This window comes from Nelumbo lutea, chromosome 8 (assembly GCF_056320005.1).
Source record: "Nelumbo lutea isolate HS-2025 chromosome 8, American lotus-T2T, whole genome shotgun sequence".
Lineage (NCBI taxonomy): Eukaryota > Viridiplantae > Streptophyta > Magnoliopsida > Proteales > Nelumbonaceae > Nelumbo > Nelumbo lutea.
In genome coordinates, this window is record NC_142691.1 from 49705117 (window position 1) to 49777205 (window position 72089).

Below are 72089 nucleotides of genomic sequence, written 5' to 3' on the forward strand. Positions count from 1 at the left end.
CGTTCCGGCAATAGCCATTGATTAAGGCACTAATAGTAAATGCATCTGGTTTAATGATACTTCTTTCTAAATCAAGAAGAAGCTTTAAGGATTCATCCATTGATCCAAATTTGCAATACCCATCAATTAATGAGTTATAAACACGTGAATTTGGAGTAAAACCATTAAGAATCATTCTCTCAAACAACTTCTTGGCATCTAATAGAAACCCTTCTTTACATAAAGCAACAATAAGTGTAGAATATGTGATATCAGTAGGAACCACATTGATTTCCTCTAATGAGTTAAATAGTCTAAAAGCTTCAACCAGACATCCCTGCTGACACAACCCATTTAGCACCGAGTTGTAGGTGACAATAGTAGGAGTAATTCCCTTCTTCTTCATGATAAGACAGAGATCCAAGGCCCTTCTGAGAAAGCCACCCTTGCATAGTCTATCAACTACTTTATTATAAGTGAACACATCAAAAACTATTTGACTTCCTCTGGCTTCTGCAATAATATTATATGCATCTAAAATTTTCCCCTTCTTTATGAGTGTTTCAATCATTGTAATCGGAATGCTGATATATATATGTTTCTCTTCTATCTTTTCAAGAAACCGAAGGGCTTTGCTCACATCCTTCTTACACAAGTAACAAATAAGTATCTCATATATGCTCAGCTTTGAAAGCCCGTATTCTTTAATATAGGAATTCAAAATCCCTGGAGTAAATAGTGTATCTCCTTTCGCAAAAAGCTCTTTGAGGATCACATTGTAACACTTATCTGTAATACTAGAACCTTTCCTCCTCAAAACCATGTACACATCTAACGCAGATTCAAAATATCCTCTCTTGCACAAGAAGTGAATAGCATCAGCACATACCATATTATGTATCCCAGTATTTAAGAACTCAATCCCATTAAGGAACTTCAGAACTCCCGTTGCATTTCTTTCCTTAAACGTTGATCTGATCAACATCATATAAATACCTCTGTCAGGCACCAGAGCTTTCTCAATGAGTTCAAAAAATACCTTAATTGCCATATCTACCATACCATTCTGACAGAGACCACAAAGAATACAATAGTAGCATACAACACCAGAAGCCAGAGAAGTTGTCCTGTATGCATCAAATATTTCAAGTGCCTCGCTGAGCCTTCCTACTTTACAACATCCATCAATCATCACACAAAACGTAACAGAATCAGGCTGCAAACCCATATCTGGCAACCCTTTAAATATCATATAAGCTTCTTCCATTGCCCCCGTCATAAATAATGCCTTAATAAGTACATTACACATGACAATATCCATACAAACTTCGGCTTCTTCCAATCTTCTTTTGGTTTCCAAGATCCCCGCTAAATTATTTTCTTCAATGTATCCATGCAACAATGTGCTGTATGTAACGTTATCAGCAAATATACTTTTCGAAATCTCATCTGCTTCCAATGTCCTCCCAGCTTTGCACAAACCATTAATCAAAGTATTGTAAGTGACAATTCCTGTTTTAATACCTTTATTCTCCATTTCCTCAAGCAAGCAAAACACCTGATCAAAATCCCCTATCCTGCAGAGGCCATCAATCAATGTTGAATATGTTATTTCGTCTACTTTAAACCCTAAATCTTCCACCTTCCTAAACACATTGAATGCTTCTTCCAATTTCCCCCTCTTGCAAAGCCCCCACATGACTGCTGTATATGTGACCAGATTAGGTTTTAGGCCATCTTTCTCCATCTCATTTAAGAAGCCAACTGCCTTTTCTACATCTCCTTCCTTAGAAAACCCGTCAATGAGAATAGTATAGCTAACTGTATCTGGCTTTATTCCATTTTCCACCATTAATTTATGCTTGCGAAATGCCTCCATTAAAATCCCTTCACTTAAGTATCCAGAGATCCAACTACTGTAAAATATGGCATCTAAAACTACTCCTTCTTTCTCCATCCTACAAAGAAGATATGAAACCTCCTGAATTTTACCCTCTTTACAAAGTGCACTTACAAGAGCAGTATAAGTTACAACATTAGGTCGAAAAGCTCCAATTTTTCCAGCATTCTCGTAAAACCTCAATGCAAGTTCGGGTTTTCCAATCTTACAAAACCCAGAAACTACCGAACTACAAATGAAATTATTCACCACGTATCTAACATTCCCATTTGTCATACTCTCCATGACTTCAATTGCTCTATCCATCTTACCCTGAGAGCTAAAACTGTGAATCAGCAAAGAAAAAGTTAAAGAAGAAGGTGAAATACCACGGTTTCGCAAGCAATCCTGCAGCAAATAGAAGGCTTTCTCTGGGTCCCTTGCATCTGTACAGAGGCCTCGAATTAGAGAATCCAAGAGCCACTTTTTGGGAAAAACTCCATGTTTCTCCATCTGAGCGACGAAATTCTCTGCTTCTTCGAGCCTCTTCTCATACAAAAGAGCCCGTGCCACAATACATTGAGTACGAGAGTTTCGGTTGATTCCGTTTGAATTCATTTGAGAAAAGAAGTGGAGAACAGATTCAAATCGGTGGTTTCTGGATAGAAAAATAAGGAAATGGTTTAGGGATTTGAGGGTGGGAATGAAACCAATTTTAAGGAGTGTTTGAAGAGGAGGGGTTTCCCAGAGGCTACGACAACTATACGAAGAAGAAGAAGAAGAACAGAAGCTTTTTATTGCAAAAAGGGAAGAACAAATAACTGATTTTGGAATTTGAAGGAAGAAAACTGCAGACTGAGGATCATGTCCCACAACTGCTCTTTTCATGGATGGCGTCATATCGATATCGAGAGCCTGAACGTAGAGATGGAAGAACCGGCCATCGAGTATAAACAGTAAAGAGAGTGATCTTCTATTCTTTACATTACCACTGCCGTTGCGCCAAGCTCCCACATCGACCGCCGGTGAACTGTGAAGAGGAACCACCGTTCTTCCCTCTTTCTTCCGTCACCAACACCTGTGAAAAACAGGCGCATTCGTGAATCCGCAGTGAACCAATAACCACGCCAGTTTTCACTCTTCAGCCGTTTGGCATACGCTCTGTCAGTGTCTGTGCCCGCGTTAAGCCAGTCTTATTTCCTCTTCAAGTTTGGGTTTAAGGCTTTAAGCCGAGCTAAGCTACCTAAAGGCTAGACCTGTTCATGGGCCGGGCTCGGGCCGGGCTTTTACTCATCTAGCCCGAGCCCGGCCCGACCTAATAAAAAAATTATAATTTTTCCTATTCAAATTAGAATTAAAAATCAAGATGGTTTTTTTCCCTTTTTTTTCGTTTTAAAACACAGATTTACGTCTTAAATCATTAAAATTATTCAAATGGACATAATTACATAACCCATTTTAAGTCTAATTTTAGGTCGGACCGGGCTATTTTGACAAAACCCAAGCCCGGATCGAATTTATTGCAGGTCAGGCTTTTTGGCCCGAGTTTAAGCCCGTGGGCCTATAAACATGTTCAAACCCATTCAGGGACGGGGCCAGGCCGGGCTGGCCCGTCGGGCCACCTAGCCCATGAACAAGTCTACTAAAGGCTAGTTAGACCAGTTCATGTTCCGGGTCGGGTTTTGTATATCTATCAATAGAATACACTAAGGCCCAAGTTTGAGTCAGGGCCTGACCATTGGGCCTAAGTCTTGAGCCTGAGCCCGACCTTCATATAAAGCCCAAAGCCTAGGCCCAAGCTTGAGCCTGGCCAGAAATTTGAAATTTTTTTCTTTTTTTATTCAATAAAAAGTGTTTTATTTATAATAAAAACCTTCGAAACTCAAAAAAAATAAACATTTCACTATTACTTGGAAAAAAAGAGAAGAATAACAAAAAAAAATATAATATATATTTATTTATTTATTAAATAAAAAAATAATTTTATTATTTAATATATAGCATCAAGTCGGGCTCAGGCTTGGGTTGAGCTTTTTTGAGAAAGCTCAAGCCTGGCCAAAAAAAAAAGTCGGGCCCGGTGCTTTAGGCCTGAGCCTGAACCCACAGGCCTAAAACTATGACCAAGCCTGATTTAATAACAAGTCAAGCCAGGCCAACCCGTCAGGCTACCCAGCCCATGAACAAGTCTAGCTACCACTACCACTAAGCCCAATAGAAAAAGTAGAAAAGCTAGGATTCCAAGGATAGAAAGACGAAACCCAATCCATGCAAAAATGTAGGTTGAGTTTGTTCATATTGATACTTGTGTTGGGCTTAGCCAAGTTGCATCCCTAGTCCCTTACATGGGTGTTTGGCATCGGTGCTAGAAACATCACATTGTTTTTTGAGAAAACGGTGCTATGCATGTGGATTTATAAGCACCTTGTTTGAAACTAGTGCTAACACATAGGTTGTTTATGAGAAAATAGCACTAGCTTTGTTTGGTATTAGTGTTGGTAGTAACGTTTTCAACATGGTCTATATCATCCAACGTCCAAGATGATAGATGCCACATCATTGTACCATTGACAACAATGCACCGTTGTCTCAGAAAACATTGAATTTGGCATTGCTCCATACCACACTTTCCCAATTTTCAAAGCATAGTCTGGAGCAACGTTTTTTTTCTGGAAAAATGATACTAAACAAGAGGGCATTGTTTAAAGAACCACTTTCTTTGATATAGCATTGTTTTCTTAGAAAGTGACACCAATACCAAACACCCACTAAGTATACACCTATATGATATTGTACATGTCACATATATAGGCCCTATCTCATTCTATAAGGAAAATTTGAAATGGAATCTAAATGGATTCCAAAAATTAATAAGTTTTCATTAATTGTTTATTTTTATATCATTTTTAATGGGTCTTCTATTTTATATATCTCTTATGTGATATATGCACAATGCACAATACATATCCCTACTCATAAAAATTACTAATTTTAATGGTAAAGATGAATTAATTTAAAATGCATTAATACAAAATTATCCAATAAAAGTAAAAAAAGAATAATAAATAAAACACAATACAACATTATTGTGTAGAATATAAAACACATGGTCTTTGTGTTGACTAGATTTTAAATCATAATATTATTAAGACCATCAACTAATATTTCTTTTATTGCATTTTTATTTATTGTTTTTATTAGTGTTTATTAAGTTTCATTTTTAAGTGAAATTGAAATGTTTTTATCTAATATTTTAAGAAAACAAAAAAATTTTATTTTTATTAACTACTATAAGATAAATGTGTTTTAATTTTTACTAAGTTCTATTAATAATTAAGGTAAATTTTTTAAGCTGCCCCTAAGTTTTAAGAAATTGACTTACTCACCCTACTGTTTAGAAATTGCCTTAAATACTTTTAAGTTTTCTGACAATTGACTAAATATTCCCTTACCATTCCGTCACAATCCGTTCACATTTAACATAACATGACATATAATTTTTTTTAAAACCCAAAAATACCCTTTTACAGTTGATTTTGTCCTTCCTTGCTCCTCAAATTTTCAAAATAAAACCTAACGGATTGAAATAAGACTTTTTTTTTTCAAATAAACACATACGTTAAAACAAGAAACATCAAATGTGTAAGTAAAAATCGGTTCTGCACTCTCCCGCAGCTCTGATGCAAACTGAACATCTCCCATTGCTGGACGGTCAATCCCGTATTCACTTACACATTTCTCTACCATCTTTACAAACTTCTTGAAAGTTGAAACACTCTGGTGCAATTTCCCCTTAAGAAATGGGTCAATGAGCCGAGGGATTCCCTTCTTCTGGCAATGCACGACCCACCTCCACCAAGCTGACTTGTTCCTTTGGCAGTATTGGACTCAACACTGGATGAGCACACAGGATCTCTCAAACAGGTACAACCCCAAATGGGTAAACATTTGATTTCTCAGTCAATTGCTGCCTCCTGAATTATTTTGGATCCAAATATTCAAAGCTACCCTTCACAACAGTGTTGACATGAGTATGATTCAATGTTGGTAATGTCTTTGACAAGCCAAAATCTGAAACCGTTGCAACCCATTTCTCATCTAGGAGGATGTTTCTTAACATCTGAGTGGATAAAGGTGTGCTTGATATCGTACCGATGTGGAGGTTGTGCAAGCCACGGGCAGCTCCAATGAAAAGCACCAATACCAAGAAACACCACCTACAACTCCTCTAGCATTGACTGCAGCTTGATTCTTTGAATTACCAGAAGAATTTCATTCATTTTTCTAACAAAAAGAGGTATCTTACCTTAAATGTTGTTAGGACAAAAGAAGCTCCTCTGTTCTTCCACAACCAGATTCTCTTCGAGATTTTTTTAACAGATCGAATTTGCTGGGAATACTTCCAAAGAGTTGGTTGTCATAAAGATACAGATGCTCTAAAGGTGAGCAGTTACCGATTTCCAGTGGGATCCCACTAGAGAGATTTGTCATGTCAACCGAAAGAGTTTTTAGGTTTGTTTACATTGTGAAAATTTAATAAAAAAAATGATGGATAAAATAGTCTTTTAATCTTTTGGTTAACGATTAGCAGTAATTATCATTTGTCAAAAGAAACTTAGGGGTATTTTAAGGCAATTTCTAAACAGTAAGGCTGAGTAAGTCAATTTCCTACAACTTAGGGGTTGTTTAAGAAATTTGCCCTAATAATTATTACTTTTAAGTGGTGAAGGTTACTGGATTTTAAATTAATAATTTATTAGAATAATATTTTTATTCATGATATATTATGAATAAAATTTTATTAGAATAATATTTTTATGTTTTACTTACAATTTTATATTAATAACCTCATCCTATTTAGATTGTTTGATTTATTAATATTTTCTTGTATTACGACCCCTCTCTCTTTCTCTATCTCTATATATAATATGTATTTAATCTTGATAGTAGTGTACCAATAGCTTTATTGATGACAATCATGACATGATGTAACTTTTAAAGCAAAAGAAAATAAGAAAAATGGCATGTTTTGTTTTAGTGTATGTATGTGTCTATGTATATAGCTTGGCTCACTATAGAACTTGAGCCTAGGCGAGGTCAAACATATGAACTTTTCAATTGAATTTTTGAGCCTAACCTCATGACTTTCTATGAAACAAGCTTTTTGAATAGCCATATATTCAACTCAGCTCGGCTTGAATCACCCTATAAACAACAAACAAAAACCTCACTTTGTGAAGAGTTGAATAGCCATATATCCACTACCTTGATGAATTCAATTAGGTCGGGTTGGGCTGATAATCCCAGTACCATCGGCACCATTCCAAAGCATCTGTTTCTACATTAAAAGAAACAATATTAATGGAAAGTCTTGGCTTGTATTCTTAATATCCCGATTCAAACAGACTCAACATTCTATTTGGGAACCCCAATAATCAATTCAAGGTTACAAAAAACACCTTTCAGTATGGTAGGGAAAGAGTCGGTAAGAGACTTGCTGGGTGGAAAAAAAAACACTCTTTCATTAGCTGGGAGAATAACTTTATTGAATTCAACAACCAATATAATGCTCCGGTTCATAATGAGATCTTTTAAAATTCCACACAACATTATTGAGGATATTGACAGAGCCCATAGAAGTTTTCTATGGAATAACTCAAATGAAAAAAAAAAAAGCCTTTACTAAGTTGGAAAAAGGTGTGTTTCCAAAAAAATTGGGGAGGTGTTGGATTAAGGAATCTTAAATGCCAATAAAACTAGTCTTGCAAAATTGGGGTTGAAGATCTTAAATGAAGATAATCTTTGGGTCAAAGTGGTGAGGGGAAAGTATCTTAAAAGGAGATGAAAAAAACAACAAAGGAATTTCGGGGGCTTGGAAGGGTATTTTAAGTGCTAGAGAGCTCTTGAAAAAGGGCTTAAGTTGGGAAGTAGGGAATGGGAAATCCATCAAAATTTGGGATGATAGATGGGTTGGTGAATCATCTATTGCTGAATGCATAGCCCCAACCTAGTGTGATAATGAAAATCTTCTTGTTAGTGATATCATAGATCACAAAAGAGGGGTCCGGTTGGAAAATAAAATTCAGAATCTGGTTCCTTTAAATATTTGGAATAAAATTAAGTCAATTTTTATTCCTAAGGGATCAAGAGAAGATCAGCTGAGAATGAACCCGAGTGGTGTTTTCACAATGAAATTCAGAAATTGGCTTACAAATTAAAATGTGGCATTGCTTGCAATTGGGGGAACAATGTCAATTGGGATTCGTTAGTCTGGAACCTAAAATGCCCTCCAAAGCAAAAATTTTCCTCTACCTCCTTTTTAGAAAATAAGCTCCTTTCAAAAAGCCTCCTAAGGAATAAAGGTTTGAATATTGATGCGACTTGCAGTTTCTGTGGAGATGAGGACCTAGAGCATATTTTTTAAAAATTGTCTCTTTGAAGCAAATTTGGAATGTGGTGGAATTTGAACCTTACCAATACAAATGGGCCTAATACCACTTTGCTTGATTGGTGGTTTGAACTTCACAAAAAGATTTTGCAGAGAATAATCACTTGAAGGAAATGTGTATGCACATCTTATGGCACATTTGAAAAAATAGGAATAAAAAAACCTTTAATGATAAGTCATCTCCCCACCCTCAGAGCTACAAAGTCTTTTACCAAAAGTGGGAGATGTTTAGTGGCTTAAGGCTATTCTCTTGGCACTTCATCTATAAACGCAGCTGAAGCATGGGCGGCATGGGAAGCTCACAACTTTGGCGTCAAACGATTGTTCGATCATAATAGAAGGGGACTTAAAGCTCATCATTCATGTCTCAACAGTCAGGTTACCCCTCCCAAAAATCTAAGGAATATAGTGATGGATTGCTTGCAGATGAAATAGAAGCTCGATAGAGGAATTCGTTATAGGCACATGTTTCAGAAAGCTAATCAAGCGGCTGACTGGCTAGCAAATGAGGCCCATTTCTATGATGGTGGTTTTGTTTCCCTCAGTCTTTGTAAGCTCCTTTGTTGGGATTTAGAATTTCTTTGTTTGAGTGATTTGTGGGGAGTGCTACCTACGACCTGTGTAGCACAATCTAGTTTTCTGGTTCTATTAAAAAAAAAAAGCAATATTGGCCCATCCTGAGGAACGTCATGATAGTGGAAAATAGTGTCTAGCTTTGAACCACCACCCTGTAGGACTCTTGCCATAGAACCAAGGAAAATCCAACTTCATAGTTCTAGTAGGGATACCCCCATTCTGCCCAAAGTCTTGAATGGTTCCAATAGTAGAAGCTTCACGTCCAACACTCTTCCTGGTTGAGCTGTAGATCATTGGAAACTTTGAATTTGCCGTAAAATTCAAGTTGGCGCAATATCTTTTCAAGCATGTATAGCTCCATGTTGTAAAGGAAGATGCTCAGAGCTCCTGTTGTGAGGCTCATAAGGATTTAATATCCTTATCCATCTAAGCTGCACCAGTACCTTCTGCCATAACAGGATCGTAATGCTTTGATAGAATTGTTATGGTCAATTTCTCTCATGTAGATCTTCTTCCTACCTCAGCTTCCTAACAGAACACTCACCCGTAGAAATCAAGAAAATAAAAGATTATCTCAAGGGCAGATGACACTGGTAAGAAACTTGGTTGAGTTGATTGTTTGAGTGATGTGATTATACAAATGAGATGCCCTATTTATAGGCATAGTTTGGTTTGGTCCTGACTAATAAAGGCAATGATTCCCAATATTAACTCTCATTAGGATTCCAAGAGTCACATTCATATATCTCCACTCCGGGTGCATGAAATAAACTGTTAAGCAAAAACAATGTGAACCAATGTTTATAAAACATGTCACCAGACATCTTTAACATTTAGGTAAATTGCCGAAACCCCTTTGAAGTTTTTGACGGTTGTTAAAAATTCCCCTGAAGTTTGATAATTGCAATCATGTCCCATGAACTTTTTGACAGTTCCAGGTAAATCCCTTCTGAATCTTCTAAAACAGTTTCAGGTAAATCCCTTCCGAAAATGTCCAAAATAGCATGTAATTACTTTTGACCAAAATGTTTATTTTTCAATTTTTTTTTTCATAAAAATCACTGCCTCAGCCTTTACATTCTCTTTTCTGAAATTAATTTATTTTCTGAATTTGCTTTTCATATCAATTGCTCAAAGGTAAAACTGCACCTTTAAACTCTTTTTTCTTTTTTATTCTTCATAAAGTTTGTATTATTTTTTTCTATTGGCTCAGTTTGGAAGGAGTACAAATACAAATATGTAAAGTGCAAAATTATGTATTTTGTATTATTTTGCATGTATTTTGTATTGTACATATTTGTGTTTGTACTCTTTCCAAACTAAGCCATAGAAATCAACCTCAATAATAACTGCATTGAACTTTCATGCCTCTTATTAGAGGATTTTAATAGAGGTCTACTTGCAACTGTATCAAAAAGTTCAGGAGTGGTGATTGCAATTGCCTAACTTTGGATGAGGTTTCAACAATGTGACGTTTTTAACTTGATTGGTTCATCCCTTTAGGCTCAGTTTGGAAGGAGTAAAAATGCAAATATTTAGAGCACAAAACCTTATATTTTGCATTATTTTGTATGTATTTGCATTTGTACTCCTTCCAAACTGAGCCTTAGGCCTAATTTATTTGCAATGCAATTTAACTTGCACTTGTGTAGAAGCATGGGAGTGCGAATGTGTTGAGTGTAAATTCTTATTCATTTTCATTTAAATTTAACTGTTTAGTAGTTGCAGTATAAACCAAGTAAAATCAAAATCAAAGTTATGCAAAACCCAAAGCAAAAGTGAACCAAAATTTACACTTCTGATTTGCACTGCCATGATGCCATCCATTTGTATTAACGCAAATGAAATAGAATTTCAAAAGGTACAATTCAATCATGCCATAAAAGGGACAGAGATCGAATATCTCTTCCACCTACAAGGCCACAACTGCTTTACACCAAAGAGCGAATACTGACTGCAAGTACAACCCGGATAGGACCCTTGACTCATATAGATTGTCGAGTTGCCTATTAGAAAATTTAGCTGGCTGGGCTTCTTAGATTGGCATTTTGCGATTTAGGGTCAAAAGGAAATCTGAAAAACTGGAAACGAGAAAAGTAGTTGTAATTGCTATATCACATTTTCAGCTTTTACAAAAATCAACTTAAAAGTTCATTTGAACAAATACCCAAAATTTTCTGGTTTAGAAGGAATGACAAATAATCAAAATTAAGGGGGGGGAGGAAAGAAAAGAGGCAGACAACAGAAAAATAGCAAATTGATTACCCCAAGAGGAAGCAGCACTAGGAGACAACTTGGCAGCCACCTCAAGCCTTGGAGTCAATTAACCTAGTTGCTCTGCCAATCGCCCTTCTGTTGTAAGAATCCAGATGGGGGTGGAGGGTCGAGGGGATCCAAGCCATCTACTAGGTGGCATTTTACAACATTTTAATACATACGGCGAACCCAAGCTGATTCCATGGGGTCGAAAGATGTTGATCCCACCAAAGAATAGTAATCATCAAGATGTTGCTCATTTCATCGTGTAATTGGAGAATATTTGCAACAAGTTATCCACAGTTTCTGGGTAGAATTTTCTAGCAAATAAATAACATGGCCGCTGCATGCCATTCCATAAACAAGGCCTTATCTGCACCTCCTTCTGTAGAAGCACATGGGAACCAAGGACTGATTTTAGAATGTTACCAACCAGGGTAAAGGAAAATCATACAATACAAACCGAATCCAATATTAAGAGTCTAGAAATAAAATGAATACCCTTTCATCACTTGTAACGTGCAGACTCTGATCGATAGACTGCAAACAACAATTACATCAAAGAACTATACAAATCAACCATAGACTAAATTTTAAGTATAATGAAAACATAAAGTTGATCAGAATCATACAGTGATATTCTTCAGGAGCTGGTAGGAAACATCCTTAGCCCTATAAGACTTTGGATGCCACTTTCCTTCAGACCAATCAACGTGTGTCACTGACCAATTTGCAATTCCTGCAGGATCAACCATCTGAAAATGTACATGTTTCATTTTTAGTGAATAAGAAACAATAAGCAGAGTGAACAGAACAGTAAGAAGAGATACTTGCACTGACATGGAACAAGGTTGGCAGGTAATGCTCATCTGCATAGCAATTGCGACCTTCCATACCTGGCTGTCAAATCATATTTAACTTCAGTACATTTGTTAATAGAAATAGGTGTGCAGTATAGAAAACTTCCATTAATTTCTTTCTAAGCCCATATTGACAGAAAAAGAAAAAAAAATGCGACAGTTTCACTTGTAACTTTACACCTGCAGCCAGAGGCCAGACCCAAATGGATTTACTACTATTTGATAGCACTATTGCATGTAAGTTCTTTAAAATCAATTCCATAATTTGAAAGTTGGCTTGTGGAAAGAATTTCCTGGAACACTTGCATCATAATAATTGTTGTATATCTACTTTGATCCTTTTTCACAAATTAATATACTACTTCAAGCATGGAACCAATGGGAAATAGCAAGCTAAATTTCTAGAACCACAAATACACCCGAAAATGTAAAACCAGAAAAAATATATACATTAATGGATGTAAAAGTAATGGTTATATACGGATCATAGGAAAGGTCTCAGGATACTTGAGATCATCAAACTAAAAAGTGGGAGGAAAACATCACTAAGAAAATCATCTTTGAGTACAAAGATACCTTACAATACAGCTTGAATTTCGTGTAGTAAAGATTATCTGCGATAACTATAATAGCATGCTGCCGCTTCATCGAAAACCACTGCAACACATGTATGAATTAGAACCTACAGTATTTGTCTAAGGTTTTTATCCCCAAAAGGAAAAAAAAAAGAATAAAGAGATGCATTTAAAATAAGTGTAATATATTTCCTCCAATGATGGTTTTTGGCTCAAAGGCCTTATGGTGGTTAAATGCTTGAACACCTTACACTGATTATATCCTGGACAAGATGTATTATTCAAATAGTAGACAAATTCAAAGCACAGAATACAAGAAAAAATAAACATAAAAAAGGAAAATGAAAAATCACTATCAACATGAACAAGAGAAAAATGATTTTGAAGTTATTTACCAATTACATGAAAACAATACAAAGAAATCAAGTACTGGAAATGAAAATATCCAACATCTCTATCATGAGGAACTGGGAAAGAAACTTAACTTTTTAAGCTGATATGCTAAGAACATGCACGTATGGCATAGAAGTCCATAATCCAAGGCTAAATAAGCAACAATTCATTCATATTTCATGACAATGATTATTACTACTTATATGTGGCACATGCATGCCTGAACATCACTTAATGAGAAAATATTTCGAGACATGCTTTAACAGAAGATCTGTCATGGTGTGTAGGAACTACTTAGTTAATACTGTGATCCGAAAAAAAGCACCATTTTACAGAATTTCTTCTATACTTGTATGATTATAATTAATCAACCTTGACTGGGCAGATGCAATTGAATTTCTCGTTAGACCTCTCTAATCTGGAGTGGCAAGAAGCTGTTTAAGTGGTGATTGCATGAGTACAAAATGAGCAGTTAAGGATGAGGATTTTTTGCTACCTATTAAGTGATCTTAAAACAGTAAAATGAGCAGATTGTTCAGATGGTTTCAAAGATCAATTATCAAGTTACAAAATCTCAAGCCAGAGATGTAATGATTCAGGATTGTTGACTTTTGCATTAGGGCCTCCCCCCCCCCCCCTCCTGTAGGTTTGTAGGGCATTTGTATGTGATTTTGGTTGGCTGCACCATGTGACTAAGATGCTCTCCCTTGAAGGAGTTCTACACAATTACTTTAGTTTTTAAATAAAATCTAGTAAGTTACCAATTTAAAAACAGGCTGGGTGCTGAATAGTGGTACTGGAAAAGGCCCTTGGGTACCTCATAACTCAACTATGAATTAGAAGACCTGCAAAAGACCTAGTGGATTCATTGGCAAGGGCAGAAGTAAATTGGGCCGAGTTGTACTGGTGGCTTACCCTTGGGTAGATTGTTTATGTGAGAAACTGAGGGTGGCTATGCCAGATGGTTCATCCTTTTTCATTGATGATGGTTCAGTTTCTTATTCCTTCAATGGTATATATTGAAAACAGTTTTACCTATATTGTTTTATCTAACAAAGCCTGTTGACCTGTTAATGGTCAAAAAGTTAGAAACACAGGATGAAACATGCAAGTTTGCCATGAAACTGTAGTCCTTTTAGCCACAATGTTGATTTTGATCAGAATATTTAACTCATCTGAACAAAGCCTTTAAAATTATGTAATATATTTTTTTTACAAGTAAAATGATTGTATATTAAGGTTCAGTTTGGAAGGAGTACAAATGCAAATATGTACAGTGCAAAGCCTTGTATTTTGTATTATTTTGTATATATTTGCACTGTACATATTTATATTTGTACTCCTTCCAAACTGAGCCTAAAGATCAAAAATAGTAAACAATACAGGCATCCCACAGAGAGGCACAAAATGCTACCTCTCACTCAAAGATCAGAATACAAAAATCATTTACAACTGAGCTCAATACAAGTTGTCCCTGTTTACCTCTTGTTTAGCTAAAAACCCATCAGCTACATTGAATTTTCTTTTTCCATTTCACTCAAGCAAGGGTCATATCCATTGTTGAATCACTTCTGGACCATCTAACTTGCAACAAATCACTTCTACAATCACAAGTATCTTCTCTAACCAAGAAGAAAAGATTCTCAGGAAAAGCAACTATGGACACTTGATTACACCATTACACTTTTTTTTCTATAATCGGCCTCTATAGTGAAATTGAAGGAATATCATCGAAAAAATGAAATCATATCTTCAATCTCTGCCAGAAATAAATTAAAAAAAAACTTTCTACAGCACTTCATATTACCTTTGACACAATTCATTATTAAGGGAATATGAAAAAAAAAAATTTCTACAGCACTTCAAATTCATTACCTTTTGTCTGGTGCTTCAAAAGTCTCCTCTTGACACCTTCAAGCTCATGGAGGAGAACGATGTTGGCTGACAACCCATGCAATTCTCATGAGAAATTTATCAAGGTGGCAAACCCAAATCCAGTCCTTGAACCAACCAGATCCTTACTACAGGTTGGATAATCCCAATTCAATCTTAATTCAGGCTGGGGAAAATCTAAAGACTAAGTCCTAACCTGAAACTGACTTGACTCAATTTTTCTATTTCAAGTTCTTTATTTGAAAAAAAAAAAAAGAAAGAACAATTAGCCCACTAGATCTTCCCATTTTTCTAGGTTTGTGTTAGCTAGCCTCAACTTGATTTGAATTTGTTTTATGATCAGTAATTCTTAGAATTGCTTGACCATAGCCAATTCATTACCATTATTAATCCTTGTTTTTTTATCAATAAAAGGAGATTTTATTAAAATCAAGTTGTAGTATGTATTACAATAACGGGGGAGATTTCCCCATCCCGCAGACTGACATATAATTTATAATGTTGCCCAAAAGATTTGGTGCCTAGCTGTCCCCTGTTAAGCCAGACAATCTGCCATTTCATTTTATGTTCTCCTTACCCATTTAAAGATAACATTCAGCTCCCTTTTTATGCTTTCTATTTCCCAAAAAGTATGTCTATAGATCCATGGGACTTGAGAGTTGCATTTTGTCCAAGAAATGACCACCTGCGAGTCCCCTTCTACCTCCAAGTTGTGGAAACCAAATTGCTTAGCAAATTTTAAACCATGGATGGTCCATGCAGCGAAGCTGTCAATGCATTACCATCTGCTAAGGGTCCTGAAAACAAAGCTAACACCTTTCCTTCTGTGTCTAGGAAGACTCCACCCAATCTAGCTGCAGCTTGATTGCCAAGATAGCTTCCATCAAAGTTGAGTTTAACAAAGTGGGTTACTGGGGACGTCCAGTCCATAGTTACTCTTTCCTTGACTTGAGTTGAGACAATAGTGTCACTTCCTTCCATGTTCTCAAAATTTCATTTATTGAGAAAATTTGGAAATCCTCCAAGGTCTTCTTCACCCAATGTACAACTTTAATTTTAATTGTGTCAATGACCATTACCAATCCTTGTTATCGTGCATAACTGGTGTCAATGAATTGACTGTGGCTAGACAATTCTAGTAACTGCTGATCCCCAAACAAAACTACCCTATTTTGGTGCATAGAACAAGGTAAATAGTTAATCCTTTATATCATAATCTAATCTGAATATGATTAACGGCTCACAATCAATTAAGCTGATGTCAACTCTGACATGGGGGTCCAATTTATTTCATACCCCATATACATTCTGGAGCAGCAACAAGGAATCCATTATCCCTATGTGATGTATAGCATACTTAGATATTCATCACAGAAAAATATGCATATAAAATGTTAGGAATCATCTTCAAAAATAAGGCTTAAGCTCTATGACAAGCACACAAGGATACATGCAAGGCATATACCTGTGCACCCTTTCTAAAAGCCTTCTTTTCAACTTCAGGCAGCATATGCTCTGAATATCTTCCAGAACCATGTGGACCAGGATCCTCAAAGCTGGAAAAGAAAATTAAGAGTTCATTAACAAAAAGAATTGATTCCTTAATAAGAGGAAGAGAAACAGAACTTTACTTTCAGTTCTAAATGGTTATTCATCATTTTTTCAAGGTTAAGTATTTCCTCTACATAAATCACATATGAAGACAATCACAGCAACACAGTGGTATATCCAATGTCCAATCAAGGATAGTTTAGTACTTTTATTTTGTCAAAACAAATTTTAACTGAACAGCAATAATCAGAAGAGTTAATCATGAAATAAAACTAAACATGTATACCTCCAAGTAAGTGCAGAAGTCTTACCAATCTATAAAACTGATATTTGTATCCAGCAGATAGTTATAAACATAATCAAAAGTATGCAATGGTACACAACTGCAACCCAAGAGAACAAGTACTCAGAAAGTGATGATAGAAGCTTCAGGCACAATTCAGAGAACATAAAGATACAAAAAGCAATTCTACAACCCAAGCACCTGTCCGAAAGCAAGACAAAATGTTGGTTATCAGGATCTCTGAGTGCATTTGCCAAAAGTCTCCGCTCAGCATCAACCATAGAGATTTTGCCCCAGACCACCTGCATATGTTTGGCTCATATCACCAACAAGTCCCTAGTCTTAAAGTATGCTTCTAACCTCTCATATGATCCATAAATAATATGCTTCATTTCCAATACCAAAGTAATAACGAGAACCACAGAGATGAATATAGCTTCTTATATGAAAAACATTCACCATCTATTTTAGAGCTTTTTACTCATGATCAGTAATCAAAAGTTTAGTCAAGTATGGTTATGTGTGTGGAGATGTAAAAATTGCCTAAAGCCAAAAGAAGCTCCACTATATACCCCTCTCTACACCCAACACATGCAAACACCTAAAAAAAAATCTCCACATTTCAATTCCTTGCACTCATTGAGAAGAAGAGCCCAAACTATTGAAAAAAATAAAGAAAACTATCAAAATCCGGACAAAAACACCCTCAAGGTCTTTTCAAGGCCCACAAATTCTCCAATTGCATTCCTTCTGCACATCCCAACAAATTGCAGAAGAAACCATGGTGCATAAAATATCATTTCTACTACCAACAGAAACTTAGGACTAAAAGAAGGTGGTCAAGATGATGCTTATCTCCTTTCTTATCAATTCACTCACTGGTAATGTGATTTACCCATCCAGAAATGGCAATGTTCACTTTTTCTTCACCAAATTATTAATCACAACTGATAACACTTAAACAATATAAGTAAAACTGGCATAAGATTGGAACCCTTTCTGTATGCACATGAGGATACTTGTATGAAAGATTTGCATTTCATGCCTTCTAGAAAACTTTAGAAGACATGAACCTACGATTAAATGGATTTCCCTAATTCAAAAGGTAATTAAAATGGAAATGACACTACAAATACCCTTCTTGGAAATTAGATGTAGATCTGTTAAGAAAAGCATACTGAGAAATACAGAACAAGCTTCAATTATCCAAAAAAAAAAAAAGAAAAAGAATATACAGAACTCAGCTTAAATGAACCTCTTGATAAGTGTCATTTAAATTGAAGCATGCTTGGTTATCCATCAAAGAGGGTGACATAACATCAGCTGCACTATTTGCCTTAACATGGAGTTAGTACTTAGGTTTTATAGGACAGTACAAAGGCTCACCAAGGATACACCTAGTTGCCTGTCTAAAGATGGTGCATTCTGCTTACTCATTGCAGGCCAGGCAAGCTGATTTCAGTGAGGCTCTTGATTTTTGCGTGAAATTGTGAAGGCACAAAGCACCCCCAGGAAAGTGCCTTACTAAAGAAGATCGTGAAAGAGAGGAGGAACCCAAGGATCCAGATATATTTCTTCTTTAGTTCATCCCCCCAGAGTCACCCAAGGATCCATATACCTTTCTTCTTTAGTTCTTCATCCCCCCACTGAGTAGCCACTGCGAACTTCTCTATTTGCTAAAGAATGACACAATAACAGCCACCAGGTGGAATAAAAATATTTGTATGGTCAGGCACTCATGCTTTGTGCCCACCACCTCAGGCTCTGGGAAGCCCCTGCACATTGATGCCATCTTGCAATTCAACTATCTTAGAGATTCAGGGTTTTATTCAACTACCTTACATTTCAAAATAAATAAAACTCTATTCAGGGACCTCAGCTAACAGCTTAATCTTGTAGGTTGAACAGTTCCTCGAGATAGTATCAGAGCTTGTTTGACCAAGTGCTCTAGTGTTCAATCCTCATTACTCCCATAATAATTAATTTAATTTCAGCACAAGGTATGGGAGAGCCTGTGTTTGTCCACACTTCAAGCCTGATGAACCTTCTTTTCTTAGTTCCATTCGGTTTGATGTGGGTTGTGGGAATAAAATTCTTTCTTGGGAGGACACCTGGGTTGGTGATATGCCCCTTTGCCAACAATTTCCAATACTTTACTCCCTTTCAGACCATTCAAACCTGTTCCCAAATTTGGTGCAACCTCCCAAAATGTGATTAACTGGAATTTTGGGTTCAGGAAAGGCTTAAGGGCATTGAACGTGAGTCACCTATCTCTTTGCTTTCTTCTTTGGATACTGTGTTCTTGGACCAAAATTCACCTGATGTTAGGGAATAGACCCCCTCCCTTAATGGCTTGTTCTCTTGTGCTTCCTTCTTTAACCTCTTAGTTAACTCCACCTCTGGGGGGATGGCCTTCCCAGTGAAAGAAATCTGGTAATAAACCCATTCGACCTACAATTCAAGCTCTGTTCTGGGAAGTATTCATTGGCAAGGTTAACACCTGTGACATGCCACAGAAAATGAGGCCCAATTCTTGCCTTTCTCCTCATATGTGTGTCCTTTGTAAGGCTTGTGGAGAATCCATTACTCATTTATTAATCTCCATTCTCCTTTCCTCTTGTGTTCTGTATTTGGGAATATTTTTGCTCTCTATTTGGTAGCCGATGGTTCCCCCCACAATAAGTGGTAAGTTTATTCAACCCCCATTTCCCAAGGCTCAAGGAAAAGAGAGGGAAGATCATGTGGTGGACAGTAAGAGCTGCCGTGATGTGGACAATGTGGGAAGAAAGAAATAATAGAATCTTCAATGAAAAGAGAAAACCAAAGGAGGAATTGCTAGAAGCTATCCTAATTAGAGCTGCACGTTGGGTAAAAACCTTGGAGACTCTCAGAATCTTTTCAGTCAATGATATTATCAAATCCTGGCCTGAAGTTGCACAAACTAGAAGCCACTCTGAAGAGGTAAGACAGGACTGGAAGCCACCGGCTGAAAGTAAACTAAAACTAAACTTCAACAGTAGCTCTATGAGTAACCTGGGAAGAGCTGGTATTGGGGAGTGATTAGAGACCATCAAGGTTTGGACTTTGGTGGTTGTGAAGTATTCAAGTCCAGCAGGTTTAGGAGATTCAATCAAAGCAGAAACCATGGCACTTCTACAAGGATAGAGGTTAGCACAACAGCATGTCCTTAGAGATTTGGAAGTTGAAGGTGATTTACAACTAGTAATTCATTGGGAAATGCGCCTCAAAGGACCTTGGAAATCCAGACATACATTTACTCATTTAGGGAGATCAATGTGATTGCAAAGAAATTAAATACAAGCTTCAGCTGGGTGAGAAGAACTGCAAATGGGATGGCAGATGCATTAGCTAAACAGGGATTAAATAGGCAAAGTATTTTCCGGGCATACTTGTAATCAGTGTTACTGGTGGGTATTGGGATCTGCCAACAGTTGTATTAAGTTTAAATCTTTAATTTTTAATGAAATAGTAGTCGACCAAGACTACAGTCAGTCTTGGATTCCAAAGGATTTCAGATTGAGAAAAGTAGAAGGAAAGAGGGAGAAGAAGAAGAAGAAAGCAGAAGTACACAAGGGTTTTGAAAAGGAGGGACAAATCGAATCAATCTGCCACCGCCACTCTCTCAATATTTATATGTTATGTTCACTAATTGTAGGAAAGGGCAGAATTGCCCTTAATGCTTACATGGCAAATAAAACAATAATAAACTGAAATAACAAGCTGTCTAAAATAACTACCAACTAACACTGACATAACTAACAAAGATTACATGTGCTGTCATACAAACATAGTGGGGACCACAGCCATGGGGCCCACATCAGTGTTCTCTACTCTCCCCCTCAAGTTGGGAATAGATATTTGTCATTCCCAACTTGCATAGGTCTGCCTCTAACTTCTTCCTTGGAACAGCCTTGGTGAGAAGATCTGCGAGCTGCATGTTGGAGGTGATATGCGGGAGACACAATTCTTGTGATGAGACTCTTTCTCTGACAAAATGTCGATCAACTTCGATATGTTTAGTTTTGTCATGCTGTACCGGATTGTGAGCTATATTAATAGCTGCCTGATTATCGCAATACATCAAGGGCTTCTCATAATCAATACCCAACTCTTCAAGTAGTGATTTCAGCCATAGGATTTCAGCCACTCCATTAGCCATTGATCTGTATTCAGCTTCAGCACTAGAGCGAGAAACAACACTTTGTTTCTTACTCCTCCAAGAGACAAGGTCACCTCCTACAAGGGCACAATATCCAGAGGTAAACCTCTTGTCATCAGCACTCCCAGTCCAATCAGCATCTGTATAGACCTCCACCTTCATGTGATTATTATTCTTGAACAGTATACCTCTACCTGGACATCTCTTCAAGTATGCTAATATTCTCTCAATTGCAAGAAGATGAGTAGTTCTAGGGGAATGCATGTACTGGCTGATAACACTGACTGCATAACTGATGTCTGGTCGTGTGAGATAGAGACATAGGAGCTTTCCAACCAACTGTTGGAACATAGCTTTGTCTTCAAGAGGCTCTCCACCCTCTGCACTGATCTTGTGATTCTGTTCAATGGGTGTATCTGCAGGCTTGACACCTAACTTTCTAGTTTCCACCATCAGATCTAGAACATACTTCCTTTGAGAAATAAAGATCCCCTATTTAGATCTAGCAACCTCAATACCCAAAAAATATCATAGTGCACCAAGATCTTTCACCTCAAACTCTTGATGAAGGAGTTGTTTGAGGGACTCAATCTCACTATTATTATTCCCTGTCACTACAATATCATCCACATATACAGCAAGCAAGGTCAAGGAAGAGTTCACTCTTTTAACGAACAATGTATGATCTGACTGGGCCAGTACATAGCCGAATTTTCTAAGGGCTAATTTGAATCTATCAAACCAAGCTCTAGGAGACTACTTTAGTCCATACAATGCCTTATTCAGTCGACAAACCTTCTTACCTGTCTCTGCATCATAAAATCTAGAGGGCAACTGCATGTAGACTTCTTCCTGTAAGTTGCTGCAAGGGCTAATAGAACTCGAATAGTGGTCATCTTGGCTACTAGGGCAAAAGTTTCCAAGTAGCCTATACCATAAGTCTGAGTAAATCCTTTTGCAACCAACCGGGCTTTGTACCTTTCAATGGAGCCATCAGCATTATGTTTCACAGTAAATACCCATCTACATCCAACCGGTTTCTTTCCTTTGGGTAGGTCAACTAGCTCCCAAGTATTATTTTTCAAAAGGGCATCCATTTCAACTTTCATTGCATCTTTCCACTCAAGAACTAACAAAGCTTCTTGCACTGTTCTGGGGATAGGAATATCAGCAATGGAAGTAGGAAAAGACTTGTAAGAAGGAGACAGACGATCATAGGATCGAAACTGGGAAATGCAATGAGCTATGGATGTGGTGCAACGCTGTTTCCCTTTACAGATCGCAATAGGGAGGTCAAGGTCATTCGAAGGAAGGGAAGTAGCAACAGTGGAAGGTATCTCAGTGGGTCCTGGACCTGATAAGGGGACTGTAGTACCTGGATTTGGATCCGTAGAAGGAACCGGGGCTGGCCTAGACTACTGATGACCAAAATCAACCTGCCTCCATTGCCTGTGATAGACTTTCAACTCCTGATCCCTCTGACAACCCTCACCATTACAGCCCTCATCACTCAATGGAATGGGTAAAGGATCACAAATGAGTTAACCCCACTCTCATTGTGCTCCACTTGAAGAAAAAGACCCAAATTCTCACTACTCTCCCCCTGATGAGAAGCCCTAGGATAATAGGGTACCTCCTCAAAGAAGGTGACATCCATTGAAACAAATCTCCTCCCCAAAACAGGATCATAGCAACAATAACCCTTTTGAGTTTGTGCATAACCGAGAAAAATGCTTTTGGAGGCCTTAGGATCAAATTTGGAATGATGAGGTCCAAGAATCTGAACAAAGCAGGTGCAATCAAAAGTTTTAAAAGGAATAGTAAACAACTCGTCTGGGTATAGAAGGGTAAACAGAGGTTTCATGTCAAGAACCCGTAAGGGAACCCGATTAATGAGATACACTACCGTGAGGATAGCATCACCCCAGAAATGGATAGGCACATTGGAGGTAAACATAATGCTTCTAAACACCTCCAAAATGTGCCTATTCTTCTTCTCGGCAACCCTATTCTGCTGTGGTGTAGGACAAGTCCCATGATCAAGTAGATAAGAGGCCAATGACTTCGCAAAGTATTCTTTTGCATTATCAGATATGAGGATTTTGATTTTGACCCCAAACTGGGCTAAAATCATCTGATGAAAGTTTTGGGTCAGAGCGGGAACCTCATCTTGAGAACGCATAAGGTAGATCCAAGAAAAACGGGTATAGTCATCAACAAACAATAGAAAATATCCACCCCCCCATAGAAGGGATGTGATATGGGCCCCAAACATCGATGTGCACAATATCAAAAGAATTACTACTTTTATTACTCAAGGAATAAGATGTTCTACAATGTTTGGCAAATCCACAACTCTCACATCTCAAATTTGACATCTCAACAGACTCAAACAAAGTAGGAAACAGACTCTTCAAAGACCGAAAAGATAAATGACCTAACCGATTATGCCAGAACATAACCGAACTCACAAACTGAGAGACAAAAGACTTCTTATTCACAGGCTCTTTCCAATGAGAACTCTCTCCAAGCAGATAGATCCCATTCGTTTCACAGCCAGTCCCAATCACCTTCCTCGTCTCCAAGTCCTGAAAAACACATCATTCAGGGAAAAAGGTTACTGAACAGTTCTGATGTTTTGTAATACTACTGACTGAAAGCAAATTAGTATCAAGTTTAGAAACGTGCAAGACTGAGGATAAGGAGATAGTATCAGATAACTTGATGTCACCCTTGCCAAAAATGGGAACAAGGGAGCCATCAGCAATGGATACTTTATCTCTACCAGAAGATAAGTGATAAGTAGTGAACAGTGATGGCAAGCTAGTCATATGGTCAGATGCACCTAAGTCTATTACCCAACAATGTGCAGCGTTATCTAGAGCTGAAGCATGGTAAGCTGAGGCCCGAGTACCTGAATGAGCAAATGCTGATGTGGCAGGGGCTGATGGTGACTGAGATGACTGAGTTGAATTCCCAACCTCCTTTTCCAATTGTATTAGGGCAGCCCGAACAGCAGCTAAGGTGTCTAGGGGCGTGCCTTTTGTGCCCTATGAGGATGTAGAATCGGTATTCACAGCCATATGAGCATTACCCCTTTTATTCCTTAGTTTTGCTGGGACTAAATGAGGGTGCAACTTCCAACATGTATCTTTCGTATGCTTGGGTTTCTTACAATATTCACATACTAGATCCCACTTATATTCCTTCTTCATGTCCCTTTCTATATCACCCTCAGACTTAGGTTTAACTGCTGCTAGGGCTGGGGGGAAGGGCTGATGCTGCATCATAACCTTTCTTCTAGTCTCTTCACTATGCACCAAGGAGTAGGCTTGAGATAGGGTCACACTATCTCTTGTCAGTATCTATTGTCTCACAATGTCATAATCAGAATTCAGGCCAACCAGAAATTCAAACACCCTATTGGTCTCGACTTGCTTTCTATGAGTCTGTGCATCTTTCGGACTTTCCCACTCAAGAGTCTCCAGATGGTCAATTTCATGCCACGGAGATTTCAAGGTAGAGAAATAAACAGAGATTGGTTTCTCTCCTTGTTTGAGATTATTTACCTCACACTTTAGTTCATAGGCTCTAGCAACATTAAGGGGTTGGGAGTAGGTCTCTTTCATGACATCCCATATCTCCTTGGCTGTCTTTGCCCACAAGTAATTTCGGCTGATATGTGGCTGCATAGAGTTGCACAGTCATGTCATAACCAAGTAGTTCTCCTTAACCCACTTGGTATACATTGGGTCCTCCTTGGAAGGTTCTTGCACATCTCCCAATAGGTAGCTAAGTTTTCCCCTTCCCCCAATAGCCATCGTGGCCGATTGGGCCCATTCCAAGTAATTGGATCTGTCATATCTCACAGTTGTAATCTGAAACGCAGTCTCAGACATATTACTAGAACTGTTGTTCCCAAAGACACCTTCCCCCTGATTTTTGAACTCCATTCTTGGTTAAGAATCAGTAATTAAGAACTATTAGGGCTACTACAATACAAAACAGCACTTAAATAACTGATCACAGTCAGAAATCTGTATGAAATCAGTTCAGATCTGATCTGAAATCAATCGGCAGTCAGAATATAATCAGTTCGATAACAGTTCTCACCCCAAAAACAGGCTCAGAAGCCGAAACAGGTCTAGAACCACTTAGAAAACAACCTGTAATGCTGAGGCAAAATTAGGGTTTTAATCGTAGGGTTAGGAAAACCTTTGTGAGAACATAAACAGTGCTCAACCGCATCTTCCAAAGGATTCAGTCAATTCTGGCCGTAGGGTTAATGGAAAACCCTAAAAAAAACTGATCACCTCTGAGAAAATAAAGGAGATTTCGGTCGCTCCTCCCAGATAGGTCCAACCTATCTTGAGAAAAGTAGAAGGAAAGAGGGAGAAGAAGAAGAAGAAAGCAAAAGAACACAAGGGTTTTGAAAATGAGGGACAAATCAAATCAATCTGCCGCCACCACTCTCTCAATATTTATATGTTATGTTCACTAATTGTAGGAAAGGGCAGAATTGCCCTTAATGCTTACATGGCAAATAAAACAATAATAAGCTGAAATAACAAGCTGTCTAAAATAACTACCAATTAACACTGACATAACTAACAAAGATTACATGTACTGTCATACGAACACAGTGGGGACCACAGCCATGGGGCCCACATCAATGTTCTCTACACTCCCCCTCAAGTTGGGAATAAATATTTGTCATTCCCAACTTGCATAGGTCTGCCTTTAACTTCTTCCTTGGAACAGCCTTGGTGAGAAGATCCGCGAACTGCATGTTGGAGGTGATATACGGGAGACACACTTCTTGTCATGAGACCCTTTTTCTGACAAAATTACATGTGCTGTCATACGAACACAGTTGGGACCACAGCCGTGGGGCCGACATCAGTGTTCTCTACAGAAATAAAATAAAATAAAACCCTATTCAGGTACCTCACCTAACAGCTTAATCTTTTAGGTTGAATGGTTCCTTGAAATGGTATCAGAGCCTATTTGGCCAAGTGGTCTGGTGTTTGATGCTTGTCACACACCTTATATAATTAACTAAATTTCAGCACAAGGTATGGGTGCAAAATCCCTCTCAAAGAACCATTCAACCTAAAAGCTTAAGCTGTTCAGTGGGGTCCCTGAGTAGGTTTTTATTCTCCAACTCACACCCTCGTGCGAAAGCCCATCAAGATTGAAACATGAACAAGCACAGGGCCACCCATACCTTGTGCTGAAATTTAATTAATTATAAGGGGGCAATGAGGATCGAACACTAGATCATTTGGCCAAACAAGCTCTGGTACCATCTTAAGGAACCATTCAATCTAAAAGCTTAAGCTGTTAGGTGAGGTCTCTGAATAGGTTTTTATTCTCTAACTCACCCCTCATGTGAAATTCCATCAGGCTTGGAGTGCGGACAAGCACAGGGCCACCCATACCTTGTGCTGAAATTTAATTAATTATAAGGGGGGAAACAAGGATTGAACACTAGATCACTTGGTCAAACAGGCTCTAATACCATCTCAAGGAACCATTCAACCTCAAAGCTTAAGCTGTTAGGTAAAGTCCCTAAATAGGGCTTTATTCTCTAACTACAGTTACCTATCTAGGAAGAAGCTCAAGATCCCCACCAGATAAAACCACAACTTCAACCATGTACATAACATCTTTATTCCCTAGTTCACTTCTAACTAAGAAAACCCGTTAAGGATAGGCGATGCACACCAGACATAAAACAATTGCTTTTCAGATCGATTAGGTAATAATACTAAAATAACAAAAGAAATTGCTGGTCATTCATTTGTTGGACAAATATGGAGACACAGATAAACACATTTATTATTTAATAATGTCGATGCTGAAGCAAAACTGAAACTGAGTAAAATTAATAGGATCTCAGAACAAGAACATCAAGAAGTCCTTGATAAATTAATAGGCTTTCACCAAAACACTAAATAGATTGGACTCAAATGTTTTAGGCTTGGTTGTGATACTTTTACTTTTGGATTGGAGATAAGCTGTTTTATCTCCATTTGCTTTCTGTACACTTCGTAATTCTCTATTAATATTTTAATGAAATTGCAGTTATTAATTAAAAAAATGCTAAATAGATTCAATCACTTTTCTGACATATGTTTACTAATTTTCTATAGAGTTCCAGAAGGGCATGAGTGTTCTGTGTTATCAAATAGAAACTAAAAGACTTTTTTTTTTCTATTTCTTCAGGGTAAAAGACAATTGAGCAGGTGTTTTCCAACACAAACAGTTTATTAAATTTCACATAAGCAAAAAAAAAAAAAGAAAAAACTAAAACTAAAACACTTTTTGGGATGTGTGTTTACTCAAACAAAGTGAAAAACATTTATAGTTTGATTCAGAAAAATACCCCTATTTCTCAAACCAACAAAAAAAATGCTTCCAAAAACAGAAACATGTTTTCATTTCTAGAAGGCTGACATGAGCTACATTTCGATGTGTTGCACACACAATGATATCTCCTGAAAATCCTAAGTTCTGCTTTAAGCTTCTGTGGATCTTTTTATTTATCTTTCTTTTTTTAATCAGCAATGATTCTAACAACATAATAACCCAGATCTAAATGGAATTAGATCAAAAGTATAAAAAGAAGTAATATATGAAAGGTGAACTAGAGAAAATCATGCTTCTGGAGACAGAGATTCAATAACACGTTTCTGGTTTTAGTTTTTGTCAAAAAAAGGAAAACAACATACAGCCAATAGTCTAATATAGTGTTTTATGTGCATTTCTTTAAAGATAGTTTTTTCTTTTTCAAACCACCTGCAGGGCCCAGCTTTCTTGAAATCAAAACAAAGAAACCAATTCATATTGGGGAATACCCCCTCAAATATCAGCCTCTCTACTGATCAAAGAAAAAATATCAGCCTTCCACACAAGGAAATAAAACTATGCACCTAATCCACCTCTGAAGTCTGAACTAATGTTTTTAGCAGTTATTATATCTAAAAATAGACAATATTAAATACACAAAAGATGCATTCATATTTGAAAAGATGTTTACTATAGGACGAAAGCAGCATTCATATTTGAAAACAAATTTTTGGGAGGAGTTTCACTGTACCTTCTCACTGCGAATGTCCCGATCCACAAAATAACGACTCACATGCACTGGTTTTTCCCTAGATGCATGGACATAAATAGAGAACCTACCTTCATGGCCCTGCGAAAAGAAAAGCATGGCTATTCAGGTGATTTAGATTTTAGAATGTGCACAAGTAAAAGGTTTAATCCAAATTGATAAATTTATGTGTTTTAGGCAACATAACCAATGGTTTTATGTGGTTGATAGAAATATAGATTTTTATTATTAACATTATAAATAAAATAATGGGTATCATCTCTTCCATACACTAGCAACTAATCAGCCACTATCCCAGATTGTAAAGATATAATTTATTTCACCTGCATGGAGAATAATGTATAAAAAGTCATTTTAGTTTGCAAGTTGTGTCATATTTAAATTGTAAACTTGTAATATTCCAATAGAAAAAGCCCTGAACCTCCTAATAATGTCAACTACTTGCACCCATTGAATGAAGCCCCATCAAGTTTCTTGTTATTGCTTACAGTGCACATCTGCAGCAAGGCAAGGGACTATAGACTCATAAGACCAGATGTAGGCAAACCCTTTTCCACTACCACCTGTCATGGCAAGTTGGTAACTATTATCCTGCTCACCAGTATGGTCCAAAGCCCAATTATTTCCCTCTCCCCCATTTATAGGATATAAAGAATTTTAACATCTAACCATCCAAATCCAAGGGTCAAATATGTTCATGGGTAGAGTCAGTAGACAATAGATTCTCCCAGTGGTCAACTATAAGCAACCTAGGCTGCTAGATTGACGAATAGTAGACTGCTAATAACATGGTTTCTTTCAGATGTCATTGCCCTTGCAAATTCTGCAGGAAACCAATTTCATCAGTTGATGGTAGGGATTACAACCTTCTTGATCTTTGCATTGTGGATACTACAAGGATAGTATAGAGATATTGGGCCGGATGGTAAGGCTAAGTCGGATCAGATCCCATTCGAATCCGAATTCAACCCGGTAAGAGCCAGATTTGGATACCTCCCTTGATCCTAACAAACCGGATCGTATCAGAAAAGTCGATCCGTTTAGTTAATGGATCAAATTCAGTTATACCCAAGTCCGATCCGCCACGATCTGATTCAATCCGTTAGTTATGAAATATTATATATTATATATGTATATTGTATATATTATTTACATAATCATATGCTATATTATATATTATAATATTATATAAATAATATAATATATTATTTATATTATATCATCAAGCTTTTTTATTATATATCTAATTGAATTGGATCCGGATCAGATATCCGAAAAAATATTCGAATCATGCTCTTGAAAATCCAGTCAGATTTCTTAATGGATTGGATCAGATATACCCTTTACCGAATCCGATCCTATCTGTTTGCAGCCCTACCGGATGGGCCCTAATCATGTTTTATCATTTTTTGTGTTAATGGGTCCCATTTATAAGGGCTTGTTAATGTTTATTTAAGATGCTAATGAGCTGGCTGCCCTGTTAAGGGCACCTTTGCAATTACACATCTTATTAGAATTAATTAAAAGTAATTAGGGGAAAGAAAGATGACTCATCATACAACTCTTCTCCTCCCTTTTCTTCCATTCTTCTTCTCGCTTGTGTTGAACCTATCTTTGAGTCTTGAGAAACATGCCCAGAATCTTCATTCTCATCCAAGGGTGTTAGAAAAAAGCCTCTTTAGGATGTTTCTAATTAGGAGAAGCCGATTAAGCCTAACTGGTCCGAGAAAGCTGTTAGGGATGAGTCTGATTCAAAAGAGGTAGGCCCAGAAGAAAGCTTGAGAAAGGTCTCTAAAGAGTTTGGGGCAGAAACATGGGATGAGGAGGGAGGCCCAGAAGAGTTCGGTGATGTGGAAGATTGACTTGTGCCTAGCACATTGTAGATGCTTTTGTTGGAAAGGAGTACAGCCGCAGACAGCAGTAGTAATGGGCGTTAAATTCAATGTTCCTAGGCTCAGTTGGACCCAATTCAAATCCTACTGCCTACTCAGATTTGGGCCCCCATTAACAAGCAATCCATTAGGCAAACTAATCAACCTCAAACATACTGGAACTGTGGCTGAGTATCATCGTCAGTTTCAGACCCTCCTTGCAAGAGTATCTTCGGTACGACTAGACCAACAGGTTGACATGTTCACCACAGGGTTAGCGGAAAACTTTGAGGGTGGATGTGGAGATGCAAAATCCCCCCAATCTGGTTACTGCTATGAATTTGGCTCGCGCTTTTGAACGCAAATTGCAACTCAACTGCGGAAGTATCAATATAGGGCGGCCTCAAACAACATGGGCAGCCCCAAACCACTCGGAATGGTTCCATCTTCAACTGCCAGCCAAGAACAAAAACCACAGACGAGCAACAATTCCAGATCGGCATCCAGTGTGGGAAGCAGCATTGTTGCACCCCCTATTAAGCGCTTGTCCAGGGCTGAGATGGTGGAACGCAGGGCGAGGGGACAGTGTTTTAATTGTGATGAACTTTACTCAGCAGGGCACAAGTGCAAGAGACTTTTCTGCCTCTTGGTGGAACAAGAGGAAGATAAGGATGAACCCTCTTCATTGGAACCCGATCCAGGTGGGCAAAATCATTCCCCAACCTCAGTCTATTGTTCGTTCCAAAATTAATCGAGGTGTTGTTGAGGTTCTGGTGGAATGGGCCAGCTTACCATTGGCTAAGGCTACCTGGATTCCTTTGACTGTGTTTCAAGACACCTATCCTAAATTCGAGCTTGAGGACAAGCTATTAGTCCAGGAGGGGAGTAATATCGTGGATGCTTTTGTTGGAAAGGAATACAGCCGCAGACAGCAGTAGTAATGGGCATTAAATTCAGTGTTCCTATTTTATCTCTTAGCTAGATTCAATGTTCCTATCTTATCTCTTAGCTAGATTCAATGTTCCTATCTTATCTCTTAGCTAAATTCAGTGTTCCTATTAATTAGGCAGTAGCATTATTATTTAAAGATAAATGTTGTTAGAAAGTGTTCCTAAAGAAAGACTCTTATCTTCTTGTAATTTCCTATTTAAAGGAGCAGATGATATTCAATAAAATTATCGCTAATTTCAGTCAAGAAAGAGTAGAGGAGAGTTGGTGATCTCTTTAACAAATCACCATAAAGGCGCTAAAGATAGGTTCCTCGAGAAAAGGGAGAAACAAGGGAAAACAAGAAGTTTTCCCCATTAACCGACCTGTGACGAGATCCTATTCACGGGCCCTTAACATAGCATCTGCATCGCGTTGTTGTTGCAGTTGTTGTAAGAGTGATGTGGTTCTCTTGCTTACTTTGTCTTTTGTCAATCTTGATGTTTGGCGGTAGTAGTTTGGGTTTGGGGGTGTTATCTTAACACCTCACTTGAGGTTGTATTCAGTTTCTTTTTTCTTTTTACTTATCAAAAAAAAATCTTTTTCACCTTTTCTTCTTTTCTTTTGGTTATTCTTCTACTTCTTGTTACAAATTTGATTTTCATCTGATGGTTAAGCTCCCAAGCTTCAGTCTCTTGCATGATTTAATTTCTCTACTGATAAATAATCTTTCCTTGACTATATCATTCCTTACATATTGATTACTCTGTCAAATTCGTTGCTCTCTCCCTATACATCCTCTTTCTCCACCTCAACCCATCAGTGTCACCCACCTATCCACATAGGGAAGAACATGGGTCATACAATATTCACTTCATTTTTGAAGCCTCAATACCTGTTTGTGCTTCCAATTTGGTCATTTCTCATTAGAAAGTAACCAAATTCCTCTAGCCTCAATAGAAATGAAATTTATAAGATGTGCAAGGAAAAATTTTACACTTTAAGCTGGCTTTTCCCATATACTACTCAAATTTTTCATCATTTTGCAGCCTTTTCGGCCAAGCCAAACAAGTCTATGTTATGGTCTAAAAATCTTAAATCTCACACAAGAAATAACGATTTTATAATTTTAATTACCTTTAGAATATATTTTATTAGGATGAATGAATGAACAACATTAGTAAATAGGGGGTTCTCGGCTTGCCTCGAAGGAGCCCCTAGCCCAGCCATTAGGTTCAAAAACAAAAAAGTGTAAAAATTTAAGAAGGCACACACCTGGGATGAGGCGCAAGGCGCATTAGGTGTACATCTAGTGTGCCTAGGTGTGCACCTTTTGAAAATGTTGTGTTGAGGACCTAGTCGAGGCGCATAGCCTAAAATGCACCTCGCCTATGTGCCTAGGTGTGCCTTTTTGGTAATTGTACTTGTTTATGTTTTATTATTGTAAATAATCTTATTTAGTTCAGGTTTGAAGTAAGAGAAGAAGAAGAAGAGAAAAAGGAGAATAAGGGTTCGGCAGTAGAGGTAAAGTCACTCACTCTAGTTGACCCACTTAGTATTTATAATGAATAAGTTGAGTTACAAAAAGACAATATTGTCCCTTACAAGTGATGGGACACATAACTTAAACTTGAATAAAACAAACCTTTCACTTCTAACTAGATAAACCAAAAGACCAAAATACCCCTATACTGTCAACTCTAACACACCCCTCAAGCTGGAGAGTATATGTCATATAGTCCCAACTTGTCACATATGTAATCTACTCTACCCCAAGACAACCCCTTTGTAAAGAGATCTGCCCACTGGTTTCCTGAGCTCACATGAGATGTAGTTGTCACTCCACTAATCACTTTTTCTCTTACAAAGTGGCAATCGACTTCAATATGCTTTGTTCTCTCATGAAAGACTGAATTAAAAGAGATGTGTACTGCAGCTTGATTATCACAGTATAATCTCATGGGTTTGTCAACTAAGAATCCCAACTCCTGTAGCAAATTGTTCAACTATACTAGTTCACATGTAATATGAGCCATAGCCCTGTACTCAGTTTCTGCACTTCCATGTTTCCAGATTGCCATAAAGGAAGGTACAATATCTTGTAGTTGATCTCCTATCTAATACAAAACCAGCCCAATCAAAACCTGTATACCCTTCTATCTCAAGAGTTCCTCCACTTTTGCTAGTAGACCACGACCTGGAGCACCCTTTAGATACCTAACAATTCTTAAAACTGCTTCCCAATGAGGAATCCGATGATGTTGCATAAACTAACTCACCATACTTACAACAAATGATATATATGGTGGTGTGATAGTCAGATAGTTCAGTTTTCCCACCAACCTCTTGTACCTTCTAGGATCAACAAATTCTTCACCTGCATCCACAGTCAGCTTAGCATTTGGTTCCATAGGTGTCTCGGCTAGTTTAACACCTAACAACCCTGTTTCTTCAAGTAGGTCAAGGACATATTTCCTCTGACATGTATTCCATGCCTTAACCTTGCAACTTCTATTCCCAGGAAGTACTTTAGCTTGCCCAGATCTTTTATGTTGAAGTGATCCTGAAGGAAGTTCTTCAACCTGTCAATCCCATTACTGTCCCTCCCAGTTATGACAATATCGTCCACACACACCACTAGTAAGATTTTCCCAACTTTAAAGTCATGGTTGAACATAGAACGATCTACCTGACACTTTCATCCCAAAGTTCTTCGCTACTTCACCGAATCTACCAAACCATGCACGTGGAGATTGTTTCAGCCCATAAATTGCCTTTTTAAGTCTACAAACCTTACCATCCTCCCCCTGAGCAACAAACCCTGGTGGTTGCTCTATATATACCTCCTCAATTAGATCACCATGCAAGAAATCATTCTTGATGTCAAGTTGCAAGAGAGGCCAGTCATACATTACTGCTAATGAAATCAATACCCAAACTGAGCTAATTTTAGCCATAGGAGAAAATGTCTCCATATATTCCACATCCATACAACTGAAAATAGCCTTTGGCCACTAACCTGGCCTTTAATCATTCCACACTGCCATTTGGAAGATACTTCACTGTGTAGACCCACTTACATCCAACAACATGCTTACTAGGAGGGAGAGTAGTAAGTTCCCACGTGTGGTTATGTTGCAAAGTAGACAATTCCTCTTCCATTGCTTGTCGACACCCTGGAGAGGTAAGAGCTTCCTGAACAGTTTTGGGACTGGAAACAACAAATAGCAAAGATATAAAATGGCGATAGGAAGCAAAAAGGTGGGCAACTAAAACATAATGAGAAATAGGATGAGATGTACAACTACGTTTACCTTTCCACTATGAAATAGGGAGATCAAGGTCCGAAGGAGGAGGTGCCACCACAGGATCTGTCAACGAGGACTAAATTGGAGAAGGGGCCGGTGCTCTTTTGTGAGTATACACTTGTCGGATTGGTGCATGGGAGAGGAAGGAGAAGAAACAAGAACTACGGGAGGGAAATCCGCAACTGGAACAGGAACCACGGGGAGGGGGTCCTCAACTAGAATAGGAAGGGGAACCATGGGGTAAGGAGAAGGGACCTCCGTACCCGAGAAAAATGGGACTGATTCAAAGAAAGTGGCATCCGAATACACAAATGACTTATGAGAGTTAGGGTTATAGCACTTATACCCTTTTTGAGTCCTAGAGTATCCAAGGAAGATGCATTTAGTAGCACGTGCATCTAACTTGTCTAAACCAGACCCCAAATTTCGAACAAAACAAACACACCCAAAGACTCTCGGGATAAGAGGAAACGAAGACAAAGTAGGAAACAAAACTGAGAAGGGGGATTACTTCTAAGGATAGACATGGGCATCTAATTGATGAGGAAACATGATGTTAGGACAGCACCACTCCAAAAACACTTTGGGACATTCAAATTAAGCATAATGGACCGAGCGATTTCAAGTAGATGTCGGTTTTTCCATTCAGCCACACCATTCTGTTGTGGGGTGTAGGAATAAGAAGTTTGATGAATTATCCCACAGTGCTCCAAGTATTGCCGAAATGGTGTTGAGGTGTATTATTTTGCATTACCAGAGCGAAGAATATTAAATATGAACTCCAAATTGGATACATATTTCAACATAAAATTTTTGAAAAATAGAAAACAATTCACTACGATCTTTCATAAAATAGAGTCATGTCATCCTTGAAAAGTCATCAACAAAAATTACAAAATACTTATAACCATTGTATGACACTACTTTATTTGGACCCCAAACATCAGAATGAACTAAAGAAAAATGACTCAAGACACGATTATCAACTCTTGGACTAAAAGAGACTCTATGGTGTTTCCCAAGCTGACACGACTCACAATCCAATGATGAAAGGTGACTTAAGGACAAAACCAACAACTTTAAAGCCTTGAGAGATGGATGACCAAGTTTGCAGTGCCATTAGAGAGGAGTAAGAGACAACTGAAATGCTACTGGCGGGCCACCACCATCAAGGTAATACAATCCACCTGCCTCATGCCCTCCACCAATCTTCATCACCGTCTTGAGATCCTGAAACACACAAGAAGAGGGATAAAAGATTATAGAACAATTAAGTGACTTGGTTAATCTACTAACAGACATAAGATTAAACAGGAACTTGGGAACATATAAAACAGATGATAAAGATGAGGTAAGATCAACATCACCAACACCACAAATGGGAGTTGTAGAACCATTAGCAAGGGTAACTGTTTGGGATGTGGAAGACTGAGAAAGTGAAGAAAATACATTTGAAGTCCCAGACACATGACCCGAGGCTCCAAAGTCAATGATCCAATGTGAAGGTTTGGAAGCCAAGCAAGTCATACCTGAATGGACCAAAGTAGTTGTGTTCTGCTGAGAAGATGTCTAAAGGAACTTCTAATATACCTCATGTGGTACACTCACCATCTCCTTTCCAGAAGCACGAGTAGATGTAGAGGGAGTCTGATCAGTTTGTTGATTTTCACTAACTATACCACTAGCACTAATCACAGCATGGTTACCCCAAGTGTTGGGTGGACCATGTAAATCATAGTAGAAATTAACAGTGTGCCCCTCTAATCCACAATATGTGCATTTTCTATGTGCATTACTTCTTCCTCTACCACGACTTCCCCTAACTCTCGACCTCCACTACGGCCACCAGAACAATTAAACATAGGACCACCTTGGTTTCCTGGAAACCCACGGCCACCACTTCTATTTCCACGACCTCCCTCTCTAGTCACCACAAAACCAGATCTGTCCGAGAGAGAAGAAGACTTTGTAGACTCAATAGATATCCTACGAAGATGGGCAAACACTTCTTCAAGCGAGGGAAAAGCAGACCCCCCCTAGTATTTGTGCTCGAATAGGTTCATATTCAGCCTTCAGACCCACTAAGAACTTTGTCACATCAAGTTGCTCTTGCTGTTGTTGTTGAACATGAACATCCGATGTCAGAGGATGATATACATTAAGCTCATTTTGAATATTTCTCATGCTTGCATAGTACTCCTCCAAGCTTTGGTTACCTTGCTTCAGATTAAAGTACTCTTGGTACAACAAATATACCCTAGTAGTATATCTTGGCCGAAGTAAAGTTTCTTAGCATGGTCCCAAATTTCTTTAGTTGTATCTAGGAACATAAAATTCACACTGATTTTAGGTTCCATAATATTCCACAACAAGGTCATGATTTGTGCATCATCCTGTTCCCAATCACTGAACCCTAGTGAATCAAAGGAGGATTTCTCCTCTCTCACATGTTTTACCTTTTTCTTGGCTTTTAAAAACACCGCCACAAATTTGGCCCATGGCACATAGTTCCCACAATTCAACTTAACAGATGTCATCTGAACATTTAGGTAATCTGGAGAAATCATAACACCTGTTTTATTGTCACTCCCGTCTCCAGTTGATTCCATCTTACCTAATTCACCTCACTTCACAAAGGAATCACTGTTATAAACAAGGCATTCACCTTCAACTATTCAGCACCACGCCACACACTACTCAACAGAATATAATTATGATCACACTACTGCTGTCATGAATTCAGCATTCAAAAAACCCTACTTCAACTTACATATCTAGGTATAAACAAAAGGAAAAGAGACTTATATGCATACCTATCGATTCACACCACCACATGAATGAAATCTAGACCAAATGAAAGCAATCGCAGTCCACTACTGGGCAAATAAATATTTCTGTTCATACTTATCTACAACCAGCCCTCTTCGTATCACAGAATAGAGAGGAATCTAGTACACCACCACAGCAACCGGAGGCATATTTACCTCCAAGAACAAAAAACGACCACTCCTTTTAGGCCCCTTGTCAAACTTCCAATCTATCTAGAAGTTATTTAAAAAAAAACTGATATGGTTGACGATGAACTCAGGAAGACGAAGGGCAATGAAAAAAGAAAAAAGAAAAAAAAAACTGGTTTCTTATTGCTCTGATACCATGTAAATAATCCTATTCAGTTCAGGTTTGAAGTAAGAGAAGAAGAAGAAGAAGAAGAAGAAGAAGAAGAAGAGAGAGAAAGGGAAGAAGAAGGGTTCGATAATAGAGGAAAAGTCACTCACTCTAGCCGACCCACTTAGTACTTATAATGAATAAGTTGAGTTGCAAAAAGACAATATTGTCCCTTACAAGTGATGGGACACAACTTAAACTTGAAATAAACAGACCTTTCACTTCTAATTAGATAAACCAAAAGACTAAAATACCCATGTACTGTCGACTAACAATTATAAATAAGAGTGGGCAGCAGATGCAAGAGGTTGATTAGACTCCCATCCCATCGAATTCTTTTTCTGTTTTCCTTCTTTATTTTATTCAATACAAGATTAATCTCAGGTTAGTGTACATGGTACGAGAGAACCACTAAACACCTGGGATTGGTTTTAGTTCTCCCCTCTCATCCTTTGCACATAGAGAAGAAGTTTCTGGGTTACTGCAAATGATCTTACCAAGAATAAAGGGTTTCTGTGCTTCGGCTTGGCAGTGTTTCTGTAACTTTTATTGTGGAATCACTTCCTCTACTCAGAAGTTCAAAGTGTTATGTTTGGTGATTGTTACAGCTAAGATCTGAATAGCTTGATGCTGTAGATTGCAGTTAAATGGGTGTACAGTCTACTAATATGCTACAGAAGTGTTCAGATCAGTGATTAGTTGAATCTCCTGTGTTGGCGAGATTGGCAGACTTTGGTTTGATTTTAGACTTGATGAATACAAAAAGACAATGTTGCATAAACCTAATCAATCAAAGAACTTATGTTGGTCATGTATACAGGTGTTTGAAGGCAATCGGTGACTGGTGTATCCATTTAGGAACCAAGTTGATTCTCAAATCTGAAAGTGTCTAAGTGTCTCTCTCTAGCAGTGATAATAAGTCTGGATTGATGATAGATCCAGATTATATTACAGTTTAGATGACTTACGTGAAGTAGAATGGTGAAAACTGTGTACCACAAAAAATCTGTTGAAGTTTTTCATATTGGAAAAGGTAAAACGAAGTACATTAAGGAACCAAAACAAGAAAGTGACTCTACAATCTACATGTTACAATAAATGGATGCAAGTGAATGTTCAAATCATAGCATGGCTATGGAACAGCATGGAGGCAACAAACAGTGTTAATCTCATGTTTCTAGATACAACCAATGAAACTCAGGATCATATGAGACAACTTTATTCAGGCCAGCACAATGTTATAAATTTTTTTTTTTTGAAAGGCAAAGTATAGTATATTGTATTAATCACTGATCAACCTTTATACAAAGAGAAACTGTACAAGACAACCCACCATGGACCCCCAAAAAATTCACCCTCAAAAAAGATGAAAAAGTATCATTTCTAAATACCAAGAATATTTCCTACTTCAAAAAAGAAGAATTTATCAGTTGTATCAAGATTATTTCCTACTTCAACAAGGACAAAAGAGTTTTGAAGAGCATTCTTCCAGTCTTAAGAATCCAAAGAATGAACAAAATGTATACCAGCCCTATCGCCTAATTTGAAAGTGCAACAACAAAGAAAGCACCTTGATGTTGCCAGACTTTTATCTAGTTTTCACTCTAAATACAAGCCTGTTGATGCTCAAATTCTGGGGAACAATGATATTCCATCTCTGTCCAAAGTGTTCTCTCGTATCAGAAGCATGTCTCACACAATGAAAATACTTCTACTTCCAAAAGGTTTGTCATAGGCATGGCTAGAGGAGATGGTAGAGGTGCATGTGTTAGACATGCTTCTTTCTATATTGATAGTTTTAGTAAAATGTTGTTATTGATCAAAAGAAAGTATTATAGGTGTAGATTGTGGGCCTAGAGGTGGCTGTGGTGGTGGTAGAGAAGGAGTAGTTTCTTGCAGTGATGGCAAAAGGTAGTTGGGGCTGGTGGCAGGGGCAGGGAGTTCCACATGAGTGTAGTCACTATGGGTGTGAAGGACAGACAGACTATTAATTTTTTCTCTGTTTTTTTCTTTTTTTTTTTTTTTTTTTTGATGAATCATGAAGAATTTTATTAGGATGAATAAATGAAGTAAACGGACAAGTGGATACAAACCAGAGTTCTCCCAGAAGGCGCAAGTTGCTGCCTTACGAAACAAAGTAAAATTATAATTGAGCCCAGAATAAGTGATCCCTATTCACCCCTTGCTTAGCTAGTAGGTCAGCCAGCCCATTTGCCAATCTCTCCCACTGAACTCTCACTGCAAGATTAGAAGTAAGCCACTTGAATCTCCTTATCTCTCCCCTAAAAGACCAAGTTACTGTCTCTGGTTCTTTTAACTACCCAGTTACCACTTTAGAGTCACCTTCAATGATCAACCTCCAAAAGTTCAACTCTTTAGCAATTTGTGCACCCTGTATAGCAGCTTGCATCTCTGCACTAACTGCATCTCCCACTCCAATTGGGCCAGAGTACAAGGTAACAATCTGTCCCTCTTCATTCCTCCTAAACACACCCCAATTTTTTCCCTGATTTACAAGACCTGCCATCAATATGGACCAATCATGCTTCAGTTGGTGAGAATCCTCCTAATAGTCATGTGGCTCCTACTAATGAGACATCCATTCCAAAGTGTTGGAAAAGAAATGGAGTTGATATCTTCACTGCTGAAGAATATGAAAAACTTTGTCAATTCTCTTATTTCAATAACGCAGCCACCCTGGCCAAATCAGGTATAGCTTGCCTTGCTTCTCATTCTAAACTTCTTGGGCAATAGACTGTAAGGCTTCATATCACATGACTTGATCTCCAAATATGGTTATGTTCTTCTCCCCACCCTCTATACCAGAAATTGTTACCTTGGTCAATGGTACCACATTTTCCATCTCGAGTACTGGCAATGTATCACTTAATTCAAATCTTACTTTGCCTTCAGTTTTATATGTGCCTTGAGTGATGTCATTTCTGACTCTAGTGGAATCCAGCTGATGCAGGGGACTGACGGGGTTGAAGAAAACCCGAAGTGGTGTGGATATCCAGAAATTAGTTGATAGAGAGGTTACGGTTGGGAAAAGCTTGGGCCTGGTATTTTGGGGTGGTGAGGAATTTGCCAGGAAGGCCTTTGAGTTTTTGAAAGAAGTAAAAAGGATGAGAAAGAGAAGAAAAAAGCCTATATTCAGGAGAACAAGGTTTGGGACGAGGGTTTTGCAAACCAGGAGGATGCTGAAAAAGGAGTCTAGGGAATGGAACAAGGAGAAGTTTGGAAAATTGGAGGAGAGAAAAGCTGACTTGATATCTCAAATTGAGGAGACTGACAAGAAAGAAGTGGAGGGCTCTTCAGAAGGTAGTGACAGGGAGTTGAGATGGTCCTTAAAGGAATTAGAGGAGACTTCGCTAAGAGAGGAAATAAGTTGGAAGAAAAAATCCAGAGAGAGGTGGATCAAGGAAGGGGATGGCAATACAAGGTTCTTCCATGCTATTGCAAATGGAAGAAGGAAAAAGAGCTTTATCTCTTCTCTTTTGGTGGGGGAGCGTGAAGTTATAGACCAAAGAGAGATTGCTAAGGCATTCTCGGAGCATTTTCGGTCTATTTATAGAAGACCACTAAATGAAAGATGGGTGGTTGAAGGCATTGATTGGGGCACTTTAGATGAGACTCAAGCATAGTTGTTAAGGCGACGCCTAGGCGTCGCCTTAGGCGGTTTTTCATGGTCGCCTCGCCCAAACGCCGTATGTTTTGCGCACTAGGCGCCCGCCTAGAGACTTAAGCAGGCGCCTACATGCATCTAAAAAATTATTTTCTTTTTAATTTATTAGTGTGATATTTCATTGGTTGTATTCTTTTAAAATAAGCGTGTTACATTGTATCGTTTTAGTATTAAGAGAAATATTATTTTCTTTTCTAAACCCTTGTATCACAAGGGTTTTGGTTCGACTGGAGAGGGAGGAGAACCGAACAGGCGAACACTGCAAGCTCGAGCAGCCCAGCTCCATCTAAGTTGATAACTTTAGTTCTTCTTCTTCTTCTTCTTCTTCTTCTTCTTCTTCTTTTCCAGATTTCAGAGTTTCAGACATTTTTTCCTTTTTTTTCGAAAAAAACAGAGGCTCCGCTAGTCCTCCCTTTCTTCTTTCTCTTCTCAGATTTCAGTCAAAAAAACAAGGGCTCGCCAGTCCACCTTTTATTTTTTTTCGAAAAAACAGGAGCTTCGCCCCTATACTCCTCAGTCCTCCCTTTCTCCACTTCTTCCACCCCATGAGTCCAACTGTTCTCAGTCAGTCACTCTCATTCTCTCAGTCGTCAGTCCACTTTTTTTTTTTTAAAAAAACAGGAGCCCTACTCAATCAGTATTTCAGTCATGATTCACACTTGAATCATCTCAGTTTTTAACAGCCGAAGCTGCCAAACCTACTCTTCTTCTCTTCTTCAATTTTCCTCTAATCTCTTCTTTAATTCTTCTTCTTCTCATTCAATTTTTTTTAAATCATTAATATATATGATTATATGGCTGATCTTTTTTATATGAATGAACTACATGGCTGAAACTTGATTCAGTGATTGTATGGCTGAATTGAATTCTCTTCTTCAAATGTTTTTTATGGCTGAATTACATGTCTGAAACTTGATTCATTGATTTATATATATATACATATATATATATATATATATATATATATATATATATGTATTGTTGAGTGGGGCCTAGTTGTTTTTTATTCTTATTTTAAGCTATTTATTAGAAAGTTGTTGGGCTTTAGGCCCATTAGTTTATGTTTTTAAGTTGTGACTGATCAGTTACATTAGTAGCCGCCCTACTAAGGGCATCCTTGTAATATCTCATCCTTTAAGTTAAGTATAAATATAATGAGGGGTTGGCGGCTAGGGTTAATTCAAGAATCCTGGTTGACTTCCTACTCTTTTCTCCCTCTCTTTTCTTCTCTACTACTGAAATCTTTATCTTCCTCCCCTTATCCTTTCACAAGAAATTCAACTAAATCTACAATAAGTGATTTCTACTTGGTATCAGAGCAGGCCGAAGGTTCCTTGAGTTGCTTCCTCATGCAGCCCTAGATCGGCCAACTGCATGGTGATTTAAGAGGCTGATCGAAGCTCTCAGGTAAGCCTAGTTTTTGGATTTTTTGGTGGATCTGTGTGCCCTGTAGCTGGTCTAGGGTTTCTCATCAAAATCAGAAAAAAAAAATGGAGAAAGGGAAAGAGTCATGTTTCTATTGGACTGTTCAATTTTGACCTAGGAAGTGGTGCCCTAATTTTTTAGGGTTCCTTGGAGCTTTCTGTAAGGGCCGGATCAAGTCCTGCCTGATTTGGAGGCTTCTAGAGAGAGTGGCTGCCTTTTCTCTCTCTTCTCCCGTCCCATAGAAAAGGAATCTTTTGTGGGAAGACAATCTAGGACACCAGAAAGGTGTTGTTGGTTCCAGAAGTGTTTCGTTTGATCTTGTTACATATTTCAGTTATTTTCTTTACATTTTTTGAGAAGCATGGAGGGTCACGAAGTTGAAAATAAGCCCGGGAGTGAAATAGGACCGGTGAGAGGAGGTACTGGAGACCTTTTCGGGACTGGAACCATTACTACAGTTAGGTTGGATGGTGCAAATTACTTAGAATGGTCACAATCTGCAAAGATGGCCATTGGTGCTCGTGGGAAATTAGGGTATATCACTGGTGAGGAAGTGAAACCCGAAACTAGCAACTCCCGGTGGGTACAGGAGAATTATATGGTGATGACTTTGTTGTGTAACTCCATGTTGCCCCATATAGGTAAAAAATTTTATGGGCAAATACAACTAAGGAAATATGGGATGGGGTTGCAGAAACCTATTCACAGAGGGAGAATGTTGCTAGGGCTTATCCGTTGAAAAATCAGATTGTTTCTACAAGGCAGGGAGATAGACCTGTTGCAACCTATTTTTCAGCCCTTAAAACCCTATGGCAGGAGATTGACCATTTAGAGACTTTTGCTTGGGAAACCACTAAGGATACAGCTACCTATCAGAAACATCTAGAGAAGTATAAGGTGTTTGAATTTCTTGTTGGCCTTAATCCTAAGTATGATATTGCAAGACAGCATCTTCTTTCCAAGGACAGTGTTACCCTCTCCCAGGCATATGCCTTTGTGTTAGGGGAGGAGCAGGAGAGATGTGATGATGAAAAATCATGTCTCTTATCAGTCTGCCATGGTGAGTACTGTGAAACCTAAACAAAGTGGAGATCGGGGTGGCAGTGAAATCAAGAAGGAAGATAAAAGAGATTTGATCTGTGACTACTGTAAGAAGCCTAAACACACAAGAGATACTTGCTGGAAGCTTCGCCCACATCTTGTGCCGACTAAACTGAAAAATAAGAAGGGAAATGCACACATGGCAGTTATTGGTGACATTCCAACCCCTCCTACTACAGCTGCTCTGGAGTTCGTTGCAGTTGCTACAGTAAGGGCCAAACTTGAGAGGTATGGGCAACTTTTGAACCAGCGGGATACAGCCGGTTCCAGTTCAACAGCAAGCGGACAACAAGGTACAGGTGGCACTGGTGGAGTCCATTCTACTGTCTTTGCTCACAAAGGTAGTTCACACGTCACTGCAAATTATGTTTCTACTTCAGGTAAGGAGGGACCTCCTTCGATTATAGATTCTGGAGCCTCAGAGCACATGACCCATAGCTCTACTATTTTTGTTTCTTACCAGCTCTGTTCTGGCAGAGATAGGGTCTCCACAGCTGATGGATCCCATGTTCCTATTGCTGGGAAGGGATCTGTCAATATTAGTGATTCTATTTCTCTACCCTCAGTCCTTCATGTTCCTAGATTGAGCACTAATTTGTTATCTGTTAGTAGTTTGATTAAGAACCTAAACTACTCAGTAGTTTTTTCTCCTGGTCATTGTATTTTATAGGATCTGGATTCAAAGAGGACAATTGGGAGTGGTCGTAAAGTGAATGGGATCTACCTCTTGGATGTTCTTCCTCCTCATCAGAGTCATCATGTCAGCAGGGATAGTGAGTCAGGGTCTGCGGGTCAAATTATGCTTTGGCATAATCGTTTGGGCCATTTACCTTTTTCTTCTTTGTGTCTTTTGTTTCCAAAACTTTTTGAGTCTGTTAGTTTGTCAAGTCTGGAGTGTGAAGGTTGTCAACTTGGAAAGCATTGTAGACATTCATTTAAACCTAGTAATAAAAGGTGTTCTTCTTCTTTTGATGCTATTCATTTGGATGTGTGAGGACCTTACCATGTTCCTTCTATGGGAGACTATCGGTATTTTCTCTTATTTGTGGATGATTTCTCACGATACTCTTGGATTTACCTGATGAGATCCCGCAATAAAGTACCACCCTTGGTGAGGCAATTTCATCAGATGGTGCTAACACAGTTTGGAACAAGAATAAAGGTGTTCAGGTCAGACAATGCCAGGGAATATTCTGAAAAACACCTTGCTTCACATCTGTTAGAATATGATGTTGTCCATCATAGCAGTTTTCCCTACAGTCCACAACAGAATAGTGTTGCAGAAAGGAAGAACAGACACATTGTTGAGATTGCAAGAAGCATGATGATCACATCTACAATTCCAGTTCGGTTTTGGGGTGATGCAGTTCTCACAGCAATATATCTAGTTAATAGGGTGCCCTCTAGTATACTTGGATTCAACGCCCCATTCAGTCACATTTTTCCTGAGGGGGAGATGTTTCATATTCCTCTCAGGGTGTTTGGGTGTGTCTGCTTTGCACATGTCCTTGGTCCTCACCGCTCAAAGCTTGATCCCAAGGCAAAGAAGTGTGTCTTCCTTGGATATACAGAAAATCAGAAAGGGTAATGCTGTTATGGTCCAGTCTCTAGGAGCCAGTATGTTACCATGGATGTCACTTTTTTTTAATCCACGTACTTCTTTTCAAAGAATCCTTCTCAGGGGGAGTGCTTTGGGGAAGTGAGTCAACAGTCTATTCCTCTCCCAGTTCCAGTCCTTGTGTCTACTCCTGTGGTTGACCATCCTGTGTCACCTACCTTACCACCTCCTTTGCGTCCTACTTCTTAGCATTACTTACTACAAAGATTTCACAAGGAGGTTGATTCCACTACAGCAGAACTCACATCACTTCCTGTCGATTCCTTGGAGACTCTAGATTCGGCCGACATGGATTCAGGTATTCCTCTTGGTCCTGCTATTGTTTCAGTTCCCATTGGTTCTACTAGCCCTATTACAGATAACCTTGATCTTCCTATTGCTCTCAGAAAAGGGAAGAGAAAGTGTACTACTCATTGTATTTCACAGTACTTATCCTACAGTGGACTTTCTCCTTTCGTGTTTTTCTTCCCTCTCTTGACTCAGTGTCTATACCCAAGGGTGTTAGTGAGGCTCTCTCCAAACCTGAGTAGAAGACAGCTATGAAGGAAGAGATGGCAGCTTTGATTAAGAATCAAACATGGGACATTGTGGATCTACCAGAAGGCAAGGAGACAGTTGGGCACAGATGGGTTTACACGGTAAAATATAAGGCAAATGGAAGTATAGAAAGGTACAAGGCAAGACTTGTTGCAAAAGGGTACACATAGACCTATGGTGTTGATTACTTAGAGACCTTTGCACCGGTTGCAAAGATGACCTTTGTATGGATACTTTCTCTTGCTGCCTCATACTCTTGGCCCTTGTTTGAACTTGATGTGAAGAATGCTTTCCTAAATGGGGATCTGCAAGAGAAAGTGTATATAAATCTTCCTGCTGGCTTTTACAGTGATACTGAAAAGGGAAAGGTATGCATGCTTAAGAAGTCACTTTATGGTTTGAAACAATCTCCCAAAGCATGGTTTGACAGATTCAAAAAGCCTTGATTGCTTTTGGATACACTCAGACTCAATCCGATTATACCTTGTTTGTGAAGCGCAGGGGATCATTGGTGTCCGTCCTAATTGTTTATGTGAATGATATTGTTGTCACGGGGAATGACCTAAGTGAGATTGATTATCTAAAAAGGAATCTACATAAAGAATTTGAAATCAAGGATCTTGGAGAACTGAGATACTTCCTAGGCATTGAAGTTGCAAGATCAATACATGGAATTTTTATCTCTCAAATGAAGTATGTCTTGGATCTTCTTCAAGAGACAGGGAAGCTTGGAACGAAGGCAATTAGTACCCCTATTGATCAGAACCATAGAATCAATGCATCAAAAGGTGAACCAGTAAAGGACAGTGGGAGATATCAGAGACTTGTGAGTCGGCTGCTATACTTGTGTATGACAAGACCAGACATTTCCTATGCAGTAAGTGTGGTAAATCAATACATGCATGCTCCACGAGTCCAACATTGGGAGGCAGTTGATAGGATTCTTGCTTATCTGAAGGGACACCCGAGCAGAGGCATATTATTTACTGATCACGGACAGTTGAAACTAGAGGCTTATACAGATGCAAATTGGACAAGATGTCTTGATGACAAGAGATCAATTTCAGGAGTGTGCACCCTTGTCGGGGGTAACCTTGTCTCATGGAAGAGTAAGAAACAAACGGTGGTGGCAAGATCAATAGGGGGAAGAACCTATGATGTTATACTGTGATAACCAGGCAACAATTAACATTGCCCATAACCTAGTCCAGCATGACCGAACTAAGCACATTGAAGTGGATAGACATTTTATCAGAGAAAGAGTAACTTCTAGAGAAGTTTGTCTTCCATACATTGCTTCTGATCTGCAGTTCGTGGATGTTCTCACAAAAGGTGTTGCAAAGAACAAGCTGGAGCATGATCTACGCAAGTTGGGAATGTGTGACATTTACTCCCAACTTGAGGGGGAGTGTTGAGTTGGGCCTAATTGTTTTTTATTCTTATTTTAAGCTATTTAGTTATGAAGTTGTTGGGCTTTAGGCCCATTAGTTTATGTTTTTAAGTTGTGACTGTTCAGCTACATTAGTAGCCGCCCTACTAAGGGCATCCTTGTAATATCTCATCCTTTAAGTTAAGTATAAATATAATGAGGGGTTGGCAGCTAGGGTTAATTTGAGAATCCTGGTTGACTTCCTACTCTTTTCTCCCTCTCTTTTCTTCTCTACTACTGAAATCTTTATCTTCCTCCCCTTTTCCTTTGACAAGAAATTCAACTAAATCTACAATCAGTGATTTCTACTTATATATATAGTTAGTTAGTTAGTTTAGACTCCTTTTATTGATAATATTTTATATTTTTAGCTTTTTATATGAAATTTATACTCATTTGAATGATTCATAGTGTTAATAGTTAGTGTACATGATTGCTAGTTAGCACACAAAACCAATAGAATGACTTAGAAAAGCATATATAGAGTAAAAACTCAATAAAACAAACATTTTAAAATTCCAACGCCTAGGCGCCTGGGTGCCCTATGGTTGCCTAGCCTCGCGTAGGCACCTTGAAAACTACGGACTCAAGTGCATTTTTCAGAAAGGAGGTTTGAGGAGGAGGAAGAGTGTTTTCTATGAATAGATCAAAAGCTCCAGGGCCCAATGGATTTACAATGGCTTTTTATCAAGATTGTTGAGACATAATCAAAGATGATCTTCTCGGAGTGTTTAGGGAGTTTTATAGAAGAAGGGTTATTACTCCAGATATAAACTCTACGTTCATAGTGTTAATCCCGAAAAAGAAAATTGCTAAATAGTCGGGGACTTTAGACCCATTAGTCTAATCACCAGTATCTACAAGGTAATAGAAAAGGTGTTGTCTTTGAGGATTAAGAAGGTGATTCCCCAACTTATTTCACAATCTCAAGGAGCCTTTGTACAAGATAGGCAGATAGTTGATCAGATTCTGATTGCAAATGAATGTGTGGAGGCTCGAAGGAGATTAAAGAAAAAGGGAGTGACAATCAAGTTGGATTTTTCTCCTTTCTTCTCTTCTTCTCTTCTTCTCTTCTCTCTTCTATATCCTCTAATTCTAACAGAATTCTAGTGCAGGTCTGACCTTTATCAGTTTCCATTGTTGAATTTAATTATAGTGTTAGATTGTAAGTCATGTGAACTAATAAACACCACAGTTTCTTTTGTTCCAAGGGTCAATAGTAGAGTCATTAGTCCTTTTGATCTTGTTCATTCAAATGCTTAGAGTCCTAGTCATATTTCTTTTTAAAATGGGTTCAAGTATTTTGTAAGCTTTAATGATGGCTATTCAAGGATGACATAAATTTATTAAATAAAAGATCGTTCCAAGTTATTCTTTATATTTCTCACTCTAAAATTCAAAATCGATTTGGTACTTCTATAAAGGATTTTCATTTTGATAATGTTGAAGAGTATTTTCATAGCACATTTTAGCCTTACTTTGACTCTCATGGTACTATTATTCATTTAATCTTCTTATCCATATGCACCACAACAAAATGGTATGGCTGAAACAAAGAGTCGTCATCTTCTTGATACTACTCAAGGATTATTAATTCGAATGCCTATTCCTCCTCAAGTATTTTGGTTGTGTATGTTTTGTATATAAAGCTTGGTCCAGGTTTTAATAAGCTTGATACTCAAGTTGTGAAATGCATTTTTCTTGGCTATTGACTCAAAATATTACAAATGTTATAATCTTACATTACATAAGTCTTTTATTTTTCTAAATGTCACCTTTTATGAGATCATACCTCTCTTCTCTAGGAAAGAGTCATTTTCTGAAGTTAATGAAGCTATTTGCTTCCTTCTTTGGTTAAGTCTATTGATGTTCTTCCTACTACTACTATTGAGCCTAAGTGGTCACCAATTGAAATTGTCTTCCAGGCGAAGGACAAGAGCTCTAGTTCAGGTTCCTATCACTCTATCATCAACCTCACCATTGGTAAATCCATCAGATGTAAATCTCCCTATTACTCTTCGCAAAGGTAAGCATCCCTATACTAGTCATCCCATATCCAAGGTTCAAAATATCAACACAATACACCCAATACGGGGTGTATCATATCAGTTTGAGGCTAGGCAACATATGGCATGTGTGGAATGACCAACATTGATGCCATTTGTCCCATGCAAACTTGTAACAGTCATTATCAGCCAATATATATATATATATATGATGCACCATCAATTGTGCCTTATTAGTCTTTTGAATTTCAAACAAAACACATTAATCACCTTCAAATCCCATCATTACTCTCTTATTAAATATAGGTTACAAAAAAAATCAAGTTTTATGCTAATAACAATGTTTTTTTATCAATGCTAATAACAAGATTTGACCCACACACCCTTTAAGTTTGAAGAATGACTATGGCCAACTCCTAATGCTATGCAAATAATTAACATAAAACAAGTATTATTTATTGTGACAAATACATGCATTTCAAATAAATAGTATAATATATATTATGTTCAGCCAAAATTTAAATTAAAAGTATCACTAAAATTAGTATTTGTAAATATTAATAAAATGAATGATCTATCAAATCCATTAATCCATATTTATGTGAAAAGTGATATTTAGTTTTTTGATAGCTTACAAAATAGAATACTAACAACACAATAGTTATTTTAGTAATTAAAATTTATGAATTTTCCTTTTTTATTGGGCTCATTTCTAATTTTGTTTCTTTTTTATGCTGTTGGGGGAGTTAAGACAGTTTACCTCCCCCTCTTTTGTAATTAAAGCTTCATTGTCTTAATAAAATTTGCCATCATTGATCAAAAAAGAAAGAAATGAATGTTATGAATCAAAAAAAAAAAAAAAAGAATACATACATTTAGTACAAGAATGAATTAATATAAACAGTAAGAAAGAACTTACACGAAAGAACATATCCCAGAGCTTTTCAAAAGGCAAAGTACCAGGAGTCAAGAACATGAAAGCAATTTTGGGGTTCCTAGATTGGAGAGGAGTCATCTTTAAAATATCCTTAATGAAAACATGAGAAGCCAGCTCATCATCAGTAAGTTCCCTGGCAGGAGTAGGTGGAAGCCATTCGGAGAAAGACTTACAACCACGTGAAGAAAATATGTAACAGGCTGCAAAACCTCGTGATGGATAAATATAAGCGCCAATTAGTAACATGCTCACCAAAGAAACCAATACAATTATCCACATGGGCCTTTTTAAATGAGGCCGGTGGCGCGGCGCAGGCATGATTTGCAAATCTCCAATGCCTAGTCGCCACGCCTGAGATGCCTTCATTTAGAGTAATCTCATCAGAACTTCAGACCATCTTCCTTCTTCTGTAGAAGTCTAAGAGCATCTTAGACTAAGTATAAATGGATCTAGCAGTCTGCAGCTTCAACAACAGAGCTTCAATCAACTAAGCTGGAAAGGAATCTGAAACTGTGAAACAAAGGGCACTCTATTAGCAGTTTGGACTTGTGAACTGCACGCTTTCAAAAGCTTAATAATTCTCCATGAAAGAGAAAATCCTAGTTTTGCTTGTTCGTATGCATGCAATCAAACAGATGTTTCTCCAAGTTATTTTGTCAAAACAAAAAGCAGATTGCAAGAATCATCCTAACCAATGTGCTCAATTGTAAACCAGTTATGAGAAGTACTGCAGATGCAGTGCAAAGGTTAACATTATTTCTATAAAACACAAACAAATCAAGCAACGAAACACTTGCGGTTTTTATCATTATTTAAATCAAATAGAAAAAACGGTTCGAAATCAGTTGATGAAAAAAGGAAACGACAAACAAAAGAGAAAGACATATAAAATGCTTCAAATCTAAGTTTCTCGAATCGCATAATCCAACTGGAATTTTAAAAAGTGACCACAGTTGCAAGAAAAGTCAAAAACAATCCTACCAAACCAAAACTACCAATCAAGATAATTAATTAAATTCAAAAAGGAAAAATCCACCACTCATACGCTTAAGCTACCCAACCAACCCACTGCCAAATAGAATTCAAATTTCTACCACGATTCGCCATCAAGGAATCTCAAGTTTATCCCTGACCCTGATTTCCTATCTCACAAACAGAGAATGAAAACAAAAATCCAAACTACAACGAAATGCCATTAGAAATCCCATTAGAAATCGTTAAAATAAGAACCGCCAACATTTCCGGGCATCCCTACACAACACAGTCCAGCTCGGAGCCACACCTCAATGTCCTCACGACGAAAACGCAGAGCTTCCAGCTCAGGAAACGAATCTCAACCCAACCAACACCGATCGACAAACACACCAACAAGAACCCGCCAAAACCCACCCATCCACACCTCCAGGAGCTCAACAATTCAACGTGCAAACGAATCCAACACTCGGAATTCAACAGCCAACAAGCAAATCAAGGCAAATGACCAGTCCTACCTGATCACGCCAGCTCAAATGAACCCCCGGAGATCTCCAACTCCCAAACAGGAATGTCGATTCCAAGATCTACAGACAGAACTTCTCGTAGAGATCTTAGCTCTGTCACAAGATCTAGGGCACAAAAGAAGAAAGCAAAAGAGAGATGAACCAAAACAAAGCCAGATTAAAAAAGAGTTCTTGTTCTTTATTTTATTTCTCGTAATCGATTCGTCTTCTCTCTCTCTCTCGCTTTCACAGTCGAAGCAGAAGTTGCGCTCGGTTCCAAAATGCAGACAAAGAACACTTCAGACGGCGAGTTATAATAAAGCATTTATTGTTTATAAGTATTTACGTGGCTAGTTTGTATTCTTTTCTACGTATACGTATACGGCCTGCCTCCGTATAAATACACCTCTCTAATGTTATTGACTTTTCTTAATTCATTTGAAATTACCATTAAACCCTTGTTCGTTTTGGAAAGTTCTTGTAAGCTTTCCCTTTTTCTTCTTTTTCTTTTTCCACTACCCACTTCTTTTCCCTTTCCCATTTCCCTTTTCCCTTTTCCTTGTAAGTTGCTTTGCATTTTATTTGTCGTGAATTACCATATTGCCCTCGATGAAGATTACTAAGGCTATGTTTGGGTTGATAGAAGGATTGTTTTCAAAACCAGACTGGAAAACTGGTAACTGGTTAGGTGATCGATTCCAGTTTTTTCCAAAACCAGATTTTTGCTAAAAGAACATTGATTTGATCAGCAAACCACTGATTCAGGCGGTTGAACCGTTCGAACCATTCAAACCGTTCAATGATTTTGACTGTTTTTTTATTTATTTTTATTTTTTTGTCAAAACAGGCCATCTATTCGATTTGAATGGTCGGACCATTCGACCCAGGAACCGGACCCCTAATAATTCATTGTCTGGGTCGGTTTAAAAAACCTTAAATAGAAGAAAAGAAACAAAAATACAATCAGACGGTTGAGGAGTTCTTTAGAATTTTTGTGAAATTCTTAAAGGACTTCCTCTCAATTTTCTGCCTGTCTACCCCATTGTTGTCAGGTAGAGAGATAATATAGCCAATCCTAGGTTGCAAACGGTGTCCGTTTGAACCCAATACTATGCAAATTTGAATCCAAATTCCATCCATTTGCTGCACCCCTTTCAAATTTGAATCCAATCAAGGCAATCCAAATTCTATCTACATGAAATTAATATGTATCTATTCTTATAATTGGTTTAAATGCTTTGTGTTTAGGTTCAATTCCCATAGGAGTTGTCTTCAAGCTATTTAATTCATGGTATATAATATCAAAATTTGTTTTATCAATAATGCATAATATTGTTGTCATTTTTAGTTTCACTTATTAACTATAGATAAGATTCAATTTCAATTCGAATATCTATTAATCAAATTTGGGTCGACTACATCCGATCCATTTGCAACCCTAACAAAACCATTTTACATCTATATATGGAGAGTAAAAGCTAGATTTATAGCTGGCAAGGGCTTTTGATTTGATGGAGAGAGAGCATTTAGGATTCCTATAAGCCATAAGCTATGTTTCAATGTGGAAGATTTTTAGGGTTCTACCCTAAGAACCTAACCAGTCCAACTTACAAAGCCCTACCCTCTAAAAGAACTCCTTTAGAAAGAGAATCTTAGACCACATTTAGATAAGCTTTTGCTTTTTGAGCTTTGGACTGTAGAAAACAAAAATAAGCTAAAAAGTTTTAGAATGTTTGGTAACAGTTGCTTTTGAAAGATAACAATATAAAGCACAAAGCCTATTAAAAACACAAACCCTCAAGCTTATTTACTCTTAAGAAGCTTCTGTTTTCTCTTTTAGTTTGTCACAAAAGAATAATTTCTAAAACAAGATGTGTAATTATTGTGAAGGAAATTTGTCGCTTTCCCTAAAATGTTAGTCTTGTCATTTATTAGGTGGTCCTTTTGCTAAGGGATGCCAATGAACCTAGCTTGCTAATATCATTTGTGAAATTAGTTCATGTAAGTTGAGCCTTAGTCCATTTTAGGGGGTGTTTGTACATTATGGCTTTGCATTTTGGATTAATTAATACAAATTTATGAGAAATATGCAGTGCCATATCATATATGAGTGTCATTTAATTAAAAAAAAAAACATGTATTTGAGAAAGTGTCAATTTGAAATTTTAGGCAGAAATAGATACTTGTATTGATCAAATGTTTAAGGTAAAAAAAAAAAAAAAAAAAAAAAAAAAAAAACTCACACAAATTTGTATTGACCCACTTAAAACACAACAACAACGCAATACCACTGTACCAAACACCTCCTTAGTTAATGTGGCTGGCTTTGCTTAAGTTTGTTATCTGTACAAGGTTCAATGTATTGATAATTGTGGCACTGTATCACACAACAGTATTAATGTTTGGAGCCATTGTGTTTTTTCAAAAAAAAAATGGTAGTGAGTTTTTTGCAATTTTTGAGAAAATGTTTATATATGCAGGGTGTAGTTTAGTTCCATTGATGTTTTATGAGAAAAATGGCACCATGCATAAACATCAGCCACCATACCAGAAAACACTATGAGAAAAGATAAAAAAGAAACCGTCAAAAATGATGTTTTTGAGATGCACCATTTTTTTTCTTGAGAAAACAGTGAAATTTTTTTCTTGTTTTTTGAAAAAACAGCTAACCAAACAACATATACCAATGTGTTTTTTGTCATTTTCTCAAAACTTAACGTGACTTTGACATGACACCATTTTCTCAAAAAAATGGCAATGAAACCAAACACCACCTAAATTTTTCAATATAGAAGGTGTCTGTTCTTTGAACCATGGCTCTGTATTTTAGGCATAACCAATTTAAGTGAAAATGATTATAACTAATTTAAAGAACCGATCAAACAAAGACAAACTAAATGGCCCTCAAATTTGGTAAGTGTATGGCAATCCTCCTAAAAGGCTGCATTTGGCATTCCTTATTTTAAGGAGTTATCTCCTTTTTGCTGTTAAAATGCCTCTTTCAATACTGATATATATATATATATATTTTATCACAAGGTGCCCACCAGCTGGTTGGTAAGGTTTCCAAATGGTTTGTGGAGACTTGAGATCAAATCCCACCTGCACTTGGATTGGGGGATGGGCTACCTCATTACATAGCCCTTAAAAAAAACAAAAAACAAAACAAAACAAAGACAAAAACAAATAAACGAACAAACACTAAATTTTTAATTGTAAAAAGAAGATAATGTCCTTAAAATAAGGAATGCCAAATGCAACATAAATCTAAGCTTACCACCTTATATGGCTCATAAAGAACTTCATGGTCCAGCCTAATCCCAAACAAAGCTTATTTCATTGTACTATTACATTGAGAGAATGAGAGTTGCATCAGTTGTGAATAAATGCTGTATCACCTATCAGTGTTTAGACAAACATGAGGCCTCAATCTCCTACAAATCCAAGCAGCTGTTCAAGTGTCCATACATGTTTACACCATATAATGCCAGCCTACTCTCGTTATTCCACGGTTTTGAACTTCTGAACCTTTTATAGAACATTTTCTTTTAGATAATCATCAGATGACTTTTTAACTACCTAAAGGGTCAATATTGGAGGGCCAAGAAAAGTGTCTATAATCAACCCATCACACTATTGTTTGGTCCCGGAAGATCTTGACATAGACGATTTAAGACCAGGAAAAAAAGTAGGGACGTAAACGGATCAAATTCGAATTGGATTAGGTAATATTCGAATCTGAATCTAATTAAATATTCAAATATTTGATTCGATTCGATTTGAATTTGACTAATTAATTATTTTAGGTAATTAATAAGTATATAAAATAAATATTTTATTTATATGAAATATATAAATTATTTATATAATTTAATTATTATATATAAATTATATAAAATACTTAAAAATTTTATATATTATATATAAGAATTAAATAATCGGTTGAATTCGGATATTTATTGAATCAAATTAGGTCATATCCGAATTTGAATCCAATTAACTATTCAGTATGAATAGGATATACAAATTCAACCAGTTAGATATTTGAATTATCCGAATTCTATTCAATCATGTCAAATCTTGAATTCGAAATTAAATTTTCAAATACCGTTGACACCCCTAAAAAAACATAATTTGTCTCATGTTGACTTGTACCTATTAGGGCTGTTCATAACAAGACCCAAACCGACCAAACCGACCAACCCGGTCCGATCCAACCTGAGTTGGTCGGTTTTTCTTCAGCACCGATTGGTTTCGGGTTACAAAAAAACATAAACCGATGGTTCGGTTCGGTTTCGGTTTTCATGTGTGAAAACCGAACCCGAACCGACTTAGATATATATTATATATACATATATATATATATATATATATATATATATATATATATATATATATATTATGAAATATACATATTATATATAAAATTTCTGATATATAAAATATCAGTTTTAATCCATTAAATCATTTTTAATTTCCAGGCATCCAGCCTTTGCTTTCTTAGACTTGAATCCTTTACAGTTCACACCGAAAGAATCATTCACAAAACCAACCCAAACCAATTCAAACCGACCGAGTCGGTTTTACTTAGTACTAGGTCAGTTTCGGTTTCATTTCTAGGTAAACCGACCAGGTCGGGTCGGTTGGAAAAATGCCAGTAAACCAACCCAACTCGACCCGTGAACAACCCTAGTACCTATTGCAATGTAATTTTATTTGCATTAATACAAATGAAAAGGTTGATTAAGTAAATAAGTTGTAAAATATATGGGATGTTTTAGTAAAATGAAAATTACAATGTAGGTTTAAGTAAATATATAAAACTGTAATGTTTTATATTTTCAACTTTTTTAAATAATTAATAATTATTCATATTTTATATATCATTTTTAATAATTTTTTATAATACAAAAATAACAACAATTAATTTCAATTAGGTTTATTCAACAAACTGATGAAATTGACCAACCCGATCAACTCAACCCGAGTTGGTTGGTTTTCTAGTATTTTAGGTCAACTTAGGTTCAAAATTCTCCCAATTCGACCAAGTTGGATTAGTTTTTGGCCATTTGTAAATTGACCAAAATCGAACAACCTAACCATGCATATAAATTAATATTTTATATTTTAAATATGGAAAAGTGGGAAATTTCTCATTTTTCTTAGTCTAAAATGTTATATATCATAAATCTAATTTTTTAATTTATTTTTTAGTAATTGAATTATAGTTTTTAAAATTTAATTTAATTTTTAAGTTTAAATCTTTTGAACCAACGAACTAAACCAAAAAAATGACTGAAGCCGATACAACTTGAGTGGGTCGATTTTCACAAAAGGTCAATTGGTTTCAGCTGACCAATGCCCCAACCCCACCATGTCAATTTGGTTGGCCAAATAACCTATGACGGAACCAAACTAACTCATGAATACTCATAGTTTCTATTAAATTAATAGTCTAAACTTTGATAAATAACAATAGTTTAATCTCCAAAAATTATTGAACATTTATAGAGAAAATACATACTGATTGAAAATATATTGATAATGAAAAATACAATAATTACAAAAATACTTTAAGTACTAAAAATATATTAACTTGGTCAATAAATAGTATAATATCAAATAATAGTTTAATCTCTAATAAACATTAATCAATAAGTTATAACAAAAATAGAATAAGTACAACAAATAAAACTTTAAAAAATTCAATAATAGTTGTTTAATCTCCAATAATTATTGAAATTTTCTGTTAAATAACAAAACAAAATAAATTTATATATAACCATTAAAAATGCATTTATCACAAAAAATAATATATAATTACTGAAATATAATAAATATTAATTTTAGTATATAATTATATAATAAATACATATCAAGATTTTAAAATTATTATTAATAAATATTCATTTGTTTTGAAATTTATTTTCTTGAATTATTAATTGCTATAAGTGAAATTAGTTATTTACAATATTCTGTAAAAATAATAAATTATTCTTAATTTTAATATTGTTATAATTATTTTTCTACTTTTCAGATTTTTAAAATTTATTACATAATTTCTTTATTTTAACTACTTAAAATCTAGTTATGTAAAATATTTTGTTATTTAAATACTTATATAATATATAAAATATTTAAATTTTAAAATATTAATTATTTATTGAACCTAGTTATCCATAAAATCATAATTTATACTATTATTACATAATTTCGTGATATATTTTGTAAAAATATAAACTTACTTTTTATGTTTTTAATAAACATTTTAAAGTTATTATATATTTTTATTAGAATATTTAAAAAAAATTCTTAATTTTTTTAATCCAAAATTTCTTTAGATAGATATAGATAAAAAAAAGTAGGGAGAGGGTAAATAGGAATTAGAGATAATTTAGGAGAGAAACCTTCTACTAAATTAGATAAAATTTTGGAGATAAATAAGGATTAGAGATAATTTAGAAGATAAATGGGAATTAGAAATAATTTTGGAGAAAGTGGGGGAGGTAGTTTAGGAGAAATTTTAGGAGAAGAGATTATTTATGTTATTGGGAAAGTGAATCTCATTGTTTGTTTAAAAAAGGACATGGAATTAAAAAAATAAAAAATTAAAAAAAAAGGAGGAAATTTCTAGACTTCATTGTTTTAATATATACTAACAAGGACATGTGCGATGCATGGGATTTATTAAGCGAAAGCTAAACAATAGTTAGTTAGCATTTTACTAAAATAGTAACTATAGTTTGCATTTACTAAAATACCCCTTATAGTGTCATCTATTTACTAAAATCTATCCTATAGTTAGCATTTTACTAAAACACCATTTATAATTTGCAATGGAATCAATCTTCCATTAGATTACAGTGAGAAATGATAGTGTTGAACCCTAATGTTCAGTTAAATAAATTTAATCAAAAGAAAATAAAAATTAAAATTAAAATACCATTTTTGCCCTTAATAAGATACGAGTAACCATTCTATTGGCTATATTTGGTCATTTTTATTTTCTGTACAAAAAAGTGTTAAGGGTATTTTTGGAATAATAAATCATGGGCATAATGGCAAAAACAAACACTCCTAATTGAAAGCTTGATTAAGTAAATAAGTTGTAAAGTATATGAAATGTTTTAGTAAAATGAAAATTATAAGGTAGGTTTAAGTAATTATGTAAAACTATAAGGTGTGTTCATGTGTTAATTTACTTCATTTATATTGCAATCAAACAAAAGAAGCTAAAATATTAAACAAAAAATAGGTCAAAAACATTCAAATCATTTGCACTTCCATGGTTTTGCATAAGTGCAAACTTATTTGCATTGCAACCAAACATAGCATAAACATTAATTACTTGTATTACCATTCCAAGGTCCGGCTGATCTTCAAATGAACAAGAAAATAATTCTTTTACAAAACTTCTTTTTTTTTTAGCTTAAAAGAATTAATGGTCCTTTTAGTTCACGTTACAAGAATAGGAGTCAGAATCAGAATGGTCCATTTCGATTCCAACCGTTTGGTTGGAAAGAATTAGAATCCCATTCCCATTCCAAGTAGAATGGCGTTCCTCCATTTGAGGGAATTGACATTTCCTCCCCTTTCCTTAGGAATGAAAATTCATTCTTGTCTGAACCAAACAGGTGAGGGGAATGGACCATTCTGATTCCGATTCTAAAGGATCTTGATTTCGATTCCATTTCCAACTATGGACCAAATGAATCCTAATTCTCAGGATGAATTTTGAACCCAGAAAAAGAATCAAGGTCCATTTGGTTTACAGTTGAAATTGGAATCAAAGTGGTTTTTTCACATATGTATTTAGTTTAGACAAGACCCTCACTGAAAATTGGAATCAGTTGGAAGGGCATTTCATTCCCAAGAAAAGAGGAGAAAATGATCATTTCATCAAATGGGGGAATGTCATTTCACTAAGAATGGAAACAAGATTCCAATTCCATTCAACCAAATAACTAGAATCAGAATAACCCATTCTAATTCCGATTCAAGACTCTTATTCCTGTAAACCAAACAGGCCCAATTAAAATTTTGTATAAAACCCATCACAAGATTCACAACTTGGAGGCCTGTTGCTTTTGTTATTCTGGATTGGTATAGAGAAATGAAACAGTGGGTTGGAGGGTATTTTCGTACTGTTGGAGATGAGAAAATGGCAGTTGTAGTTGATGTCATGAAGTGTAAGGAAGCCTTTTTATACAGTTTCTGAATGGAGACAGCAGTCCAATTCAGTTCTGAAAATACCGTAAAATGCCCCTACGGTTCCACTCATCCACCAATAAGAAGCCTTGCGAAAAGCCAAACGACATCAAACCACGTGGGTCCAAGAAACTTCTTACCAAATTTACGGGTTCTTGTATGTGCCTTTGTGTGGAACAACCGAACAAAGTTGTGGAAAATGGGAATCATTTACTTCAATACTTTACACGTATTTCTTTAGTGTGGGTTTGGACCGACTACTAAATTGGCCCCACCTAAATCATGATCTACACTGTATCGGATTACAAGGAACCTTTAAATCTTCCCTTGATTTTAATCTAAAAGCATTTCTTCTATATCAAATGGTAAGTTTTAGAGGGTGTTTGGGAAGTCTTTTTAAGGGATCTTTCAGGCTTATCAAAGCTCAGAAGAGAAAGCCAAAAAGATAGTTCCCCTAAAAAGTTCAAGAAAGCTGAAAATTGTACAAAATCCAAAAGTTTCACTTGAGGTTTCTGGTCTTTTTAAGCGTATGAGATCTTTCTTCATTAAAAAAAGAAAGAAAACCCTGTTTCACTCTCACATTCGACCACTGAGGAATCTGAACACATAGGCCTCCTAACCGAATAAACCTCCGCACATTTGCATAAGCCAATGTGTAGGTGGGGCCCATAAGTGCTAAATATACATTTGAATGCATTAGTGGGTCCCACACATGACATTTCCAAGGTGTATTTCCATTTAAATGCTCAACACTTATTTATTGTGTTATATGTGTTTCCAAATGGTCTTTGGGTCTTTTTGCTTTTAAGAATATCTATGGAAAAAAATTGCAACTAAACAGTCTTTAGTCTTTGAAGATCTACCCATAAAAGCTCATTACCAAACACATCCTTAATCTATCACTCAATCTAGCTTGAATCTAACTTCTAGCACCAAACTTTTGAGTTAAGTAGAATGGCCCAATACTCAGCTTAATTAGACCCCTACAATGAATTCCTAGCAATTCAAAACCAGTTATATTGAAACTTTTCTCTCACACATCCTTTTACTCGAGAACAAGGTAGATCGTTTGGTGAATATTACATTTATTATGGCTATGTTTGGTTTGAAGGAAAATGTAAGGAAAGGTATTGTAAAGGTTTCCCTACCTTTCCCTACAAGCCTAAAGGTAAGGCACGGCCATTTTTTTTAAGGGTTAGAAGTGTACACACAATAGGGGTAGAAAGTCTCCAAAAATCAGCAAAACAAATAAGAAGGGAAGAGGGAAGGGAGGAGATACTAGAGTTTTCAGAAGGGGAAGAGGAAGAAAGAGCTTTGTGAGCAAGCCAGTCCGCCACCTGGTTAGCCTTTCTGAAAACATACTAGTACCGAAGGCCTCCATCAAACAGAACTTTCCTCAGCAAGAAGCTAGAGATTATGCTTTTCAGCTTCCATGGAACTTCCACTTTGTTGTTGAGGCAAGAGATGACAAGAAATGAATTGCCCTCGATGATAATAGGATACTCCTTGTAGTTTGTCGCCTGAACATGGGATTTTCACGCAATCCATGCTGTTGTGAGGTATATGCTCGAATAATTCATGAAAAACTTGGCTCATGGCCACCCCTACTTATAATGCAGACCTAAAAAATTTATCGAATGAGAAAAGCACTATTAATCTTCTCCACATGTCAAGCTTTCACTTGGGATCAACAAAATCACCAAGTTCTATCGCTTCATTGTAATATGTACCAAAAACTATGAAATTCTCAGATAGGAATCTAGGTTCATATAATTTGGATGAATTTGGGAAGTAAAATCAGAGTGTTATGTAATTATTTTTTTTATAACTCTTGTAGCATATTCCCTTTCGTAACAACTACCACATTGATCAGATGGGAAGGGGGATGATTCATACAAATTTTAGCCACTAATCTCTTAACTAAAAACCAAGTTTGATCCTTAACCCTTCTTCAAATTTCTCTTGTAAACCGCAAGTTCCTAATTTAATATTTGGTATCAATTTTATTCAAATAAATTATCAATCTTAGTTAAAATCAATTTTAATTTGATTTCTTGCTTGCAGCAGCATCTAGTCATCCACTACTTTAAGTGGGTTTGGGCTGGCATGATTAAACAAAATAGTAGTTCTCTGCTTCCATATGTTCCAAATTAAACACACCCATTTTCAACATTCCATTAACTTCTTTCATTAAAGTCTATCAATCCATTCTACCACTCATCATCTAAATTTATCAATATCCAATTGGTTGATAATATGCCATATTTGTTTAGCCCATATTTACCCAATGAATGTATCATTAATTGTTTCTTCAGCTTCTTGTCATGCATAGCAGAGAGGATCAATGTCCCACTCTCTATTAATTAAATTCTTTATGGGGATCCTTTTTCATAATTAAAAACCACAAAAAAAACTTTGATTTTTTATTTATTCTTTTGCATTCCTATTGACCGTCCACTTTCCATGTTAGGGTTTACATGGAACCAGGTTGTTGATTTTATAAAAAATTTGCCATCCAGACTGCACCTAGAGCATTGTGTCTTATTGATCAATTTCAAGGATGTAGACATCCCAAATTTTAAAAATCAATTGAATTCTCTCCAGATTCAGCATTTATCTGATTTATTAATCATTTCTTTTAGTTCTTCGTGGTTATAGAGTTGGGAAAACCTCAGCCTCTCATTTCATGGAAGGTGAGGTGATCAGACCTGGTGTCATAAAGTAGCATGCATGTTAATACGGGAGGTTGTGGGTCATAATTAATTCCCATATCATAAAGTCTACGGTATTTTCACATAATAGCATTTGACTTGAGGTTCGATGAATCTAAATTCATTTTGGGTCAATAACCGGAAGATAAGGCTATCATTTGTCTAATAAGTCCACAAGAGAATCTTACTACAATTTCTTAAATTTTATTTTTCTAAAGACTAATAAATTAGCACGCACTTTGCATGTGATAATTGTAGATGATGATAATGATAGTAATTATGTATCAACAAATTTTTATAAATATGTATCTTTTATTTTTTTGTTTTTTATTATTAACCAATTGCAAATTATAAAATCCAAATCTAATTATGTAAACGCCTTATCTTTTTTTTTTTTTCTATATTTTTTTTGTATTGTTTTATCTATTTGGTGTATATTTTTTGTTCATTTATCAAAGAAATGTATGATTTAAATAGAGATAATTGAATGAGGTAAAAAGTAGTTCAATTTACAATTTAAACCTCACAATTAAATAGATACTAAATTCAAAAATGAGTATTTTAGTCAAAGTTTCATGATCTTATTCATATTTTTAATAATAGTGTAAATATAGAATGACAGATGTGTTCAATTTTTTTTTCTTTTTCTTTTGTATTTTTGTGTGTAAAACAAATTCTTATATGTCAGACTTACTTTTTGTTTAATATGGCAATTATATGATATTATACATGTGCTTGAATGTTTTTTTTGCTAAATTAATGTATTTTATTTCATTTTTATATTTTTGTAATTTTTTTAATTTTTATTATTTATTTACGACATTAAATGTTAGCACATTTGACCCAAAAATTGAACTATTGATCTTTGCCAAATAGTAGAATACTTTCATTTTTTTGTCAGTTCTAAATTATATATTTCATTTTCATTATCAATAAAAATAATTTTTACTTATGACACTTATTTTTTTAATTTGCTTAATAAAAATATTATAAATGTGTCTAATTTTTTTACATTTTTTGTAATTTTTTATACTTATTTATATTTTAAAAATTGTATTACCTAACTATGACTTCATAGGTTGATCAATTTGATTTGAATGGTTGAATTGTGTAGCCACCACTTGGATAAAGTATGGTTTTATATTTGAGTCAATTTCAAAATATATGGGTTTATATTGTTAATAATATTGACGTAGATCTATTTAATAGCATTTATTATTGAAAAATAACTTGAATATAGGATTTAATAAGAGAAAATGGGAGTTGACACTTTAAGTATAAGACTTAATGGGAGGGGATTAAATGAGGTGAAAAGTAATAATTGAAGTTATATTTTCAATCTTTATAATTAGAAATGGACTAAATAGAAAAATATGTGCATTTTAATAGCCATAAAAACCGGCATTAAAACTGTAATAAAACGACTTTTATACACTTTTTCAAACAAAAAACTATAAGTTAATTTTAGTCCAAAAAAAAAACTTCTACTATTCATCCACACTAAATACAGATTTAGCACAACCCCATGTTCTAATAGAATTTTCCAACCAAATTTTGGGTATATAAAACAAGTTTGAATTTAATCCCAACAGTGTCCTTACATCCATTGCAACCATAAGATCATGATCACCTCCCTTGCCCTTTTATGACCAGATGTTCTGTGTGTCTTCAATAAAAATTTATTGTTGATACTAGATCTGGGCTCATCATGCAGAACCACCCATGTGAGAGTTTGACTAATCAAAACCACCCACATGAATTTTGATAGAATTTTTAGGGTTTAGTGCACATCTGAGGAGAAGGCATTTATGTAGAAGAGATTCGAACTCATTTAATGACCCATACATGTGAGAGTAATGAGTTTTTACATTTTGGGGCGAATACCTCGCAAACAGGCAACAGATATTCCTCTACAAAACATATATAAATATTAAAATATAATTCTGGTTATTTTATACGGTCAATTTATACAGAGGACTGGAATTCGCTGAGATTGAATTTAGAAAAAGTCAAATAATGTATAGCCAATGTATTATAAGATATTTCTGGTGCTTATGTTGATGTAATTATTAAGCGAAGATAATCCTATGTTATTCGGCTATTTTATAGTTGGTTTGCTCCCTTTGAAAAAAATAATTGGAACCCATTTGATTCCTCGAATAAAAAAATGACATAGAGATGATTAATTAATCAAATCCACCATAATCCGAAAGGAATTCTGAAATTTGAACAATGCTCGGAAATGCCCAGAAGGAAGAGCCTACTGTCTATTCCATGAATATTTAACAAAAAGATTGCCGACGTTTATTAGGGATTGGTCTTCTAAACCATCATTATAAATTTAATCGTGAAGCATCCTGGATCTTGAGTAGAAAAACATTCTTTACTTTTCCATGTAGAATTACAATAAGGTCCTAGAAGTTCATAACATCACAGTGTCACACTATGCCAATAAGGTGAATTTCATTCCAACAACCAGTCAACTGTTGTCATATATACATACGGCTGCAATTTTGGTGGGCCCGACGCCTCAATCCAAGCCCAATCAAGGTTTAAGTTAAGTTTGAATTTATTGAATCAGGTTCAATTTAGGTTAAGTGTGGGAGTGCTTAAAATCCACACCAATAATCATTTTACTTGCATTTGAGAAATAAAATAAGCTCGAATTTGAAAAGTCATAATTTTGAGCTTATTCAATAAGTGCTTACTTTTTTTTTTATGGCCTATCTTGAGTTCTTGACCCACCATATCATTTTAAAATAGTGCTTTTTCAAATGAGTACTCACAAACTTAGCCCTAGTCCAGAAAAAGAAAACTCTTTTTTTTTTTCTCATTTTCTTTTGTTAACGAAAGAATATGAAACACATGTGACCTATTTTGCTAAGAAAAATGGTAGAACAATCCACAAGGTTATGCTGGCAATGTATATCAGTATTGTCAAACTCAGACTGGACAGGAAACCGGAATGTTCATTGGGCCATGGTTAGGGGTGTCAATTGGACTGGATTTGGTCCAATCCGATCCAGTCCAATGTGTCCATTACAAATGGATCAGGTCTAATCTAATCCAATGAATAATTTGGATCATTTTGGATTGATCCAATTTAATGTTCGGACTATTCAAACCTGGTCCATTGACACCTATATTCTTATCTTATATCAATGAACCAGCTATTGGCTTAATCCAACCAAACCCAATATAAATTTATTATGGATGGACTAAGTCCAGTCCAATCTAATAAATATTTTAGACCGGATTAGTCCAATCCACTATGTCTTTTTGGTCCATCTAATCCATCCAAATTGATTTTGGTCCATTAACCCTTAGCCATGGTTTTATCAGTTAATTAGCCAATTAACCTGAAGACCATCAATTAAAATAGTCATTACAGGTCACTAGATCACTGGTTCAACCATCCTGTCCGGTTCTTGATGACTGCAAAAAGAAAGGCCATCTTAAAACTTGGTGACTGCCAATGACCCACTAGTAGAGTTGGTCGCTTGACAAACCGGCCGAACCGCAGGCTCGGCTCCCCCCCCGCCCACAATTTCCTTGTGATAGTAAAAAATATCGTAGGTGACTCAATGATTGATGGCTTGGATTGACTAAACGATTGTTCTAACGGGAAACATGTAGGGCCGCTTAGCAATATTCTCTCCATAGACCCGATTAGCAAACCTTGTTTATAACTTCATATATGTTAATAGATGTTTGTGTAATTAATGCTTAACCTAATCATGTTAGTGCAATTATTGATCTAGTTATTGTTCCCTACCAAACGACTCTGACATAGTGAAGCACTTACTCTCATTTCTAAGACATTTTCTTTTCTTGTTGCAATTTTTCTCGTAGACTACAATGCAAAAAAAATCAGGTTCATCTGAATGCAAATGGAAAACCGGTTTTAAGGGGAGATTGTGCCAATGTCGTTTGGCTGCAAGGGTGCATTCATCCCACCGTCCAGATGGGCCATGCTTACATCATGTTCCATAATATAACCCTCTTAATCAGCTTTTTAACTTATGTATGGAAAACATCTATGTTTTGTTCTATTTTTTATTTGGTGGAATTGAATGTGTTTACTAGCGGAGGCTGAAATGGAATCATCGATCCGTTCATCCGTTGGTTTGGTACCTTGTAAAAAACTATTGAATCGGTCAACCATCTATTCATCCAAGTAGTCAAATCATCGGCCCGTTGATCAGTTTAATGGTTTTTAGTCATTTTTATTTTTGTTTATTGGGAACCATCTAGGCAAACTGTTTCATTTTCTCGTAATTTTGGTCATTGGCAAAAAATCGTTGAATCGGTCAATAATCCATTGACTCAGGCAGTCGAACCATTGATCCATTCAATGGTTTTTGTTTGTTTTTTTTTTTTTTTTTTAATTTTGTTGTCAAAACGAGCCATCTGTTTGAATCGAACAGTCGAACCGTCGACCAAAACTGGTGGCTAGAACGGTTCCGTTTTCAGATTGTATGAGTCACACTCTCAAATGACATAACACGTATGGTACTGCTTAATGGACCTCACACACTCAACTTTTTGCCTGTAATTTTTGCTGTTAGAATAGGTTGTCTGCTTTTTATTTTTTTAATTGGGAATCGTCCAGGCAACCAGTTCCGTTATACCCCAATCCTAGTCCCTGGCCAAAAACCGTTGAATCGGTCAATGACCCATTGACCCGAGTGGTCGAACCATCAACCCATTGACCCGTTCAATGGTTTTTGGCCATTTTTATTTATTTTTTAATTTTGTTGTCAGAACGAGCCATCTATTCAAACCGGATGGTCAAACCGTCGACCCAAAAACCAGTGGCCAGAACGGTTCCATTTTTGGGTTGTATGAGTCGCACGCTCGAATGACATAACATCATGGTTTTTAAAACCAACCCAGAGACCAAACTAGTCAGGGGTCCAGTTACTGGATGAAATGGTCCAGGCTTTTGAACCGAATAGTCGGCCCATTTTAACAAAAAAAAATTAAAAAAATTAAAAAATAAAAAATGGTCAAACCCGTTTGAATGGTTTGATATCTAGTTATTAAAAATATTTATAATAACTATTATATATTTATATAATTAGATAATTATATATCTAACTATCTAACAATATTTATATAATTAGATATAATAGGTAATTAGATAATTAGATAATAGGAAATGGGTTGTTCTCAGGTGGGAATCTACTCGTACCAGTGGATTCCATTTTCTGCATGGAGAGAACACTCCTATTATATATATATTCCATTTTTGGGTTGTATGAGTCGCACGCTCGAATGACATAACATCATGGTTTTTAAAACCAACCCAGAGACCAAACTAGTCAGGGGTCCAGTTACTGGATGAAATGGTCCAGGCTTTTGAACCGAATAGTCGGCCCATTTTAACAAAAAAAAATTAAAAAAATTAAAAAATAAAAATGGTCAAACCCGTTTGAATGGTTTGATATCTAGTTATTAAAAATATTTATAATAACTATTATATATTTATATAATTAGATAATTATATATCTAACTATCTAACAATATTTATATAATTAGATATAATAGGTAATTAGATAATTAGATAATAGGAAATGGGTTGTTCTCAGGTGGGAATCTACTCGTACCAGTGGATTCCATTTTCTGCATGGAGAGAACACTCCTATTATATATATATTCCATTTTTGGGTTGTATGAGTCGCACGCTCGAATGACATAACATCATGGTTTTTAAAACCAACCCAAAGACCAAACTAGTCAGGGGTCCAGTTACTGGATGAAATGGTCCAGGCTTTTGAACCGAATAGTCGGCCCATTTTAACAAAAAAAAATTAAAAAAATTAAAAAATAAAAAATGGTCAAACCCGTTTGAATGGTTTGATATCTAGTTATTAAAAATATTTATAATAACTATTATATATTTATATAATTAGATAATTATATATCTAACTATCTAACAATATTTATATAATTAGATATAATAGGTAATTAGATAATTAGATAATAGGAAATGGGTTGTTCAGGTGGGAATCTACTCGTACCAGTGGATTCCATTTTCTGCATGGAGAGAACACTCCTATTATATATATATTCCATTTTTGGGTTGTATGAGTCGCACGCTCGAATGACATAACATCATGGTTTTTAAAACCAACCCAGAGACCAAACTAGTCAGGGGTCCAGTTACTGGATGAAATGGTCCAGGCTTTTGAACCGAATAGTCGGCCCATTTTAACAAAAAAAAATTAAAAAAATTAAAAAATAGAAAATGGTCAAACCCGTTTGAATGGTTTGATATCTAGTTATTAAAAATATTTATAATAACTATTATATATTTATATAATTAGATAATTATATATCTAACTATCTAACAATATTTATATAATTAGATATAATAGGTAATTAGATAATTAGATAATAGGAAATGGGTTGTTCTCAGGTGGGAATCTACTCGTACCAGTGGATTCCATTTTCTGCATGGAGAGAACACTCCTATTATATATATATTCCATTTTTGGGTTGTATGAGTCGCACGCTCGAATGACATAACATCATGGTTTTTAAAACCAACCCAAAGACCAAACTAGTCAGGGGTCCAGTTACTGGATGAAATGGTCCAGGCTTTTGAACCGAATAGTCGGCCCATTTTAACAAAAAAAAATTAAAAAAATTAAAAAATAAAAAATGGTCAAACCCGTTTGAATGGTTTGATATCTAGTTATTAAAAATATTTATAATAACTATTATATATTTATATAATTAGATAATTATATATCTAACTATCTAACAATATTTATATAATTAGATATAATAGGTAATTAGATAATTAGATAATAGGAAATGGGTTGTTCTCAGGTGGGAATCTACTCGTACCAGTGGATTCCATTTTCTGCATGGAGAGAACACTCCTATTATATATATATTCCATTTTTGGGTTGTATGAATCGCACGCTCGAATGACATAACATCATGGTTTTTAAAACCAACCCAGAGACCAAACTAGTCAGGGGTCCAGTTACTGGATGAAATGGTCCAGGCTTTTGAACCGAATAGTCGGCCCATTTTAACAAAAAAAAATTAAAAAAATTAAAAAATAAAAAATGGTCAAACCCGTTTGAATGGTTTGATATCTAGTTATTAAAAATATTTATAATAACTATTATATATTTATATAATTAGATAATTATATATCTAACTATCTAACAATATTTATATAATTAGATATAATAGGTAATTAGATAATTAGATAATAGGAAATGGGTTGTTCTCAGGTGGGAATCTACTCGTACCAGTGGATTCCATTTTCTGCATGGAGAGAACACTCCTATTATATATATATATTCCATTTTTGGGTTGTATGAGTCGCACGCTCGAATGACATAACATCATGGTTTTTAAAACCAACCCAAAGACCAAACTAGTCAGGGGTCCAGTTACTGGATGAAATGGTCCAGGCTTTTGAACCGAATAGTCGGCCCATTTTAACAAAAAAAAATTAAAAAAATTAAAAAATAAAAAATGGTCAAACCCGTTTGAATGGTTTGATATCTAGTTATTAAAAATATTTATAATAACTATTATATATTTATATAATTAGATAATTATATATCTAACTATCTAACAATATTTATATAATTAGATATAATAGGTAATTAGATAATTAGATAATAGGAAATGGGTTGTTCTCAGGTGGGAATCTACTCGTACCAGTGGATTCCATTTTCTGCATGGAGAGAACACTCCTATTATATATATATTCCATTTTTGGATTGTATGAGTCGCACGCTCGAATGACATAACATCATGGTTTTTAAAACCAACCCAGAGACCAAACTAGTCAGGGGTCCAGTTACTGGATGAAATGGTCCAGGCTTTTGAACCGAATAGTCGGCCCATTTTAACAAAAAAAAATTAAAAAAATTAAAAAATAAAAAATGGTCAAACCCGTTTGAATGGTTTGATATCTAGTTATTAAAAATATTTATAATAACTATTATATATTTATATAATTAGATAATTATATATCTAACTATCTAACAATATTTATATAATTAGATATAATAGGTAATTAGATAATTAGATAATAGGAAATGGGTTGTTCTTAGGTGGGAATCTACTCGTACCAGTGGATTCCATTTTCTGCATGGAGAGAACACTCCTATTAGAGGTGTGTATGTATAAAATGATGGAGTGAACTACCATTAGAGGTGGCAATTGGGTTGGTTTGGAACCCATCTAACCCATCAATCCATTAATGACCCAATTAGATAGAATTAAATGGGTTGGGTTCAATCCAAATTCACCTGAACCCAACTCAACCCAACCCAATCCAATCCATTTAGATAAAATAATTAAAACACACAAAAATAATAGAAATTACAGGAAATAAAATAGAAATTAAACAAAAACACAAAAATGCATAAAATTAATAGAAATTACATACAAAGTTGAAAAAACGGAAAAATGCAACTTTCATTTTGTCCTTTCTATACATGTAAAAAAAAATAGTATTCCTGTGAAAATTACAACACAGAAACTATAGAAAATTATTAGAAATTACAAAAAAAAAGAAAAAAGAAATTACATAAAAATAACAAAATTGTAAAATAATATAACAAAAATTATAGAAAACATAAAAAAATGAAGAAAGGGGAAATTATAGAGAAATAACAAAAAACCACGCAAAAAACAAAAACATGAATATGCAGAAACCGGATTTATATAGTTGAAGGGGCTCACATTGAGTATTTCATCGCAATTGGCAATGACGTTGGAGTGGGAGCTCATGTACCTCGTCATTCCCAATGCAAACAATTACAACACCCAGCCCAAACCGTTGAGTTCATCGCCATTGATGCTGTTTTCTTAATCGATTTAAATAGCATTTACAATTACAAATCATAGGAGAAAACAACGTCAGAACCGTTTTGGCGACTGGTTTCTGGTTCAAACTAATGGCCCATTTTAATTAATAAATTCAAAAAATAAAAAATAAAAATAGTTAAAAATCATTAAATGGGTTGACAGTTTGACCACCCGGATCAATGGGTTGTTGATTTTTTCAATGGTTTTAGCCAAAAACTGGGTTTGGGGTAAAACGGAACCACTAACCTAGATGGTTCATGGGCCGAACGGTTTGACTATTTGGGTCAACGACGGTTTGAAAACACTGATGATTTCTTTTCTCCCAAGGTTTTCGAACCGCCGTTGACCCGGATGGTTGGACCGTTCAGCCCAAGAACTGTCCAGGCAAGCGGTTCCATTTTACCCCAAACCTGGTTTTTGGTAAAAAACCGTTGAAAAAGTCAACAACCCATTGACCTGGGTGGTCAGACTATCGACCCATCAACCCGTTCAACGGTTTTGACATTTTTTTAATTTGTTTGTCAGACAGGCCATCCATTTTAACTGGATGGTTGGACCATTGACCTAGAAACCGATGGCTAGAACGGTTCTGATTTCGAGTCATTTTTTAAAATGTTATTATTTGTCTAATAGAAAAGATGAATGAGGATAGACCGATAGAGAGAGTGCTTGTGGAAATATGCAGAGACTAATGGGATGTCCGTTGGATAACCATAACCCAACCCACCCAAACCATTAAGCCTCTCCCTTGTTGGGTAGCCCAACCCACCAAATCTAGGACTAATGGATACAACCCAACCCACCAATTAATGGTTGGGTTGAAAAATTGCCACCCCTAACTAACAT

General features: G+C 36.2%; 2 protein-coding genes across 12 annotated transcripts in view; both read right to left on the reverse strand.

The window, feature by feature from the left end:
• LOC148844106 (Pentatricopeptide repeat (PPR) superfamily protein) overlaps positions 1-3024 on the reverse strand; it is a 25641-nt gene extending 22617 nt beyond the window's left edge. For 9 of the 10 annotated variants that reach the window (XM_088956641.1, XM_088956640.1, XM_088956639.1 and 6 more), the window contains exon 1: positions 1-2960. This exon is cut by the window's left edge and continues 1059 nt beyond it. In XM_088956641.1, coding sequence (XP_088812767.1) covers positions 1-2758 — 2758 coding nt within the window. In that variant the 5' untranslated portion in view covers positions 2759-2960. The other variant, XM_088956632.1, reaches the window with a different exon arrangement.
• Positions 3025-10961: 7937 nt separating this feature from the next.
• On the reverse strand, positions 10962-51785 carry LOC148844107 (glycosyltransferase BC10-like). 2 transcript variants are annotated; one of them, XM_088957497.1, is made up of 11 exons: positions 51490-51785; positions 49982-50509; positions 27973-28071; positions 16892-16992; positions 16719-16790; positions 16322-16412; positions 12572-12652; positions 11976-12035; positions 11768-11890; positions 11637-11675; positions 10962-11520 (listed from the first exon to the last, which is right to left on the reverse strand). In XM_088957497.1, exons 2-11 carry the CDS (start codon positions 50363-50365, stop codon positions 11392-11394), a joined length of 1179 nt encoding a protein of 392 aa, XP_088813623.1. In that variant the 5' UTR covers positions 50366-50509; positions 51490-51785; the 3' UTR covers positions 10962-11391. The 2 variants fall into 2 exon arrangements, with proteins under 2 accessions (XP_088813623.1, XP_088813624.1); XM_088957498.1 differs by having other exon boundaries at positions 51282-51785.
• Positions 51786-72089: the final 20304 nt, after the last annotated feature.

What these genes read in the sequence shown, in the direction of transcription:
- LOC148844107 (XM_088957497.1), bottom strand. Translation starts at nt 50,365, where the DNA reads ATGAAGGCATCTCAGGCGTGGCGACTAGGCATTGGAGATTTGCAAATC. An exon ending in AATTCAAGCTGTATTGTAAG is followed by an intron (nt 12,036 to 12,571) that starts GTATCTTTGTAC and finishes ATGATTTGACAG; the next exon opens with CCAGGTATGGAAGGTCGCAA. An exon ending in ACGTTACAAGTGATGAAAGG is followed by an intron (nt 11,521 to 11,636) that starts GTATTCATTTTA and finishes GTGCTTCTACAG; the next exon opens with AAGGAGGTGCAGATAAGGCC.